Source organism: Triturus cristatus, chromosome 1_1, assembly GCF_964204655.1.
Source record: "Triturus cristatus chromosome 1_1, aTriCri1.1, whole genome shotgun sequence".
In the NCBI taxonomy this organism is placed as follows: domain Eukaryota; kingdom Metazoa; phylum Chordata; class Amphibia; order Caudata; family Salamandridae; genus Triturus; species Triturus cristatus.
Genome location: NC_140579.1, coordinates 300,978,776 through 301,050,864, shown reverse-complemented (window position 1 = coordinate 301,050,864; position 72,089 = coordinate 300,978,776). Strand labels below are relative to the sequence as shown.

At 45.3% G+C, this 72,089-nt stretch overlaps 1 long non-coding RNA gene across 2 annotated transcripts; it reads left to right on the top strand.

Moving 5' to 3' along the window:
* Window positions 1–18,208: 18,208 nt before the first annotated feature.
* On the top strand, window positions 18,209–58,587 carry LOC146870155 (uncharacterized). Of its 2 annotated transcripts, XR_014959077.1 has the most exons (4): window positions 18,209–18,272; window positions 18,363–18,552; window positions 58,313–58,378; window positions 58,557–58,587. It is a non-coding gene; the product is annotated as an uncharacterized LOC146870155 (long non-coding RNA). The 2 variants fall into 2 exon arrangements; XR_014959083.1 differs by lacking the exons at window positions 58,313–58,378; window positions 58,557–58,587 and adding an exon at window positions 22,671–22,720.
* The last annotated feature ends 13,502 nt before the right edge of the window (window positions 58,588–72,089 follow it).

The following is a 72,089-nucleotide window of genomic DNA, read 5'->3' as shown; positions in this document are numbered from 1 at the left end:
TCGGGGGTACCTTATTTTTCAGGAACACAATAACTTGGTCATATTTCTTCATCACCTCTGGATCTGGTGCTCCTGTTTTCGGATCTCTTGGATACTCCTTAGCAGGCCAATCTACAACTATTTTACACTCTGCCCACAAGTCTGCCGGAACAATTATATCAAACAGACTATTCAGGTCAATCCACAGCACTTTTGACAATTTCACAAACCTGTCTACCTGCCTATACCACTCGACGGGCTTTTCTCTCAGTCGAGGGAAATCATTCGTAAATGACAAAATATGCTGTCTAGTCCATGGGACATGTGCATATCCTCCTCCAGGAATCTCTCCCATAGGATAAGCATCCACTGTTTTCTCTTTTTCTCTCATAAGAAAAGCTGAGTAAGTTCTGTCCACTGAATCTTCCCTTTTCTTGTACCATCTATCCTTCCATTTTTCCACATCACCCCATTTTCGCAATAATGCAATCATTTCCTTAATCTGTCCTGTTCTACCAGCACCATTTAGATTCTCAATATCCTTATCCGTGAAATCCATCCTGTAAGACTTCTGCAAAGCTTTCACCTTATCCATATCAACTCCCTGTTCACTCGCTATTGCTCTTAACCTGTCATGTGTGCTCTTAGCCCTCCAGGTGATACTCTTGCACATAAATAACAACTCTCCATCATGATGGTTTTTCAGTATATCTGTAGGAATTGTTCCTGCAATAAGCTCCTCCAATTCCATGCGCAACCTTGCTACATCAATTGCCTGTGAATCTTTATCCTTTCTTTGAAGAACTTTCAACCAATCATTCAAATCCTCAGCTGTTATTTCTGTAGACTTTTTCACTGCACCCACTTGTTCTGCCATCCTCTGTGGTTCCAAAATCGTTCCTCCTAAACAACCAGCATTCAATCCTGAATTAGGCTGTACATCTGATCCTCCACTACGTGTCATGTCTCAGTTGTCTCAAATTATTTTCTCCTGTCCTCATTCTTGATTCCTCCAAAGTGCAAGAACCAACCAAACCATTTCCAACATAGGGAACTGTCAAACCATTCTCTCCCATTCTTTGTTTATCAAAAATAGGCACAACCGGACCTATGGTTACAGGCACTGTAACAGCTTCTAGATTTTTCGTCAGCTCTCTAATCTTCTCAGTCAGCTCAGATGTCGTTCTGGCCAATTCTCTTGTTTTCTCGTCACTGACTCGATTCACCAGAGGCATTGTAGTGCTTTTAAGTTGCAGACACTATGAGTGAGTCCGCAGGTGGAGTTTCTCTCAACAAAAACGCAACCAAAACTGCAGGACTTTTCTTTTTTCCTGACATCTCTCCATAGGTTTGATGGTATGCAGAGAAAGGAAAGTGTGCAACATGGCTCTAGTAAACCTGGAACCAAGCCTACTATGGCTGTAGCTTTGTGGTTTTGGAACTAAGGCTTAAAAAATGATTGATGTTTTGTAAATAGATGTTAGATGCTGATGCCTAAATATATTGTGTTGTTTTGCAACTCACTGGGTGAACTCGTGGAAGGAGAAATTATCCACAGGTAAAACCTATGTGATCTGGCAGACAGCGCATTCAAAGCCAATTTGAAGGAGGTATCTTTTCAAGCAGGAGTACAGGACCTAGATCTCCGTGACCTTTAAGATGCGCTTTTCCTAGAGTGAAGAGAATGGTGATGCTTCTGGTTCTTTTTACTCACCGGTACAATTTCCCACATATCACTACAATAATGTGTATTTTTTCTCTCAGGTGTTGACAATGCTCTGCCTCAGGAATGCGTGGGAGCCGTTCAGTAGAGGTTTGAGGCTCAGGTGAAAACAAGACAATTAGGATCCACCTATAAGATCTGATCTTCTTGACAGAGGTTAGCATGATTGTACCTCCAGGACTTTTTTTCTTCACAGCAAAGGCATTTGTCGAAGAGGGCAGGCAAAGTGGTGCAAAACAAAGTGGGGAGGAGAAGCAACTCAATAAAACAAAACTGAAAAACAGGCAGTTCAGACAAAAGTAAAATAAAGGTGGACAATGAGAAACGTCGAACAAAGCAAAATGTACCTAAATTAGGCAGCAGTGTCTCACTGACCCTGCACTGCGTAACTGGAAAGCTGGCAGTCTCTAGAATTCCTTAAAGTGCAGCTAGTGTTGGAACAGTGTGTCCCTGTTCTGTAAGACCCTACGTTCTCCTATTAATTTGGAGCTGTAAATCCGGTCTAGAACAATAGTGTTTTCATCTCAATTTTGTGGAATTTAATTTGCATAACAGAATTTGCTATTTAAAAGCAAAAGTAAATGTATAGGTTTTTTTTTTAAGAGTGTTACGGGAGAGACTTACACCTGCCCAGATATATTCTACTGTTCATGGCTATCAGAGACAATCCCGCGATAGAGAACAGATGGTTTGCTGCATCAAATCCAAACCATTTAAAATCTTAAATTCTCTCCTAGGAGGCAGCATGTCTCCCGTTTATCTGCATATATATACTGGCTTTCTGATAATTCATCCGTTTTAATTAAAATCTGTATGTTGCAGGGTTGTATTTTAACAACACGGATAACAACATGAATCACATTCAGGTAAAAGCAGTCATGATCTTTTACATAAATATGAGCTTTCCAAACCGAGCCTCTGCAAACATTCCTCAAGCATCTCTCCTTATTATCAATTCAAAAGTCATTACTTACAGCATCATAGTCTGTAGATATATAACAATGCTTTAAAAGGTATGCTACCAATTTTCTTTTCAAACTTTGCTATCTCTGTGAAAAGTATGAGCGGACGTTTATTTATGAGTTCCTACAATGCAGCCGATATCTCAAGGTAATACTTTTATTTTAGACCAATACATTTAGACACTGTGAGGGTTCAACTGTTCCCAATTGTTGCACTAGTGGCAAAGTGCACCACCCCTAGCGCGTACAAAACTAACTTTCTCTTAAGTGACCTACATTACAATCTAAAGTCTCCATTTTACTCAATGAAATTCCACATGAAGGCCCATTATTTGCTTAGTCTGCCCTAAGATTGGTTTCCAAAATATTTAGACCCAATTACAGGACCACGAGATAAGGAATAAATGCCTTTTGTGTAATTTCCCAAGCTTCACTTGGTGGCGAGTAGAAAGAAACACACACTTCATAGTCTCTTTATGCAATGTGAAAACTAAGGTTTTAGAATTGCAGCTGAAATGTCTTAAGTAGATCAAGTTCCCATGAAGTCACATAACTGAACTTTTCATTAGTGGAACATGTCTCGAAAGCTCTACATAGGAAAGGCATCTGAAATATTGATTGCATGTGGGTACTTTTCCAGTGATGCAACTGATGATCGCTAAACTTCTCCCCTTCTCACACTTCAAACTGTATCTCATATGATTAGGTTCTCCTTTGGAAAAGAAACTGTAGGCTTGCCACCCTAATTTTTTCCGCATTTCTCGTAACATTTTCCACTCAAGGCTAATATCTAGGCTGTCTGTAAAAAGGTTAAGAGGAGAAGTAAAGGATGTGATTTCTATTTGCGCAATGCTAGGTTCCGCACAGTGAAGACCTGTTTTAACGAGTTTACATTTTTTGAACACTCAGTTTTTTTATCTCTCCTATTAGTTAGTCTTACTCACTGTAAGATCTTGCTAAAATAGACTTGAGTGATAAGCACCAGTATATACCTTTTAAATGAAAGTCGGCTGAAGTGAGGCTTGTATATTGGACTCCGAGCAGGTTACATACGAGCACATGTGTACTGAGAAAGCAAGAGGGCAGAGCGTGTGGGACTAATATTTAACTCAGCCCGGTATCTGTACAAAGTAAGCCTGATGGAGATGGGGCATTTAATAAATTGTGCAAGACTTGTAAATTTGAAGCATTGTCTGTGTTGGTGACATCACTGGTTGGGGATTTATTAGCCCAGGTGGCCAATCATACGAATTGAGTTACATGTGGGCAGCACTTACCTTTCAACTCTCTTTAGTAGACTTCAAAGTCATTTGTCTCATTTATTCCATTGTATTGGTAATTTATCCCTCAAAGATGAAGGGTGGATCTCGGAGGTCGCCCTAAGGATATCTATATATAATTAATTAATCGGGATGGGGGGGATGGTGACTAATTGGCACTTTTGGACTGCGTTTATTTTTATTGTGCACCCAAAAACAACTAATGACCAATGCAATCATCTCTTATTATGAGTCATGCATTTAGCAGCCAACAGACTGTTTCTTTGTAGTTGTTTTGTCTATTTTGTTTCACTTTGTTTGTTCACCACTAAGATGCACTGCGTCGTCACACTTTACCTTTGGAGAGCCTTTCATATTTCCCTATCCTTTAACTACTGATATATAAAGTGAATTGATAAAGTTAAGTGCCACTGATCATTTGCTGGACTTAGCGGTTTACAGCAATAATTACAGTAAACAGATTATAGAGTGGATTACCCAACTTTACTAAGTATGTGTTTTAGATCCTTTAAAAAGTCTGTTATCACCGTGGTTCTAATACTGATCGTTATACCCAGAGTGTAAGGAACACAGTGTTGCCCCATTGTTGCTGATTAGTATTATATGAATTTGAATCAGCATTCAAAATAAATATCCTCATTTCTTTTTGACTATAGTGAGTCTGCAGTGCTTTACTATAGTCACACTGTAGGTGAACGCTGCGACAAAATACCAACTTTACACTGGCTCAACCTAGACAGAAGCTTAACATCTCTTTCTATAGGTAGAGAAAGGTTCTGAGTTTAAATAAAATATTCATTATTTGCACAGCTTCATGTACTTAGAGTGTTAGAATATTTTCCCAAGTGATCCCCCAAATAAATTTAGGTTTTGAAATATCATGCTGGGCCAAGTAAACGACTCTCCTGGCCACCAGGAGGATGGAACAAGGTTTTGACCCGCACAATAGCCCCATTTGGAGGGGATTAAACCTTCTTCTGGGAGAGGAAGAGGGTGGGAAACCCCACACTTACAGACAAACCTGGGCATGCCCTTTCCCAGAGAAACAAAAACGGAGGCAGTTATACCTCAGGCCCCACTCACAAGAGTTGCTCTCCTTTGAAGATTTGGAGAGAAGGAATCATTATGCTATGTCTGGGGCAGAGGAGCTAAAAGCTCCGGAGGGATGTATGACATTACAACGAGTGTCATTACAACGCTATGCCATTACAACGCAAGTCTTTACATCGACTTGCACTAGATGGCGTGCTAACATTAGAAAAGTGTAATTTACTATTCCAACTCCAGTCCACGTAACAGTAGGGAAGGTGTTGGGATAGTGAACTACACTATTTGTAATGTTAGCACGCCATCTAGCGCAAGTCGATGTAAAGACTTGCGTTGTAATGGCATTGCGTTGTAACATCGCATGCGTTGTAACGCATGCGATGTAAAAGCTGCGCGTGGTAAAAACCGCGTTGTAATGGCTGTTCCCCGTTCCGGAGAGCTGAGGAGCTGTATCTAAACAAAATGTGAATCTGCTATCTTGAAAAATACCATCATGCATTGCAGGGGATCAATACCCCCTGTCTTACCTGAATGTCCCGATTACTTATGCACTAGCAGCTTCAACTTCATTGGCAAACAGAAACCTAGATGAATTTCTTCAAAGGGAGGCTCCGTGTTTCCGTCCTATACCATTTATTAATTGCTTCGTCTCAACTCCCTTCTAATTGTAATGCAAGATGAGAAGCCAAGAACCCAAAACATAGCATTTGACATTTTGAATTAATTGCGTTTATATTTTCACAGTTACAAAAAACACCTTTTCTATTCTCAAACTTTTTAGACAAATTGATTTTTATATTTTTTTCTTATATGAATAACATTACAGATTTTAGGATATGTATCTGGTGAGCTCTGGCAACATATAGGAATCGTAGAACACAATCTGTATTGAAGCTTGTTATCCTCACCAAAGAGGAACCTAGAGACCAAATCCTGAAAAACTCCTCCATATAGCACATAGGTTATGCCTGTAAAGTATTCTGAGATATTCAAGGTACTGAGGCCAAATATATAGGTTTATAGTGATGTACAATATATAGCACAGTAGACTAGGGTGCACTATAGAGCTAGAACTCTGCAGAACAAGTCAAACATCATTTGTCCAAGGCTCATGAAGGTTCTTCAGCCCAAGATACATCTCTAAAGCTATTTATACTTACACATTAAGGATAATGGGGTAACCCAGTAACCCTCAGAACCTGGGTATGATTGCAAAACAAAAAATGGTTCTGTCGGGAATCATGACACCTGAGTTTCTCTTGTACTTAATACATTCTGCAAATGTTTACATTGGTCATTAAATGAGAGTAAAACACACGAACAACACATCATCAATATTACTCAATAAGAGGAGAAGTACATAAAGTAACCTATATTACATATATTTACACAATAAGACTATGTACAAAAGTCCAAAAGATAAATACATAGACAACAGCAGGGTATAAAATTTCCTTATTAAAGTTGTGGTTTTGCAAGGAAAAATTGAACTTAGAACGTCGACGTTTCGACCCTATGGTGTAGTGCAGATTCGTATGCATCTATTGCGGGTCTTCATCAGGACAGAAAAGCATCAGACAGCCTGTGAATTAAAGACATGTATCAGAATGATGTGTGTGTTAGTGAACTCCAAATGTGGAGCAAGGTGGCTAGCGATTGCTCACCTGGTAACAAGGAAGTGCAATCATATTTCACTTATGGAGGTTCCATCCATTTACTCAGAAGAACGTTTTGTTCTGTAAAGAGAGGTGAGGCGTGGGTCAGGTCTATGTTATTTAGTACACACGCTGGCTAAAAAAAGGGGGGAAGACGGGGGGGGGAAACATTAAATGTTCCTGTATAGATACCTATTACAATTGTTTATTCTTTATGTATCATATCGGTTGCTTGAAGGATGGCCCCGCCGTAGCGATTGCCCAGAACCGAAAAGACAAGAGGGGAGGGGCATAGGTGAGCCCCTTCCTGTTGCACATATGGTATAACTAATATGACCCTCAATGGTTTGATTATGATCGTGCAATATCGTTAAATAGTTTAATAAACTAACTTGTTGGGAGTGACGCTGCGGGGTGGAGAAACGAATTGGGAACTGTGTTTACTGTGGCCTGATTTTAGTTGTTGACCCACATTGTTTTTAAAAACTTATTGCTGCTGACTGCACTTTGCACTTTACTTTTGTAAATTGCATTTTTTCGCACACTCGAGCCTACCGTAACCAGCGCTTTTACTGGAGGGTAGCGTTCCTGTCTTCCTGTGCCGGCGCCTACTTAAGCGTCACCCTGAAGCGACCGCGCTCTAACTAACTTGTTGGGAGTGACGCTGCGGGGGTGGAGAAACGAATTGGGAACTGTGTTTACTGTGGCCTGATTTTAGTTGTTGACCCACATTGTTTTTAAAAACTTATTGCTGCTGACTGCACTTTGCACTTTACTTTTGTAAATTGCATTTTTTCGCACACTCGAGCCTACCGTAACCAGCGCTTTTACTGGAGGGTAGCGTTCCTGTCTTCCTGTGCCGGCGCCTACTTAAGCGTCACCCTGAAGCAACCGCGCAGCGGACGCGCGCAGCGGGCGCGCCGACGGCGCGCCGAAGGCGCGCCAAAGGCAAGCCCGTCTGCGCCCGTCCGCGACCTGAAGCGGCCCAGGGCCTGTACCCCTGGTCATTCCATCTAAGACCGGTGTGGGATGATAGCTTATACAAGGCAGGCGTTAATACATCTGCGCAAGGTACTGCCATCGGAATGCGCTCATACGCTGCACATGGAGCAATGGCCTCTGAAGTGTGATGGGTGCGGCTATACTATGCGCAAAGATCAAGAGATGAGTAAGGAAGGTAATGAGCTTTCTTCCTTTCTACTGAACTGTCGATCATTGAAACGTCATAGTTTGAACATATATGACTTGCTTATAGATGACAACCCTGACTTGGTCTTCCTGACAGAAACTTGGTTGGATGAGCACTCCCTCCCTGATATTATTGAGGCCCTTCCCGCCGGCTATAATATTCTCCAAATCAATAGAGGGAGTCAGAAGGGGGGGGGGATAGGTATTGTACACAAAATTGAGCTTGCATGTACTCTCGAACCGACTGTCATTAATAACTGTGAAGCTGGGCTATTTTCCATCTCGATTGGCCCTAACTGCACCATTAAGGGCTACCTTATCTATCGCCCACCTGGTGTGGCGACCGCGTTCATTGAGAGCCTCCTTGAGGCTCTAACGCAATCGGCATTACGACATAATAAATTCATGATTGTAGGAGACCTAAATATACATCTGGATGATGTCAATTGCAGAGAGGCTGTATCCCTGATTAAATCATTGAGAGCTCTTATGTTTGTGTTGGCCGATAACAGTGCCACCCACCAAGCAGGGCATTTGTTGGACCCAATCTTTGTAAATTGGGAAGATATAAGCGTATCTACCCCGATTAAGATCCTGTGGTCAGATCATTATTTGATCCCTTTCAAACTTAGACGACCGACCAGCAGAGGGTCTTTACAGAAACCCCTGGCTATTAGGCGCAGAGACTGGAGGAAATTTAGTCACGATGTATTCAGTCAAGCCCTAGGACAGGAATCTCCTAAGCTCAGCAACAACCTGATTGAGGCGTGCAGGATGTATGATGAATGGGTTGAGAGTGCATTGAATAAAGTTGCCCCCTGGACTCAGAAAGCCATGGCTCGGAGCACGAAATCCGCTCCGTGGTTTACTGCTGAGCTGAGAGCCGCCAAAACCAAATGTAAGACTCTTGAGCGTAGATGGAGAGTGGATTACGCCCCTTCACGACGTGAAGTCTACAAGAGTGAATTAAAGTCTTATCATAGACAGATTAAGGAATCCAAAAGAGACTACTACAATAAGAGGATTGACTGCTCAGTGAACACCTCTAAAGAGCTTTTTATGATCTTGAAGGAACTCTCCGCCCCGCTAGCAAGTTCTGGGGAAGTCCCCCCCTCGACAGAGTCATGCAACGAGATTGCAGACTTCTTTATAGGGAAGGTAGAAAAGATCTATGACTCTTTTCAGACTATTACAGAACCTACATATTCGCCTAACTCTAATCGCGAAAAACAGGTTATGAACAAACTTGGGAAGTTGGTGGTCCCCCAAACAGAGGAGCTAATTAAAATCCTATCGGACATCCACTCTGGCTCTCCCTTAGATGCGGTTCCAGCGAGGATTCTTCGAAGTCATCTTCCCCAGGTAGCGGAACACATAGGTAACTTGGCCTCTCTTTCCTTTCAAGAATGTCTAGTTCCGGACGACTGGAAATTGGCCCAAGTTGTCCCGATAAAAAAGAAAGCCCATATTAGCATATCACAACTAGACAATCTGAGACCTATCTCGCTCCTCCCCTATTGTGCGAAGGTAGTTGAGAAATTGGTTAACCGACAGCTGGTGAGCTTTGTGGAGGAAAAAAAGCTCCTCCACTCGTCTCAGTCGGGATTTAGAGCCAAACATTCGACGGAGACCGCTCTCCTTCTTTCTACGGAACTGTTGCGGTGTCAGGCGGATGAGGGTCACACGGCCGCACTGGTCCTATTGGACCTAAGTGCGGCGTTTGACACCGTATCACACTCCGTATTATTGGACCGTCTGAGTGAGAAGGGCATAACCGGGCCTGCCCATGAGTGGTTGGTGTCCTTTCTTAATAACAGGAGATTTCAAGTGCATTGTCCACCATGCAAATCCAGTATAAGATGTCTTAGACAAGGGGTTCCACAAGGCTCGATTTTGAGCCCCACGTTATTCAACCTGTACATGGAACCCCTTGCCATACTGGTGGAGTCATATGGTGTTGCCATAGTCTCTTACGCAGACGATACACAACTGGTGATCAACTTGTCTCGTGATCCAGTTGTGGAAGCTGAGAAATTCTCGGCCTGCCTGGTGGCTCTTGATGGGTGGATGAAGCAGAATTATCTCCGCCTCAATGGTAATAAGACAGAAGTTCTTATTGTTGGCCCCTGTCCTTCCATCTGGACATCTGCCTGGTGGCCCATAGAACTGGGCTCTGTCCCTGTCCCGGTAGACACAGTCAAAAACCTCGGCGTACTCCTCGATTCTAATCTAGCCTACACTAATCATGTGGGTAATGTTGCTGGTAAATGCTATGGCATTTTGAAGGTCCTGAGGAAGGTCCTGGACCTACTGCCGCCTAGCACCAGAAAAACAATGGTACATGCCTTGGTTACCTCCCATTTAGACTATGGGAATTCCCTCCTATGCGGACTCAGTAAAAAAGGTCTAATGCAGTTGCAACGCGTCCAAAATGCAGCTGCTAGGCTCGTCCTGAACCTCCCCAGGAGGGCCTCTGGGAAAAATGCTTTGCGTTCCCTGCATTGGCTCCCAATAATGGAACGAATCACATTCAAAACGATGTGCATTACCCATCGCATTGCTCATTTAAAAGCACCTTCTTATCTCCAGAAATTGCTTCCTGTTTATCGACCCTCTCGCCCTCTTAGATCGATGGGCAACATGTTATTAGTAGTTCCTCGGATTCACAGAGCAAGGATGAGAGGACGGTCCTTCAGACACCTTGCCAGCAAAGGCTGGAATGACCTTCCCATCGAATTGAGGATGGAACCGTCCGAAATTAGGTTTAGACAAGGGTTGAAAACCCATCTTTTCCCCAAGACATAATTCAGTATAGTTTCTCCTGCCCAAGTACTCCACCACCGTAAGCGATGCTCGTGTGATGTTAGTGGGATTGTCAGCGCGGGGACGCACTGTTCCTTGTGCAACCATGCGCTTACTAAATGACCTTAAAAAATAATAATAATAAAATATGAATGGGGCGACTTCGGTTGTGCAGTGTATCATATAATAAGACACGGAAGGACCGGTATTGTGTTGTGGAGTCGGAGTTGCGTTTGCATATACCCTGATGCCTGGTTAGTACTTGTTAGAGTCCTTATTAAATACGAGGCACAAAGGTCCTCGTAGCCACCGATGGGTTGAAAACGCGTTAAAAGGAAGGCATGCCAAGTGCGCTTCATAATATGTGAGGCCCTAGGGTCCCAAAGGTCTTAGCGCGTTACTCAAAAAGGCTTGGTGGGTACAGAAGCGGTTGTGTGGTTTAAGAGAAATGCTCCGTTGTGATATGTATCTGAGGCCGGAGGATCATAGCGATCGGTTTGTTCGCCAAGTGAAAGTTAAAAAGGAAAAGCGTATTTAAAAAAGCATTCCCGATGGTGAGGGTCGAATGCGATCGTGCATTTTAAAACTACGCGAGTGATTTGATTAGAAGGAGCTTGGATCACAGTCTTGCTTACTTGCGAGAGCAGCGAGAGACGTTCTCGTCCGTCTGGCGCTTGTAAAGAACGACAGCGAGTGCTCTCACGTAGTCAGTATTTAACCTATGGCAGCCTCCGCAGTACTGGTTGCTAAGCGCCTAGTATCAATGTAAAACATGGTGAGGACTTCAAGAAGCGGATTCAGTAAAGCTAGTGTGCAGCTTTTACTAATACTTCTCTGGTCCCGAAGGAACAATATGTGCAATGAAGCAAGTTAAATGTCTGTACTAAAAGCGAAAAAACAAATTATTGTTTGTCTTCATTTTACATTGGTGAAAGCTTTTGGACATTGAGTATATGTGAGGCGATCTTAAATTAAATTTCAAATAGAAAAAAATTAATTGAATTAAACAATCCATTATACATAACGGTATTCGAGTATCCCTGAACACTCGCAATACATAATCTTGTATTAGTCAATGTGTCAAGCATTTCTTGTGGCGGATTCTTATATACAATGGAATAAATTAAATATCTTGACAAGTCAGCAGAAAACAAATTGTGGTTTGAAAAACCAATCTCTTCATTTAACATCAATTACTTTTTAAAGAAGCCACATTTTCAATGCATTAAGTATATATAAAAGCATATCTAATCAGATTTTACAGTTTACTTGTATGTATGTTTCTTCATGTCCATTGAGGCCATGATTGACAGCCTCAAGGATGTGTATCCAGCGACACTCTTTGTAGTTGAGGGAGGTGGCGATGTCGCCCCCCCTCCCTTGTAGGGTAACTTTTTCTAGCACCCACCATTCCAAATGTTCATGTGTATGTCGTATGTTGGTGTAATGATCTACCAAAGGTGCCCCATGTGTCCTACATCTTAATCTACTGAGGTGTTGTAAGATCCTATTTTTTATTTTCTGTGTGGTCTGCCGAACGTAAATCATGTTCTAAAAGGAAACAATGGCTCCTGCGGGATAATAACCAACTATATTATATACAGAGCACAATGGCAATATATAGGGTTTAAAGCGGAGTCAGAAAGAAAAATTCGCTATACACATCGGAAGGTAGGTACACAATGATATTCTTTGTATTTATAATGAGCAACATATAAACAGTATCTTAATACACATTCAAGTCAGAATAAGGATTTTAACAAACAGTCTTAAAAGGTGTCCCAGTGAGAAAAGTGATTGAACGTAAACTAAAAAGTGACACAAGGTGCAACATAAGTGAAAGGTTTCAATTATTCAAGATAGAGGCGATCATGAGGAATAACACAATCCAGTTCTTAACACTTATTCATTGTAAGTGTTAGATAATGATTCGTCTTTATTTATTGTCGACGGTGTTTCGACCCTATTTAGGATAGAGGGTCTCGTCAGGACCTTATAATATTGGGACACCTAAAAACAGAAACATAATAATAATACCATCAGTGTGGAGTCCTATTTAGAGAAGAGGATAGCCAAAGGCTGCTATTATGCATGTATACCTGAACGGTGGTAATGCAGCCTGATATGTGAAGGTAGTGACACCGTGTTAGAAGTGAAAGAAAATAACTCACAGGGTACCCAGCCGGGTGCTGTGAATAAAAAATTCGAATATGATTAATAAATAGAGCAGGCTTTGAGCGCCAAAGCACAAGGGTGCTGTTTGTACAAGTGGTAGTCACTTACCCCTTGTGAGGGTAGAGTCAGGCAGTGCAACGGCAGAATTGCTGTGGGTCGTTGTAGTACGCTTGCGTCGTGTTGAATGGTCATTAAGCGTATAATAACGCTATAGGTGCGGGGGGGCTGAAGGATTGTGAGAAGTAACAATCCAGCGGGCCTTGTGCTGGCTCTCACTGTACTCGAGGAACTCGATATACTGCAACATAATTTAAGAAAAGCCTGATATAAAAGGTGTCTTATGTGCCTCTAACAAGCGGTATACAGGGTTAGAGAGAGTCTTACCTATCTCAAAGCCGTTGTCAAGAATTCCTGTCATGCGAGGGGAGGAAAACGGTAACCAGCGAAAACGGACTACATCTCCCAGGATGCTTAGCGGTTGAGAGGTTATGTAAACAGGAGAGCTGTCACATAACTCAAGGAAAACACGCCCTTATGTAAACAGGAGAGCTGTTACATAACTCAAGGAAAACACGCCCTTATGTAAACAGGAGAGCTGTTACATAACTCAAGGAAAACACGCCCTTATGTAAACAGGAGAGCTGTTACATAACTCAAGGAAAACACGCCCTATAAAGGGAGGAACCGGGAGGTACAACGCTGTCGGATATTGTGTTTACACCGACGTACCTGCTTAGTGAAGAGCAGTGTTCCAGAGTGGTGCTCCAGTAAGGCAAGAACGGAGGTAGGTCGAGTCGTTACTCCCTGGGCCGTGTCTTGCCCCATCGTCACCTGTGAAGGACCCGGAAGCTCTACCGGATAACCATTGAGCTTCGCTTTTTGACTCGGCTGAGTCAAAGCGCAGTGGCGCTTTTGCTGGTTGGAGTCGTAACTCCCAGCCCGACCGGAGATACAGGGACTGCCAGCTGTAACGCACACCAGGAGGTGTTTGCCGCGTTACAGACTCGGAAGTCCACAGGATCGATCGAGCGGCTGCTCTCGGTTCAGTCTTCTTTGCTTGTGATTGGGGTATCGGTGACGCATCACCAGGAGGTGACTCCGCGTCCCGGTGCAGTCTGAGGAAGAGGTTGAGCGGCTGCTCCCTTCAGGTAGAGACCCCGGCTGGGTGTTTCCCTGACTCCTCGATTCTCCCCAACACTCTTCGTGCCCCTCACAGCCTACCGATTGGCATTGTCGGCCATTTCATTTCTGCCCTCTGTTGGCATACGCCGGGATCGGCGTATATGCAGAGGACGGTTAGGACCATCCGTGCTGTGGGCTGGTAACGTACTTAGCCTGGAGGATTCCAGTGACTCTAACCTTTGTTTATTCCTTGTATTATTTTTGCCTTCATTAAAATAACTAAACCTTCACAAGTGGTTGCGTTCTCATTATCGTGTCTGTTAAACGATCCTGAGACGTTCAGGGCGTTACAAAATATCCGACCTTAATAACACTAACTGTCTCCCGGTCGATAACAGACATGGCAACACTTGATGATGTGCTGGCTGCTTTAGCGACCGTGCAAATTGAATTGGCTGCCTCCAGGCAAGAAACAGCCGATGTAAAAGCCAGACTGGATGCTATCCAATTGGACCCGCTCACGCCCAGCACCTCCCTCACGAACCAGACCCCTGCGGTAGTAGTGGAAATGCCGGTAGCCGTCCCCTTGGCAACACCAGAGAGGTACAGTGGGGATCCTAACACAGTGCAGGTATTCCTCACACAAGTGGCGCTACATTTATCGTGCAAACCAAGGGCGTTCCCCACGAGTCAGGCTCGTGTGGCTTTCCTTATATCCTATTTGGCTGGAAACGCGGCACAATGGGCCGTACCTCTGGTGAGCAGGGACGACCCCATCTTATGTGATTGGGGTGCTTTTCGCGAGGAATTCCTGAAGGTCTTCGACAGAAGGGCTGACTCGTACACGGCGGACCGTGAAATGCTTGAGTTGAGACAGGGATCCAACGACCTGGTGCAGTATCTCAACGCGTTCCGAAGGCTGGTTGCGGAAACCAAGTGGCCTGTTGCTAAACAGACGGCGCTCTTCCATCACGGGCTGTGCGATGAGCTCAAGGACGCCGTGGCTCATATTGACCCACAACCCAAGACATGTGAGGGCCTTATCAACCTGGTATTACGGCTGGAACATAGGCTAAGTGAAAGAAAGGGGGATCATGGGAGAAAGGAAAGGCTATGGCCCGGAGGAGCAGTCATGGGAACCGGCTGAAGGGGTTCATGCTCCGCGCTTGGTCTCCTTGTTCCATCGGCGTTTTCCTGCCAGCGCTGGACCCGTGGGGAGCCGCTGAGAGGGAGGATGTACTGTCAAGAATTCCTGTCATGCAAGGGGAGGAAAACGGTAACCAGCGAAAACGGACTACATCTCCCAGGATGCTTAGCGGTTGAGAGGTTATGTAAACAGGAGAGCTGTTACATAACTCAAGGAAAACACGCCCTTATGTAAACAGGAGAGCTGTTACATAACTCAAGGAAAACACGCCCTTATGTAAACAGGAGAGCTGTTACATAACTCAAGGAAAACACGCCCTTATGTAAACAGGAGAGCTGTTACATAACTCAAGGAAAACACGCCCTTATGTAAACAGGAGAGCTGTTACATAACTCAAGGAAAACACGCCCTATAAAGGGAGGAACCGGGAGGTACAACGTTGTCGGATATTGTGTTTACACCGACGTACCTGCTTAGTGAAGAGCAGTGTTCCGGAGTGGTGCTCCAGTAAGGCAAGAACGGAGGTAGGTCGAGTCGTTACTCCCTGGGCCGTGTCTTGCCCCATCGTCACCTGTGAAGGACCCGGAAGCTCTACCGGATAACCATTGAGCTTCGCTTTTTGACTCGGCTGAGTCAAAGCGCAGTGGCGCTTTTGCTGGTTGGAGTCGTAACTCCCAGCCCGACCAGAGATACAGGGACTGCCAGCTGTAACGCACACCAGGAGGTGTTTGCCGCGTTACAGACTCGGAAGTCCACAGGATCGATCGAGCGGCTGCTCTCGGTTCAGTCTTCTTTGCTTGTGATTGGGGTATCGGTGACGCATCACCAGGAGGTGACTCCGCGTCCCGGTGCAGTCTGAGGAAGAGGTTGAGCGGCTGCTCCCTTCAGGTAGAGACCCCGGCTGGGTGTTTCCCTGACTCCTCGATTCTCCCCAACACTCTTCGTGCCCCTCACAGCCTACCGATTGGCATTGTCGGCCATTTCATTTCTGCCCTCTGTTGGCATACGCCGGGATCGGCGTATATGCAGAGGACGGTTAGGACCATCCGTGCTGTGGGCTGGTAACGTACTTAGCCTGGAGGATTCCAGTGACTCTAACCTTTGTTTATTCCTTGTATTATTTTTGCTTTCATTAAAATAACTAAACCTTCACAAGTGGTTGCGTTCTCATTATCGTGTCTGTTAAACGATCCTGAGACGTTCAGGGCGTTACAGCCGTTACGGTATTAGAATATCCCGCATTTCGCTGCAACAGAGGAACGTCTATCACTCCTAGTGGTACAATCGCAGTGATGGGCTGAATGGACTCAGTATTTAAAGGTGATTTGTCAAGGGATAGCGAATCAGAAAGCCGCGTTTACAGAGCACAAGGCAAGGGTCTGCGTTTTGTCGCTAGGCAACCTGTCACGTACAGGTTGAACACGGGCGAACAAAAAATGGCATAGTTGTCAATAAAGTTACATTCAGCCTTAGAACCCGTTATGTAGGTGTTTGTTTAAGTATATTCGGTAAAGCATTATTATTGTTTTGTGTAAAACAGAAAGAAAAGAATAAAACAGAAAAATTTAACTATACTGCGAATGGACGTAGATTCCAGTGATGTATAATTTCTATTATAAAAAAGTCATACTGTGTTAAAAACAGAGCAGTGTATCACATTAACATTCAAATAAATTCGAAATTTCGTCTGAAACACAAATCATTCGATCAAAATCCTGACTGATAACAACATATTCGGTCCACAGCTGGTCAATACATTTCTTAACAATTACATATCGATGTAAATTCGACACATATATCGCATGTCTACAAATGGAGATATTTCAATTGCTTATCAGACAGGAAAAACAATTTTTGAGAAATTCATAATATCAAATAGCATGTGAATACATATGTCAGATCTTCAATCTAGACAGACAGTTAGACAACACATTGTAATCAAGCATTACATCTCAGCGAACTTCAGGAAATACATTGCATTGGTATTACAAATATCCTGAGAAGACGATTTCGAAAAAATAGATTTTTTCTCCTTCTTTATAATGCAGTATGCATAAAAAATAAGGATGAGACATAATGGTTAACCAGTAGATGCAAAACAATATATTAATAAAACTACCTAGTCTAACAACGTTTGTGCGCATTTTACCAATATATCAGAAACCTCATCCATGTAAGGGTGGTAACAAAACCACGCCATTCCTCAGCTGAATTCAACCCTTGTGTAATCGAATTAGTCGTTGCAGTATCTAGAATGCCGTTGGATCGAACGCACTGGTAGTTTTATTAATATATTGTTTTGCATCTATTGGTTAACCATTATGTCCCATCCTTATTTTTTATGCATACTGCATTTTAAAGAAGGAGAAAAAATGAATTTTTTCGAAATCGCCTTCTCAGGATATTTGTAATACCAATGCAATGTATTTCCTGAAGTTCGTTGAGATGTAATGCTTGATTACAATGTGTTGTCTAACTGTCTGTCTAGATTGAAGATCTGACATATGTATTCACATACTATTTGATATTATGAATTTCTCAAAAATTGTTTTTCCTGTCTGATAATCAATTGAAATATCTCCATTTGTAGAGCAGCGATATATGTGTCGAATTTACATCGGTATGTAATTATTAAGAAATATATTGACCACCTGTGGACTGAATATGTTGTTTCGGTCAGGATTTTGATCGAATGATTTGTGTTTCAGAGAAAATTTCGAATTTATTTGAATGTTAATGTGATACACTGCTCTGTTTTTAACACAGTATGACTTTTTTTATAATAGAAAGGATACATCACTGGAATCTACGTCCATTCGCAGTATAGTTAAATTTTTCTGTTTTATTCTTTTCTTTCTTTTTTGCACAAAACAATAATAATGCTTTACCGAATATGCTTACACAAACACCTACATAACGGGTTCTAAGGCTCAATGTGACTTTATTGACAACTCTGCCATTTTTTGTTCGCCTGTATTCAACCTGTACTTGACAGGTTGCCTAGCGACACAACGCAGACCCTTGCCTTGTGCTCCGTAAACGCGGCTTTCTGATTCGCTATCCCTTGACAAATCACCTTTAAATACTGAGTCCATTCCGCCAATCACTGTGATTGTACCACACGGAGTGATAGACGTTCCTCTGTTGCAGCGAAATGCGGGATTTTCAGATACCGTAACGGCTTTGAGATAGGTAAGACTAACTCTCTCTAACCCTGTATACCGCTTGTTAGAGGCACATAAGACACCTTTTATATCAGGCTTTTCTTAAATTATGTTGCAGTAAATCGAATTCCTCGAGTACAGTGAGAGCCAGCACAAGGCCCGCTGGATTGTTACTGCTCAAAATCCTTCAGCCCCCCCGCACCAATAGCGTTATTATACGCTTAGTGACCATTCAACACGACGCAAGCGTACTACAACGACCCATAGCGATTCTGCCGTTGCACTGCCTGACTCTACCCTCACAAGCGGTAAGTGACTACCACTTGTACAAACAGCACCCTCGTGCTTGGGTGCTCAAACCTGCTCTATTTATTAATCATATTCGAATTTTTTATTCACAGCACCCGGCTGGGTACCCTGTGAGTTATTTTCTTTCACTTCTAACACGGTGTCACTACCTTCACAAATCAGGCAGCATTACCACCGTTCAGGTATACATGCATAATAGCAGCCTTTGGCTATCCTCTTCTCTAAATAGGACTCCACACTGATGGTATTATTATTATTTTTCTGTTTTTAGGTGTCCCAATATTATAAGGTCCTGATGAGATCCTCTATCCTAAATAGGGTCGAAACGCCGCTGACAATAAATAAAGGCGAATCATTATCTAACACTTATGATGAATAAGTGTTAAGAACTGGATTGTGTTATTCCTCATGATCGCCTCTATATTGAATAATTGAAACCTTTCACTTGCGTTGCACCTTATGTCACTTTTTAGTTTAGGTTCAATCACTTTTCTCACTGGGACACCTTTTAAGACTGTTTGTTAAAATCCTTATTCTGACTTGAATGTGTGTTAAGATACTGTTTTTATGTTGCTCATTATAAATATAAAGAATATCATTGTGTGCCAACTTTACGATGTGTATAGCTCATTTTTCTTTCTGACTCCGCTTTAAACCCTATATATTGCCATTGTGCTCTGTATATCATATAGTTGGTTATTTTCCCGCAGGAGCCATTGTTTCCTTTTAGAATTTAGTACCCAGGCTCCATGTGAGTAGGGTTCCCTTGTTCTTTGAACGTAAATCATGTGGCATGGGCATCTGATAGCATAAATTAAGTTGTGGCTATTACAATTTGTGAAGTGATCAAGGGCATATGTTTTTCCGCGATGTATGAATGATGCTTGCGCTATTGAGTATTGGCAAGCCTTACAGTGGCCACATTTATGGTGTCCTTTTACAGGTCCAGCTCCCATGGCAACTCCTCTGGACTGGTAAAAGAATTGGTTTTGGAAGGAGAATAAATCAGTTGTGATCAAAACTGCAGATAAATGAGGCACAGTGGTGGTCCAGAATACAGAAGACTACATCGAAGAAATGAATCGTCAACTTAACTGCGAAACCAGTTATACTTGCATTCAACGAGATCCTACCAATGAAATAGCGAAACTGATTAAAGATCTTACTACTCAGGGTCTCGGGGAGAGTTTTCTCTCAGAATCCGAATTTAAGTTCCTCAACAAAAGTAATCCAAGGACGCCTATGATCTACACAATCCCGAAAATACACAAAAATGTACAAAAACTGCCGGGCAGACCAATTGTCTCTGGATGTGGGTCTATATTAGAACCCCGGAATCAGTTCATTGACAGTTTCCTACAGCCATTTGTGTTGGACACCAGATCATTCCTCAGAGACACAATGCACACTATTCAATTGTTTGAAAATCAACCTTTTGACAAATCTACACAACTAATGGTTACACTGGACGTGCGCTCGCTATATACAAGCATACCACAAGCGGAAGCCATCCAAGTCATTAGTAGCATACTGGATACTCGACCGTCACCACAATGGATCCCGACCGAATTTCTGGTACAACTACTACAAATTGCGATGACCAAGAACTATTTTATCTTCCAAAACCAATTCTTTTACCAGTCCAGAGGAGTTGCCATGGGAGCTGGATTTGCGCCGAGCCTGGCAAATCTATATATGGATAACTTTGAAGACCAAAACATCTACTCTGAACAAAACCCTTACATCAATAACATCACAACATGGAAACGCTACATAGATGATATTTTGATGTTATGGACCGGTACAGAGGAGAATTTGGTGTCCTTCTTTACATGGTTAAATGCTCGCGCTCAGGACATTCAATTCACCATGTCTCGCAATAGTAGTTCTATTCCATTCTTAGACCTTACACTCGAAGTAGAAGAAGAAAGAATACTGATGAATCTTTACAAGAAACCAACAGACCGTAACACCCTCTTACAGTACAATTCCCATCACCCGAGGAACCTCCGGGACAATCTCACATATGGGCAGTTCTTAAGGCTACGTCGAAATTGTACTAGACAAAAAGACTACTTTAAAGAAACGGACATACTGATTATGAAACTGAGAGAAAGGGGCTACCCTAAAGGTTTACTCAACAGAGCCAGAAAAAGAGCCTGGTATAGACCAGGAGGTACCTTGTTGGAAGTACAACCAAGAGAAGAAGAAAAAATGGATAGACTGATATGTGTTACTACCTTCAACACTAGAAGCCATGAGATACAAAAGGTGATTAAAAAAATACTGGAACTTGGTAGGTTCTGAAATCTGCATGACGGAGGCACCGATGTTTTCTTTCAAACGCGACAAAAACATAAAAGATCATGTAGTATCTTCGTTCCTAGAACCTCCACCTACACCAGATATCAGAACACAACTCTGTCTGCCACCTGTAAAAGGACACCATAAATGTGGCCACTGTAAGGCTTGCCAATACTCAATAGAGCAAGCATCATTCATACATCGCGGGAAAACATATGCCCTTGATCACTTCACAAATTGTAATAGCCACAACGTAATTTATGCTATCAGATGCCCATGCCACATGATTTACGTTCGGAAGACCACACAGAAAATAAAAAATAGAACAACACCTCAGTAGATCAAGATGTAGGACACATGGGGCACCTTTGGTAGATCATTACACCAACATACGACATACACATGAACATTTGGAATGGTGGGTGCTAGAAAAAGTCACCCTACAAGGGAGGGGGGGGCGACAATGCCACCTCCCTTAACTACAAAGAGTGTCACTGGATACACATCCTGGAGGGCGTCAATCATGGCCTCAATGGTTATGAAGAAACATACATACAAATGAGTAAGCTGTAAAATCTGATTGGATATGCTCTTACATATACTTAATGCATTGAAAATGTGGCTTCTGTAAAAAGTCATTGATGTTAAATGAAGAGATTGGTTTTTCAAACCACAATTTGTTTTCTGCTGACTTGTCAAGATATTTAATTTATTCCATTGTATATAAGAATCCGCCACAAGAAATACTTGACACATTGACTAATACAAGATTGTGTATTACGAGTGTTCAGGGATACTCAAATACCGTTATGTATAATGGATTGTTTAATTCAATAAATTTTTTTCTATTTGAAATTTAATTTAAGATCGCCTCACATATACTCAATGTCCAAAAGCTTTCACCAATGTAAAATGAAGACAAACAATAATTTTTTTTTTTTTTTCGCTTTTAGACAGACATTTAACTTGCTTCATTGCACATATTGTTCCTTCGGGACCAGAGAAGTATCAGTAAAAGCCGCACACTAGCTTTACCGAATCCGCTCCTTGAAGTCCTCACCATGTTTTAACATTGATACTGGGTGCTTAGCAACCAGTACAGCGGAGGCTGCCATAGGTTAAATACTGAATACGTGAGAGCACTCGCTGTCATTCTTTACAAGCGCCAGACGGATGAGGACGTCTCTCGCTGCTCTCGCAAGTAAGCAAGACTGTGATCTATGCTCTTTCTAATTAAATCACTCGCGTAGTTTTAAAATGCACGATCGCATTCGACCCTCACCATCGGGAATGCTTTTTTAAACACGCTTTTCCTTTTTAACTTTCACTTGGCGAACAAACCGATCGCTATGATCCTCCGGCCTCAGATACATATCACAAGGAGCGTTTCTCTTAAACCACACGACCGCTTCTGTACCCACCAAGCCTTTTTGAGTAACGTGCTAAGACCGCTAAGACCTTTAGGACCCTAGGGCCTCGCATATTATGAAGCGCACTTAGCATGCCTTCCTTTTAACGCGTTTTCCACCCATCGGTGGCTACGAGGACCTTTGTGCCTCGTATTTAATAAGGACTCTAACAAGTACTAACCAGGCTGCAGGGAATATGCAAACGCAACTTCGACTCCACAACACAATACAGGTCCTTCCGTGTCTGATTATATGATACACTGCACAACCGAAGTCGCCCCATTAATATTTAACGATATTGCACGATCATAATCAAACCATTGAGGGTCATATTAGTTATACCATATGTACAACAAAGCAACAGGAAGGGGCTCACCTATGCCCCTCCCCTCTTGTTTTTTCAGTTCTGGGCGATCGCTATGGCGGGGCCTTCCTTCAAGCAACCGGTTTGATACATAAAGAATAAACAATTGTAATAGGTATGTATACAGGAACATTTAATGTTCCCCCCCAGCCCCCCCCCCCCCTTTTGTAGCCAGCGTGTGTGCTAAATAACATACCAGGTGAGCAATCGCTAGCTACCTTGCTCCACATTTGGAGTTCACTAGCACACACATCATTCTGATACATGTCTTTAATTCACAGGCTGTCTGATGCTTTTCTGTCCTGATGAAGACCCGCAATAGATGCATACGAATCTGCACTATACCATAGGGTCGAAACGTCGACGTTCTAAGTTCAATTTGTCCTTGCAAAACCACAACTTTAATAAGGAAATTTTATACCCTGCAGTGGTCTATGTATTTATCTTTTGGACTTTTGTACATAGTCTTGTGTAAATATATGTTACTTTATGCATAGCACCTTATCACCAAACACAATAAGTCACTAATTGTCTCACCGCACTTGTTTTTGTGGACAGCATTTGCTATTATAATTGGTTCAAATAATTTAAAGAGTAAAAAAAGAATTGCATTCACTGTACTTCTCCTCTTATTGAGTAATATTGATGATATGTTGTTCGTGTGTTTTACTCTCATTGAATGACCAATGTAAACATTTGCAGAATGTATTAAGTACAAGAGAAACTCAGGTTTCATGATTCCCGACAGAACCATTTTTTGTTTTGCATTTATACTTACACAGCATTTTACTATCGGACACAGTATAAATCTAGATCTCTACAGGACAAGTTACAGCTCGCCATCTGTACACGACTCAGAAAGACTACGATGCCAAAGATACAGGTATACAGCTATGAACAATGCAAAGTACTGCACACTTTTAACACACTATAGAGCTACAGCTCTGTACAAGTTACACCTCGTTATCCATTCAAGTTGCAGAAAAGTTATACTTGCTTAGGATGCAGGTATACAGAGCTGCTCAATACACAGCACTGTACCCTTGGTAAACACTATCAAAGCAGTGCACTGCGAGATAAGTTACAGCTCACGATCTGTCCAAAGCCTGGGAGGACTCTGGAGTCTACACTAAATCTAAGGCACTGTACATTTGGGTACACTAGAGAGGCAGGCATTTGTAGGACAATTTAAAGCTCACAATCTGTTGAAGACTCTGCTGCCCAGGATAGGTCTACGTGGTAAAAAACGTTTACCCCGCAACTTTTTCCCCGCTTGGAATCACAACGCGGTCGTTACAACGACCGCGTTGTGATTCCGCATACCATTGCTCCACAAGTCGGAAGAACGACTTACGAAGGGGGGGGGGGGGGTGTTGGATTTAAAATCCAACACCTTCCCTAGTGTCCGCACACACTGGAGTTGGAATAGTAAATTACACTATTCCAACATTCAGCGCCCCCCCCCTCCGCAAGTCGTTGTTCTGACTTGCGGAGTAATGGTATGCGGAATCACAACTTGGTCGTTGTAACGACCACGTTGTGATTCCAAGCGGGGAAAAAGACGGCGGAATAACGTCGTATATTCGGACTACGCCATTGTACACTCAGTACACATGAGAGCCAGAGGAACGCAGAACATGTTTCAGACTGCCATTTGTCCAAGGCTAGCGAATGCTCAACTGCAGAGGATACATCTATACAGCACTGTATATATACTCAGCACTGTACCCTAGTATACACAATAAACCTAGAACTCCCAGGGACACGTTACAGCTCACCATTTATTCCAAGGCTCGGGCAGGCTCTGCTGCCCATAATAAACCTGCAGTACTGTATATTGGCACAACACTGAAGCACTATATGAATATTATCAGTCCTTGTGGGTCAAAGCCTATCCGAAAATGGCTGCTTAAGCATGATACACACTGCAAGGTTCAGCGATCCGTTCTGCAAAGATCCTCAGAGGGAGTGATAATCCCTTTCAGGCTCCTGTTGTAGTTGCAGCGCACAGTGAACTGACACACTTTGAAGGTACATTTCCAGCTGCCTGCCTAAACTATTCTCTATCTGAATGGTGCCTGACCCCAAAATGGCGGTCTCGCGAAGACGAGGAAATACCGCCGCGAGATAAAGAGCTTCTGTTTGCAGGGGGATGAAAGAAGGGTCTTTATTCTCATTTGCATGCGCTGCTTCACTGAGTGAATTCCACATAAAAAGCACCTCTTGGAGGGTGCGACCTCTTCTCCCGGACAAACTCTCATGGAAGAATGCCTGACCCTAAGATGGCGGTTTCATGATGTCGAAGAAGGTTTTTCCACACCCGATCTCACCAAGAAATGCAGTACAGGTATCTGCGCAAGTGTTTAGTTGCAGCACCATGCCTATCTGTAGTATCAACATAGTATGCTCAATTCTCCTCTGCATTCTAGAAGTCTGACCCTAAGATGGCAGCTGAAATGATGGGCAGGCATTCCTACATCTAACCAGTTGCATAGGGGTGAACTCCTCATTGTTCGTGCCAACTGATATGGTCCCCCCACTCTACGACCATTTCAATGCTTCTGCTGTTATTTATCACTTAGGGGGCTGATGATGCTCCTCACAAGCCCCTCCCCTTAAATCGTGAAAGTGGTCTAATTGAGGAGCATCATAAGAAGATAGCGTAAATGCTAGCCAGTGTAATATATTAAGTCATGGCGACTGAATCTTAATCCAAAATTTAAAAGGGATTCCCAGTCCAAATAGTATTTTCGCTGCAAACACCCGCAAAGGAGTCGGCCATCTTAACGGCCCACAACAAAACGGCAATCTTCCTCAATTGGCTCCCACCTTCTATTAAACCGCCCCCCCCACCCAAAGGTAGAGTGCCATTCAGACCAAGGTCTTTCCACATCATGGCTGGTCCACACATGATACCTGAAGGAAACAGTGCATTCTCTATTCACTACCCCCCCAATCTATCGAAAAAGTGCCTCGAAGACATTCAAGCACAACCTTCTCAGAAAAAACCCTGAAGTCTTGTTTCTGGACCCTCTTTCAACACCAAGCAAGGCGCTATAATCAATAACCTCATATTCTTCACTAGAAAAATAGCCAAATGGCAGTCTGCCTTTGCTAAGCTACTATCCATCTGCATCCATAAAAATATTCCCTACGGAACCAGGATAACATCACGCGCACCAAACCTCAGAGCCACCCTAAACATAACCTCCTACAAAAATGGCACTATTCTTATTCAAGCAGCTAACAAGGACCTAGAACTATTCGACAAATACTTTCCCACCCTAAAAAAACCACACCATCTCCCCATCCAATGCACCACAGGATCTTCCCCCCACCCCCACCTCATCTCCTGCACAGCAGAGTCCCCCTCCCCTACCCAGATCCGACAAAAGAGGCCACAACAAATCACCTCCCTTAGATCTCTTATCACCCGCACCCCCAAATGGAATCATCATCAGAACCAACAATGCCCCTCCCGTTTTGTCCAATCTCCGCCCTTCCACATCTCCACACTCCGCCACCTCCCCTATCTCCACTTCCATCACTCTCCTCCACAACCCTCTACCGACCGCTGATGTAACCCACCACGACACGGCCATTATATCGAGTCTGATTAAAGCCCCCAGCCAGCACATATCCCTCTCATTATCCACCACCCCGCTCCCTTCCACACATTCCCACCACACTACCCACACAGACATTCAACCCCTCAGCAATACCACTCCCAGCCTTCCCTGTCCGCCAATCATGTATCCGCCTCCTTATCACACTTCTGAACAAGACCCTCTCATAACCCAGTCCTACCTAACATCCAGAAAACTTCAGAACGTTATATTAGATATCAAAAGCATCCTTCTTCTTGCTGAAAACTCTCTCTCCAAACTTACCCATCTTCAACACTCTCTTGCGCTAATCAACAATGTGATAAAAACGATCCCCTTGCCTCTGTCAAATCGACTCCTACGCACTCGCAAACTCCCGAACTATCTAACAGACATGGAAATCCACACCCTTTTACTACTGTATGAAAACCCAACGAGCCCCATCAGTCTTGAAGAAGATTCTTACTACCCAACGGATCAGGAAATCCAAACCCTCTTACTGTCTTACGAATGTCCCGCTCACCTCATCTCCACAGAAGAAGAATTCTCTATTCTCCCAGTCCCTATCAACCCAAACAGAACATCCCATCCAAAACTCAGAGGAATAAACCTGAACAACCTCCAATCCATAACCACCAACCATGAAATTCACGAGCCGTCCACAAAGAATTCCTCTAATCTGTTCTCCTGCCTTCTCCTAAACTGCCGTTCAGCCTCAAAACACGCCTCAGACATCGCCGACCTCACCCTGAACATGAAAACGGACATAATCATCCTCACGGAAACTTGGCTCAATGAAGCGTCCTCCCCATGCCTAGACCTTTTAGTCCCCCCTAACTACAACATTATTAGACTAGACAGACTTCTCAAAAAGGGCGGAGGACTAGCCTGCATTCATCGATCCAACATTACCATCTCGAAGTTTCACTCCGAACCCATGGACTCCTGTGAATACCTTGGGATCTCTGTAAAATCTTCAGATAACCACTCCAACAAGCTACATATCCTCTACCATCACCCAGGCAAGAACGCAGTATTTACAGACCAAATTAGGGAAATCATCACAACAAACTCTACCCCTCTCTCCAACGACATATTCCTAGGCGACTTCAATCTCCATTGGGAAAACCCCCTTGACAAACAGGTCCACGCCCTCAAAACCTTCCTAGCAGACCATTCCTTGATCCAAGCGATCTCAAAGCCCACTCATGCTAAAGGTGCTACTCTTGACAGGCTCATCTCTAAACAAAACACGATTGAATCTATCCAGATCACCCCTTGTGACTGGTCTGACCATCACATCATCACCTTCAGTATTTCCTCCACTACCAAGAAAACCTTCCCGCTACAAAACAAACTTAAACAATGGATAAGAAACACAAAAAACCTCGACTGGAACACCCTAGCCTCTCACTGTGAGAATGTTCTCATCCCCCCCAGCAACATGTCTAACGTCAGTGACCTCACCGACCACTACAACTCCACGATGACCAAGATCTTTGACCAAGCTGCCCCACCTAAGCTCAAACGAATTCCAGACAAAGAAAAAAACACTTGGTTTAACGAAACCCTAAATGAAGAAAGACGTAAACTTAGATCATCAGAACGGAAATGGCGACAGCATCCCTCCCCTCTCCATCTCAAACTACTTTGGCAAGCTAGAAACTCCGATAACAAAAGTATTCTTCAATCCAAAAAAGACTTCTTTAGATCAGAACTAGACAATGCCAAGAACAGACCAAAGAAACTTTTTGACATTCTAAAACAACAATCTAACTAATTGGCTAAATCCTCTCTCTTGACCACAAAATCACAGCTTAGCAGTGAAGAATTTTCCTCCTTTTTCACAGCAAAAACAAACTCCCTCCAACTTGAGCTTAACATGGCCGCAGCGAATGCAACCACCTCAAAGGTCTCTCAAACTGAAATCCCTGATCAACCCGAGTTACTTTTGCCAAAAAATAACTCTCACTGGTCCACTTTCAAACTTTACGATCCAAATGACATCACCAAAACATTAGCAACCACCAAACTCAACAACCATTTCAATGACCCAGTCCCCTCAAATTGCCTCCCCCACATCTACCAAGTCATCTCCCCTCTCTGGACCAAAATCATCAACGCCTCGCTAGCGCAAGGGCACATACCGGACTGCCTAAAAACAGGCCAGGTCACCCCTATACTAAAGAAACCGACTGCGAACTCCTCCAACCCCAACAATTTCCGACCCATAACTAACATTCCCATGCTAGCCAAGGTCCTGAAAAAATGTGTTCAACAACAACTGAACCAACACATCATGGACTTCAACCTTCTCAACACCCACCAATCGGGTTTCAGACCCGGCCATAGCACAGAAACAGCCATTCTACATATAGTGGACAACGCCCTCCTTGCTCTTGCCCGCAACAAAACATGTCTACTAGTCCTGCTTGACCTCTCCTCAGCCTTCGACACGGTCAATCACGAAAAAATTCTAAAAAGACTGGAAAATAGGATGGGTTTATCTGGCTCAGTCCTTCAATGGTTCAAATCCTTTCTGGAAAACAGAACACAATCTTTCATGGTGAACAAAAATCTTTCCCGCTCCTCACCAAACCCTCTGGGTGTACCACAAGGCTCTACCCTATCTCCCACCCTATTCAACCTATATGTCGAACCGCTAACCGAACTATTACAGCAGGCAAACATAGCCTACCACATGTACGCGGACGACACTCAACTTTACATCAAGATCTCCGCCATTGAAGACATAATATCGATGAACATGGCACTCAAAGACCGTCCACTGGCTAACAACCAACTTCCTCAAGCTAAACTCACGAAAAACTGAATTTCTTCTAATCTCCCCCCTAATAACTCCCAGGAGCCAAGGGAATATCCAAGATGATCACTGCACTTAACTGCACGCCAACTCTGGTGGACTCCACCAAATCGCTTGGAATTACTCTAGATAATAACCTTAACATGCAAACACACATCAACCTGTTAGCTAAAAACACACGCTTTCACCTCAGCTATCTCAGGAAAATGAAACCTTTCATCAATAACCAGGACCTCAAAACTGGAGTTCAATCCTTAGTCATCTCAAGACTGGAGTACGGATGCACCACCCTCGCGGGACTTCCCAAAATCTCAACCGCCCCATTAAAAGCCTGTCTCAACGCCGCAGCAAGACTCCTAACAGGATCCAGGAAATATGACCACATATCGCCACACCTGAAGGCGCTCGACTGGCTTCCTTTTGAAGCTCAAATCCACCTAAAAATGGCATGCATCACTCACAAAGCGCTTCACCACAATACTCCCCAGTACCTATCCCAAAAACTGACCTTATCTGGAGGAATCAGACATTCAAGGAGTGCTGATAATTTACTCCTGAAACCCTCACGCTTTAGAAAGAAAAAAACTTCTGACAGAGCATTCTCCGGAGCAGCACCAAGAATATGGAACTCGCTTCCTCCCTACATCAGAAAAATCTCCTCTACTCTTCTGTTAAAAAAAGAAGCAAAATCATTCCTTATGTGCAAATTCCTCCCGTAAACTATCACACGTACCATTCCAGATGTACACCCTAAACTTGCCCCTTCTATCCCTCGAAAGACACCTTCGCTGCTCTCGACCCGTTGCTTAGAAACACTTTCACGCCTGCGACCTTACGAACTTTGTAAATAAGTTGATCTTATGTATGCTATTCTTTTCTTGCAAATTGATTTATTTGTATTGTGCCCTCAGTGTAAAGCCCTCTGATACCCTTCCCTGGGTCTGGTCCGCGCTATAGAAAACTCTAAAAATAAATAAATAAATGCTACAATATCTGCAAATTCTGTGAGATAAATAGCGTACTAAAAGTGAGCAAAATGTTTCTCAACCCAAGAGCAGACATGAGCTGCAGTGTCCAATGAACTCAATCAACACAATATGCTGTCTCGAGCCAGAATCCAGAAAGGCTGAATTAGAAATTATCTAGACCAAGAAATAACCCCTCTTGGCTACTATTTTTTTTTTTTAATGAAAGGCCTCTTGCTATAAGTAATAGCAGAGTTACTGGTGGGCAGTGGAAAGGTTCCAGCCAGAGGAGATCAGAATGAAAGTTACCATGTAGAGATCCGCATGCCAAAGCATGGTCCACCTTAATATTGACTCAACAATGTCACAGGAAAATAATATAATTTCTAAAACATTGTGGTGTCCAGAACATCGTGAGACATAATACTGAAGGTTAGAATATCGGTTTTTAAACTTTGCTCGAGCGTCAGTTGTAGTTTTGGGCCAGTGACTCACGCTGGACCCATGCTATTGCCTGACGTGGAATATGACAATGTCAGTATTCCATGCGCAGGGTAGGGAGGTGAAGCTTCGATGGTTGGTCAGTTGCTGCCGACCAGGGAGAGATGGTCCGTTGAGTCCTGTTGGTGCTGCAGAATAAACCTATCTTGGCAGCATGGTTACCTGTTGGTGGTGCACGGCATCTCTTTTACAACATCAGTCTCTTACTTCTCTTCCGAGTTTTCATTTGCTAATTGACCTAGTCATGAATCATTGTTTCTCTTACTTTCCATCTTTGATTTTACAGGTTGTAAGTGGACCTTACTGGCTTTAACCCATACAGCTTTAGACAGACAGGGGCCTGCTATGATTTTTAGTTCAACATGCTAGATTGCAGTTCGCTATTGAGGAATTGCAGAAACCATTAATTGTCATGTTCCGGGTTAAAATTATCAGAGTTAAAGATGGAGTAAAAAAAACATGCAATTGGTATTATAAAAGGAACTTGTAAGCTATGCCTAAGTAGGCAGAACAAGTTCAGTGAAAGGCCTGATGTAAACACTAGGACTTTCAATTTCAGCAAAAAAATACAACCATTCTTGGTCAGAAAATAATTTTCTGATATTGGTAGGGTGAGGTCTATCTGCCTAGAAACTGAAACCTGTGAAGATGTTTTTTATTCATTTTCGACCCACGGCTCCCTTGATCCATTGGCCATTGCCCGTTGCTCCACACGGTTACTTTTTTTGAAGGGTGGGGTGGATGTAAGCCCAGCCTCGGGGGTACTTGCATTTTTCTCTCTGAAAATAATTGGGATGAAGCTGATGAAGGTATTAAAATCATATATGCATGGTGTTTCGTATTACTAAGGCGGCGCCTCGAATAAAATATTCCTGGTTACACTTCTTAGCCCATGCATTTTTTAGAGTACCCTCTCAAACTTGTTTATCCCACTTACAGTGCTAGATAGCACCCCTATGCATGTAGGCTCCATTGCTAAAGTGTTAGTGCGCTTGAGAGTATTTGCAAACACCTGTCTCATACAAAAAGAACAATTGATGGTCAGAATGCAGAACAATGTCATACATTCACCCCAGTACAGAGATCTGGGCCTAAATCCATCTTTTTGCTCACCATGCCATTCCAGTTTGGACCCAACCATATGCAAATCAGTCTTGACCCTGCGCCCAATGGGAACAGTCCAGCCCGAACTGCCAGGCCAGGTCCTTCCTGGACTGTAAACAAGCATCCTAGGACTGCTTTCGGGCTTTCAGCCCTCATCAGCCAGGATAGCTTGACTCCAGTGGCATGGAGAGCAGCACTCTGTCCATCTCCTTGTGTTTGCTTTATTCGCCCTAAGTTGGCAGGGTATGCCCAGACGTCGGTCCCTTGCTCACTTTGACACTGGATTCAAGCTAGCCTGGCTAATGAACGGTTTTACCCAGAAACCGGTCCCAGGATGCTTGTTTCCGATTCAGGGAACACCTGGCTTGGCAGTTTGGGCTGGACTGTTCCTATGAGGCACAGGGTCAAGACTGATTTGCATATAGCAGGGTCTGAACTGAGATGGCGAAGTGAGCTAAAGAATGATGATGGATTCAACCCATATCTGAAAAGTTTCAGCCCTCCGTCCATCATCTCCTTGTGTTTGCTTTGTTAACACACTTGTCTCAGCAGATTTTTTTAACACATACAGCTTTATTTTTGCTGTCTCTTCCCTAAAATTGCCTACAAATCAATGCAAGTAAAATAAATTCTTCTGATTTTTTTTTTTTTAAACGTGTCATTTTCCGGCTTTTAAATGTTGACATTATGTCGTATATGGTGTTTGTTAGATCTGGGGGTCTCTAGTTGGCAGGGTAGGTACCACTGTCCAAGTAGGGACCCTTGCTTCTAGTCAGGGAAAGGGGGATACATTGTTAAGATAACCCCTGCTCACCCTCTAGGTAGCTTGGCCTGAGCAGTCTAGCCTATCAAAGGCAATGTGTAAAGTATTTGTACCAACACTCACAGTAACACAGGGAAAACACCACAGATTTACTCCACACCAGTTTTAGAAAAATAAGGTATCTTTACTAAAAACTTCACAAGACCAAATACTACAGAAAAACCAACATACAATTAAAAAGATTACTTTAAAGATAGTTCAAGAGTTTGCAGAAAGTACTCCAGGATGTAAAAGTCAGTGTCCTGCACAATGCGACTCTCAATGCACAAAATGCGACACTCTCGTGCCCAACAGTACCTGTAGTTGCGATAAGGTTCCCAAAAGCTATAACAAGGAAGATGGCAAAGGCGATGCGATACTCCTGAGATCTTGGGGAGGCTTTGCAGCAGCCCTGCTTCACGCAGCAGAGGTGGATGCGCCGGCTCTGATCTGTAGGGGGAGGATGCGATGACTTTGGCGTTGCGTAGGTTTCTTAGGGGGAAGCTTACGCACAGGTACGATGCGACGATCTTCGATGCTGACTTCTGGCGCCGCAACCCTCGATGCGTCACGGGACGGGACTCTGCGTCGACATACGCAGCGACTGGATACTTTCACGCACCGGCAGTGGTGCGGCCCGCAAACTGGTTCTGCGACGACCCTCGCAGCGTCGGGAATCTTCACGCACCGGGACGATGCTCGACGCACTCGGCGATGCGGGGACTCCGGGTGCTGCGATGACGCGCGGTGAAATTCTCCTCGCACTCTCGTTCTTGCGACACACAATCGGATGATGCGTTGGGTACCAGTTATTATTTTTCACGCTTCTGCTTCCCAGCTCCCAAACACAGCAAAACGACCTCCTGAGGCCCCAAGACTGGGCAAGCACTCCAAGGCAGGTCAGAACTCCTTCAGCAGAGTTCCAGGGGAGCTGGTGGTGAAGTCCTTTTGTTCCTGGGACTTCTGAACAGGGAGCCAGCTCTTCTCAGGCCCTTGGAGATCAGAATCAAAAGAAGGGGACACAGCAAAAGTCCTTCCCCTCTCCTTGGCAGCAAAGCAAAACAGCAAGCAGGCAGTCTTCTCCTCTTCAGTTCTTTTCAGCTTTCTCCTTGGCAGAGGTTTCTTCTGAGTTCCAAAGAGATCTAAAGTTTTGGTGTCTGGGGTCCTCTTCTTATACCCCTCCAAGTCTTTGTCTCTCTTTGTTTCAGTGGGGGGATTCCCCTGCTTAAACCGGTTCCTGGGTGTGCTCTGCCCTGGAGCACCTGGTTCCTTTCAGAGTGAGGGGCAGGGTCATTAGACGCTCAGCAGGAGGTGGAGCCTTCTTTGTGCCAGCAGAGGCAGAGTCCTCAGCCTGGCCTGCAAGGGGTGGAGCCAGCATTGTGCTGGCAGAGGCAGCCCTATTCAAACCCAGGGGCTACTCCTCCCACCCATCTAAAGCAGATCTCCGTATTCACCCTGCTGCTGACTCATCCAGGCTCCTGGAGCCACCTAGCCCATCACATGACACCAGTCAGCCAACCAGCACACAGGCACACAGGAAGGTTAAACAGGAGAATAGCTATTTTTTTAAAAAGTGCTATTCTCACACAGTGAATTTAAAAACCATCCTGCTAAAAAGATGTATGATTAAATTCTGAACACAAAGATACCAAACTTGGATTTTCTATCTGGCCCTTATGGGAAGGTAGGCATGTAACAGCCTCCCCCATTCTATCCTATGGGCAAGATAGCCTCTCAGCAGTGAAAAACGAAATTGGCTGTAATTCACTACCAGGGCATGTTACACACCTCAGTACATGCCCTACCTTTCAGATACACTGCACCCAGCCCAGGGGGGTACCTAGGGCCACCATAGGGATGCCTGACATGTACAGAAAGGGAAGGAGAAGGCCTGGTCAGTGGTTGCACTGGTCAGGTCGACATGGCAGTCCTGGACTGCACATCGGCACTGCAAGCAGGCCTAAGACATCATTTTAGCGCTACTCCTGTGGGTAGCACAATCAGTGCTGCAGCCCACCAGTAGCATTTGAATCACCAGCCCTGGCACACCCAGTGCACTTTATTAGGGGCTAAAAGGTGAAACAAATATGCCAATCATGGATAACCAATCAATATAACAATTTACCAAGGGAGCACTTGCACCTTGACACTGGTCAGCAGTGGCAAAGTGCCCAAAGCATCTAAACCAGCAAAAACGAAATCCAGCATAGCGTCAAAAAAATACAGGAGGTAGAGGCAAAATGTCTGGGGTAACCATGCCAAAGATGTCAGGTCTAACAAGTGTCCCCTCCAGCTGAAAGTGGGGAGAACTACCCACCCTCTTGGGAGTTCTCATCGCTAAGGCGAAAAAACCTGGACAGACCCTCAGCGTTGGCGTGTTCTGTACTGGGGCGGTGTTCCACCGTAAAGTCCATCCCCTGTAGGGAAATGGACCACCTCAACAGCTTAGGATTCTCACCCCTCATCTGCATCATCCATCTAAGGGGCCTGTGGTCCGTCTGAACCCGGAAGTGAGTCCCAAACAAGTAGGGTCTCAGCTTCTTCAGCGCCCAGACCACAGCAAAAGCTTCCCTTTCAATCACACTCCACCGCTGTTCCCTGGGAAGTAGCCTCCTACTAATGAAAGCTACAGGTTGGTCCAAGTCCTCATCATTTAGTTGTGAGAGCACCGCTCCCACTCCATGCTCAGAAGCGTCTGTCTGCACTATGAATTCCTTGGAGAAGTCATGCGCCTTGAGTACATGTGCTGTACACATGGCCTCCTTCAGGGCATCAAAAGCTTCTTGGCAGGCACTGGTCCAAATCACTCTCTTCGGTAACTTCTTGGAAGTTAGTTCTGTCAAGGGAGCAACAATGGTGCCATACCCCTAGACAAAACGGCGATAGTACCCAGTGAGTCCTAAGAAGGCTCTCACCGCTGTCTGGGTCTTGGGGGGTTCCCAAGCCCGGATGGTATCTATCTTGGCTTGTAGGGGCGCCACCTGGCCGCTTCCTACCTGGTGTCCCAAATACACCACCGAACCCTGCCCTATCTGGCACTTACTGGCCTTGATAGTGAGGCCTGCACTTTGCAGAGCCTTCAACACTGCGCAGAGGTGTTGCAAGTGTTCTTCCCAAGTGGAGCTGAACATAGCAATGTCGTCCAGAAATGCTGCGCTGAATTGCTCCAGCCCGGACAATACCTGGTTGACCAGTCTCTGGAATGTGGCAGGGGCGTTCTTCAACCCAAAGGGCATGACACGGAACTGGAAGTGCCCCTCTGGCGTTGAAAACGCAGACCTCTCCTTGGCCCCTTCAGTTAAGGCAATCTGCCAGTACCCAGAAGTTAAATCAAACGTACTGAGGTAGTTGGCAGCTCTCACGAGCTCATCAGCTCTGGGGATGGGGTGTGCGTCAGTCTTCGTGACCGCATTGAGCCCACAGTAGTCCACACAAAACCTAAGTTCTGGAGTGGCACCTGGCGCAGCAGCTTTCGGTACAAGTACCACTGGGCTAGCCCATGGGCTGCTGGAGGGCTCAATCACACCTAGTTCCAACGTCTTAGAAACCTCCTTCTTGATGCTGGCCCTGACCTTGTCAGCCTCCCGGTAAAACTTTTGTTTCACAGGCATGCTGTCTCCCGTGTCCACATCATGGACACACCAGTTGGTGATGCCGGGGGTCAGGGAGAACAGAGATGCAAACTGACCCAACACATGGCGACAGTCCCTCTGCTGTTCTGGGGTCAGGGTGGGCGAGAGGACCACTCCATCCACTGACCCATCTTGCTCCTTAGCTTCCAGGAGGTCAGGAAGAGGATCGCTATCCTCCTCCATCCCTGCATCTGTAGCAAGTAGCATTGTTATTTCAGACCTCTCAAAATGGGGTTTGAGGCGGTTCACATGTAGGACCCTCATGGGGTTCCTGGGAGACCGCAAGTTGACCAGGTAGGTCACTTCACTCTTGCGCTCCACCACCTCATATCGCCCAGTCCACTTGTCTTGGAGCGCGCAAGGCTCCACTGGCGCCATCACCCACACCATCTGCCCAGGTTGAAATTCCACCACAGTGGTATGCTGGTCATACCACCTCTTCATCTCATCCTGGCTGGCTTCCAGGTTCGCCTGAGCGAGGGCCCGGAAGTGCTGCGTCTGGTTGCGGATGGCCAGCACATAGCTGAATACATCCTGGGGGGTTTTCCCAGGGGATTTCTCCCAACCCTCCTTCACCAGACTGAGAGGTCCTCTAACAGGGTGCCCGTACAAAAGCTCAAAGGGACTGAACCCTAGAGACTTCTGTGGTACCTCCCTGTAGGCAAATAATAGACATGGCAAAAAGACGTCCCACTTCCGTCTCATGGGCTCTGTCAGCCCCATGATCATGCCTTTCAGGGTCCGGTTGAACCTTTCAACCAACCCATTTTCTTGAGGGTGGTAAGGAGTGGTGAACTTATAAGTTACCCCACACTCCTCCCACAGAGACTTCATATACCTGGAGATTAAGTTGGTACCCCGGTCAGATACCACCTCTCTGGGGAAACCCACATGGGAAAAGATCCCCATCAACGCACGGCCCACCACCGGGGGCTGTGGTTGTCCTGAGAGGGATAGCCTCCGGGTACCGGGTGGCATGATCCACCAGGACCAGAATGAACCTGTTGCCTAAGGCTGTCCTGGGGTCCAGTGGCCCCACAATATCTATCCCCACCCGCTCGAAAGGGGTGCTCACTACCGGAAAAGGCTGGAGAGGGCCTTTGCATTTTCCTCCAGCCTTGCCACTTGCCTGGCAAGTCTGGCATGATTTACAAAAGGAAGCAACGTCCGTCTGCATCCCGGGCCAGTAAAAGTGGGTGGCAAGCCTTTGTCGGGTCTTGTCCTGCCCGAGATGTCCTGCAAGAGGCACGTCGTGAGCCAGACCCAGTAGGAAGTCTCTGAACCCTGCGGGAACCACCAGGGTACATGATCCACTGGGCTCAGCAAACCTAGGCTCACTGTACAACAAGTCTTTCTCCCAGTAGAGAAAGAAGTTCTTCGGATCAGCACCTGCTGCCTGGTCTGCAGCCTGGTGCCGCAGACCTTCAAGAGTAGGGCATGCCTTCTGCGCTCGGCAGAACTCCTCTCTGGAGGGACCACCCTCTTGCTGCCAATGGGTCAGCTCAGGTATGTCTCCCAGCTCAGCTACCTGTTCCCCTGTAGGCTCCAGGGCATCCCCCGCAGGGTCTGCTCCTTCCTGGACCGTGGGAACAGCGGGGGTGGACACACCACGCCCATTGCCCTTCCTCTTTCTGGCAGGGACCTGGGCCACTGTTTCAGGCTCCAGGTCTGCTTCACAACCCTGTCTGGTGCCATGGACCGGGTGGTCACACAGACCCACTCAGGCAAACCCAACATCTCCAAATGAGCCTGGCGTTCCACCTCCTTCCATGGGGAACTCTCCAGGTCATTACCTAGCAGTCTACTGGCATGGATGGACTCACAACAACTCTGAGAGGACCTGAGACCCCCTCCCCCCCCCCACTCAAAGGGAACATGTGCTACCTTGCAAAGGCGCACAGAGTTGTCAGCTGACACTACAGGGTGAAGTACATCGGGAATGATCAGCTCCTCAGGGACCCACTGACGCCTGACCGTGGTCACACTGGCTCCAGTGTCCCTGAGAGCCTCCACCCTCTTCCCATTGATAGTCACCCACTGCCTGTACTTCTTAGCGTTATCAGGGACAGGGGTTTCCTGGACCATCTCTGTGTCTCCTAAAGAGACAAGGGACATAACTGCTAATCCCTCCAAATCACTAGAAATTAAATCCCCACCAAAAGCTACACTAGCTATACCCGGTGTTGGAGCACCAGAGGGTGCCTGGGATTTCTTGGGACACACAGGAGATTTGTGACCCAATTCCTGACAGTGATAACACTTAATGGGACCCTTGTTATCCGACCTGCCCTTAGGGGGCCAGGTTGGTTTGGGTTTTGACTTGGGGGGGCTGGGACTGGTTACCCTGGGAACTGTTTTGGGGCCCTTGTGAGAACTCCTATTGGTTACCCTTGCCCCCCCCACTCTTCTGCTGGGGACCCTGCCCACATTTGGCTATGGTACCCACAATTCCTCTGTGGACCCTGGTACTGGTCCAGCGGTCCGCCTCCTTAGCAAGCTCAATGGGGTCCGTCAGCTTGCTGTCTAAAAGATGCAGGCGCAGCTCTGGAACAGATAGACTACTCAAGTGCTCCCAACTAATTAAATGTAACAACCCCTTATAATCAGTTACCTTGCTGTAATGATAAGAAAATGCAAACATTACGAAAAATTCCAAGTCAATAAGGCAATGTTATCATACAATGAAAGGTAAAGTGACTAAACTTTGTGGGATTTATAGCAGAGCCTATTGCTTAGGTGAGGCAACTTGCCAGTGAACTCGTTCAGATAGGTGGCAGAGGTATGACTGACTGATTTGACATTTTATAAAATGTGTCATCAGCCATGCGGTGCCCTAGCACTTATCTGAAAGGGTGGTTCTTGATAACTGACAAAGGCTGTAAGGATGGCTGATGTGGCTGTACCCCTTCTCTCAGTTGGTTCTCTGAAGATTGTCTGAAGCGTCCACAGGCTTAGTCGGTCAAACTGGCAGGCAGCATATGCACAGGGTTTCAAGAGCTTGTATAGGGTTTGCAGTTGTTTAAGCTGGGAAAGGATTGCATATTTGAAATATCGTACACTGTTTTAGCTGGTCCTGGAGGGTACTTTCTAATTGTTCTACTGCATGAAGATTTCTCCTGTGTTAAAATTGCTGCTTGGAGGTGTTTGGGCAGTATTAGGAGAAGGTACATTTCTGGGAGATCTTTAGGACGAGTTCAAACATTTTTGGTTCAGTTTGGCACAGATTCTAGTAGATCTCAACCGAATTTGATGTAGGTGCAAAGGTCATCCACAGCTGGATAGGTGATAGGATGTTAGGACTGGTGTGATTTTCTTGTTGGTGTCAGGCACCCACTTGCTAGACCATTAAACTACCAACTGGTACTTGCAGATTCCTTTAATGCGGGCTCCCAATAGCAGGACGAAGGGTACTGCAGAAAAACAAGGACTTCAATTGTCCTGGAAATTAAGTCAGACGATCCCCTTCTCTTGCATTAGTGCTAGGACTTCGTGTAGGGACAAAGGCAAAACGTGATGACAAGTCTTTTACATGTCTTTAGAGGAACAGAAAGCTTCTTATAGAAGGCTTGTACAAAATTGGGTGGCTCCACCAAAGCAACATTTATAATAAAGCTAGGATCCTTTTCAAAGTACTATTAAGTGTATCTCTACCTATCTCTAAGGTGACCCACATCTTTGCTTACTGTAAAGTGATGTAATAAAAGGTCTTTAAGATGTTGGACTAGAGAAATCTCACAAGCCACTTTCTCCTATTCCCAAGTATATAGGTCTCTCTTGATGAGCAAAAGCTTTGTTTCCCCGCCATGTTCATGACTCTAACATATCAAAAAGGCATCCCAACTTCAAATGTCACATTTCTTTACTGTTGGAAAACGAGGCATTAGTGGTGAGGCCTGCACAAGTAATGGGTCTACATTTGCCCTTCACTGGGAACCAAACACCCCATTGAGGCGCTTGACTCTCAGATGGTAGCGTTGCAGAGCAGTCCAAGGTCTACTCAAGGGAGGTGATGTGGGCTAGTAATCGCTAATGACAGATACACAGAAATAACACTCAATCAATGATTGTCCAGTCTGTGCTTTTCTTTATAAAAAGGAAAAGTACATTTATTACAAATAAACTACTCCATTCAACGCAACAATTAAAAAATATACATAAGCTGATGGAAATGCTTCTTGATGACATTGCGAAAACATTCTCCCCACTCCCCCAGGGGTGGTATAGTACCACTACTCCCATGTATAAACATTATTTTGCCCCCAAATGCCATGGGTTGGCCATAACGTGAAGTGAGGGCACTTACCACTGTCACAAAAGCAAGTGGCTGCAGACCACATTATTTTAACAAGCATTTCATAATGAGGACACCTGCCATAGTGACATATAATCACCGAAAAGGGTACAAAGTTCCTCGTGTACAGGAGGGAAGAGATAAGGAAGGCGGTGGAAGTTGGGACTCAACCAACCGCTGGTTACCAAGAGGTAACCAAGGGAAGACCAGGGAAATTCCCTTGGTGGAACTAGAGCTCTCACACACCCAGCAAGCTAGGTGTCATGCTTCATCATATGAGCAATGCCCCTCGTCAAGTCGGCGCTGCAATCCTTGACAGGCTCCCGAAACCGGGGCTCTTTATCGGGGATCTTTTGTTCCTGCCGGTAGGTGTATGGGGGTGAGGGGCCTAGTGTAAGTAGAAGTAGCAGGGAGTGAAGTAAAAAGGGTCAGTTAGTCCTAATTAATGCTTTATTCAGAAGGTAAACTACCCTATTAAAATGGTGTAGAGTGGCTAGGTACTAGAAGTAAAGTGTCTAGACGTGTAGCTCTACTCTAGGAGATCAACATGTTTCATGCCGTGTATGTCTGGAGGATCTGGGCAATTCATCAGGATCAAAAAGCACTGTCTACATTACGTGGTGAGGTGAAATCTACATACCACGTCCTTAGGTCTGTGACCTGTTGAAATAAGGCAAAATAATAAAGAATATAAACAATATAAAAACAATCTCTTCATACTGTACATAATGTGTAAAACAATGGTGTAGTAAAAATCACCGTGCTTGTAGTAGTTCAAAACGAATTAATTATAGTGGGGTACCTCAGAGGGCCGTGTGAAAGTGGAGGGAGGGGATTAGGTGGTGAGGGAGAGGATTATATTTAAAAACGCTAGTTAGCTGGTAATAATCTATGGAGAACACAAGGACAGACTCACCTAGTAAGGTTACTAGAATTGCTAGCAACGGTGCTGGCGGCTATTAAAAGGACACCGATTGGGACCTGTAAAACATGGAGAGATTGCAGAAATACAATGAATTAAATTGGTTTTAGGTCACGCTAACTGATAGAATGTAGAAGTAAGCGTATCATCAGAATACTGGGAAGAAGGTCCAGCCATCGCAAAACATAGCCCAGTCTAACATGAGAGCATACCGGCTCCGGAGCCCAGGCAAGAGGTGTCTGCCAAGGCACGCGGTAGCCGATATGATCAGTCAGGGGGAGAAATGCATGGCAGGCATCAATCGCCAGCAGACAGGTGCTGCTTAACGGGCTGAGACCAGTCAGTGAATCGTGTACTCACCAGCGTGAATTCACGCTATGTCGGGAGACCTACCCAAACCGCCAGGAACCAGGGTGGTGAGCAGTGGAGGCCGGCGTGGCAAGATACTCTCTGTGTGAGAGTACGTGTAACGGAACACCGTGACGTCTATGGTTGCTAGGTAATGTCACGTGGTGTGTCATTACGTGACGTGTGACGTCTCAAGTTGCTAGACAACGAAAAGAAACAGATGCGTAGGTGTTGCTACGAGACTGTGTTGGAAGGGAATATTCATTGGGTACGTCGAGTCAGTCGCGAGTAGCGTATAGTGACGCTATGACGTCTGATGTTAAGACACAAGATCTATCGTATCATTGAGGCGTCTGAGTCTGGATGCAGTATGAAGGTATTGATCATTATTAATATAGTGTCGATCTCGGATTAACATGAGTAATAAAACCACATGGTGGCGTAACCTGCTCGCCATCTCGGTGCGATGGGAGAGGTTATGTAGGGGTGTGTGGTATCACTATCTCAGTTCATGTCACGTGATACATAAAGGTTGGAACAGTTATATGGATACAAATTAAAGGTATTACTCACTTATACTACAATAGTGATCACAAAGTGACAAGAAAAATAAAAATAAAGCCACATGTGTAGCGGAATGGGCGGGTAATCCTCTTCAAGAATATAAAAAAACAGAATCTAGCACTGGTGTATGGGTGCTGGTGTATGTCAAAAGTCTCGCTACAGTAATGTTCTCTGAAGCAACCACTCAAGCACCGCTAGGACCAGTCTACAGAACGAGTAACCAGGAAGGGTTCAGGAGTACAAATGTCATTATCCAGGGGGGGTCATACTCCAGATCCAAGTTAAGGTAGGGTACTCCATGGGATGTCATCATTGAGACCTTTAGTGTGGCATGATAGTCTATGTACCCATCTCTGTTCAAGCCTGAATAGAGAAGATTTGGAAATCTGAACATGGGCTTCTAATATGACCCAATGTAGTAAATCAGGGGAGTGTTGAGCCTCCATGAAATGTCTGTATAGTCTAGTAGTGGTGCGTTGGCACCGTATGTTGCTCCTGTGTTCAATTATGCGGATTTTAACTGGACGCATGGTCATGCCTATGTATTGTAAATCACATGGGCAGGTGATCAAGTAGATACACTGTTTGGTGTTGCAGTTTGTATGTATCTGGATATTCCATTTAGAATTGGAACGCAACGTGACTTCCTTAGTAGCTGTGGTGAATTTACAGACAGTACACATGCCGCAGGGGAAATGTCCTTTGACAGGTGGTAAACCCCAGAGAGTAGTTTGTGATGGGTTAACATGTTTTTTAGGTCTGGTGTGAATCAGAATATCTCTCAGGTTACAGGTTCTTGTGTAAGCAAACCTAGGTCTTGGTATCTGTAGGTCGCCTGTATTGAGAATACCCCAGTATTTTAGAATGATCACTACTCCCATGTATAAACATTATTTTGCCCCCAAATGCCATGGGTTGGCCATAACGTGAAGTGAGGGCCCTTACCACTGTCACAAAAGCAAGTGGGTGGCTGCAGACCACATTATTTCAACAAGCATTTCATAATGAGGACACCTGCCATAGTGACATATAAGCCTGACCGAGAGCACCTAAAACTGACAATCAAGTTTACAAGCTTAAATCACAGTAGCTACAGTCTGGTTGTTCAACTGATGCAGTAGCAAGAATAAATGTTTAAGCATTGCAGAGAGTTAGGAATACCTATTCTAACTACTAGCATTATTAACGCAAGTCGATAACAGCTCCTAAAAGCATCACATTTGTAATTACATGGCTATGCAATTATAACCTGGCACCCTGACAAGGATGCTAGCAACATATTTCCAATATCACATTTCTGCAATTACACCCTTACACCCCAAGCGGATGTCTCTAATACGAAAACCCATATTGATCCTCTCACTGCTGAGTGTAGCCCTAATCTGTAACTGTTCAAAAGTTCCAGCATTAGAAATGCTTGTAACCGTTCCAAAACCCTTGAGGGATAATTGTCTCAGCCTCACCAGAGACTTGGGCTGGGAACTTACCAACTCTTTTAGGGGGTGCATGTGCTGCTCCTGCAGCTTACCCCACAGAAGTGCTTTAATGTGGCAGTGATCCCCTCCTCCGGGGGTCACCACATGCCAGAAAACAAGCTGTTTCCTACCAAGCATGGGCCTGGCCCTGCAGGGTATAATGGGATGCTCTCCTAGGCGTGTGCATATCGTAGTAGTGGCTGCCCCGTGGAGAGCTGCTCCGGATCCCCCTGCAGGTCAGCGCCCTCTTGCCACACATTTACTTTTCCACGGGGTGCCTGGTCCCACCGCGTGCCTTTCTTGCATTGGCGAGCAACTTTTGGAGCCCACCACCGGCCCCTCTCACCGGCTCCCCGCATAGCCAGCACCCTCACGTGCTGCCGCGGGATCCGGCCTTTATTCTGGTATGCCCGCTCCTGCGGGCAGATGCAGGTGCTGCGGCCAGCCTGGCGGTGACGCAGGGAGGTGCGAACGCACTCCTCCCTCCTCTCTCCGTCCACTGCGGCACAAGAATGGAGTCTTGCGCCTCTGTTCAGCTTTATGGGGAGCACAACGGCGCTCCCAGACTTCCTCTTCGATAGGGTGCAAGGATTGGATCCTGGGCCCCTAAGGCAACTTCACGGGGAGCGCAACAGCGCTCCCTTCCTTCATCTTAATTGAGGCCCAGGGATGAAATCCTGGGCCCCTGAGGCACCTTCAAGGGGGGGGGGGGAAGGGCGCAACGGCGCTGCCTGCCTTTATTTTCGTCGGGCCCAGGGATGGGATCCTGGGCCCCTGAGGTGCCTTCGCCGGGGAAGGGGGTGCAACGGTGCTCCCCGACTTCACTTCTGGGGGGCCCAGGGATGGGATCCTGGGTACCTCACCAGTTTCGCGGGATGTGCGACGGTGCTCCCCGACTCCCACCATTTCTCTGGGCCACTTCATAGGGAGCGCGAGGACGCTCCCTGGCTTTGTCTTCCTCTGGGGACAGCCCCCGGGACCTGACCCACCCCAAGGGCACAAGGGAAACTGGCTGTGGAGCCCCACACACTTTGTCGTCAGTCCAGCAGAGGTCAAAGGATCACCTACCTTCTGGGGGGCATATCTAGGCCCCCACTGGACCGATTTCGACAATCTTGGCCTCTTTTCGCTCCTGATGGTCACTAGGAGCAGTCTCCTTCTACCTCCTGGCCTCCCAGAGGATCTACTCAGCAGGGTTCACTGGCTTCCTGCACCAGCCTTTCATCTGGTTTCCTCTTCTGGGCTTCTTTCTTTGCGCAGAGACTTCCCTCACTGGTCCTGGACTCCCTTAGTCCAGAGTCCTGGGGACAGTCAGGGGGTTCCTCCTTCCCATTGCCATTGGTGCCAAACTTCAGCATCAGTCTTCCTCAGCAAGAGCACATCCCTGAGAGAGCTCCTCTTCCTGCGCAAAACATTTTAAGGAGGGGCGGAGGGTGCTGGCAGGAATGAACCTCTGCCCTATCCTGCAGTGCCACATCACCTCTCTGCCCCTGATCCATCCTTCCAGCACTGGCCTCTGGGATACTTCAAGATGGCATTGTCCAGGGGTCCCATGCCACATGGTCTCTGAAAAGCTCACTTCTCCCCACTTGCTGACATCACGGCTGGGGCCTGGGGCAGGCCTGGTGCCTGGCACCGAATGACAGCTGCTGACTGATATCCTGCAGCTCCACCCCATCTCTCCCTTCTGGAGAGAAGAACTCCACCCTGGGGAATGCTTGCAGTGAAGGGCTAGGCCTCTGATGCTACTGCTTGGGGAGGAAGGTAATTAATCCAGGCTGGCAGGGTCACACATGCCTAGGGTCTGGTTCTGAGCTCAGACAGAGGAATATGACATTTCTGGATGATCCATAAGCAGTACAGATATGCCTTTGGACATAGCAGAATGGTTCTTTTCACACAAATTAAGGTGTATTTTCGTGCAGGTCTGGAGTTTGTAGGCCCACAGGAACTGAAACTACCCAGTGTGGTCTCCTTTTCCATAGGAGTATAATGTCCTGCACAATATAAGGCCTATTCCATGTCACCACCCAACTCTACATAACCTCTTCTACACCATTCAATATGTACCCAGCTCCTGGGCCGCGCATGGCCGGAATCTCTCCCGCACAGCCCTACACGGGTGCACACACATGTGCACGTGTCCATATGTAACTTGCCTGGTGCCCCTTACCCTGGTTGCATCGGAGCAGCCTTATCTCACAAGGAGGACACCGGGGGGGGAAACACATGCAGTCCATTTTACCATGAGTTTACCATGGGTGAATACCAGCTTATGAGGGTCTCCCACAGTAAAAGATCAAAAATTAAATGATCAAAAAGCGAAAAATCCAGGAGCGTTTGATGGTCAGAACCACCTTCCCACATCTACCAAGTCCAGCCAGGTGGTTAGACACTGGGCTTGCCTTCCTGGCCTTAATCACACACCTCTGACGAGAGAGGCCATTATAAGCAGGAAAACAGTGGCTTCACCAAAGAAGGCCATCTCACTGTAGGGACTGGAATTTCGGGCAGGCTGGGCCAGTGTGGGTCTGGCATATGGGTAGTATGTGTTGGTCCCATGGGCCGGGACTGGACCAAAAAACAAAATATCCCACGCACTTGGCTCCTTCAAGCTGGACAATCTGGCAGTGCTAGACTGCCCAAAATCCTAGTCCACTATTGTCTGCATACACTAACTAGATTTCACTCCAGACACAGGCTTGGCATTTTGTGGCTCAAGTCCTTAAATGGATCAGGGAACATAACCTGTAAGCCAATTGAGAAAATTTAAACCCAACTCTACATTTTGGGGTTTAATACCAACATCTATAGTCTTCCAAAAATGAAATATCTAACTGCTACCTCTCAAATGTTACAAATTTACAGTATCTGTCACAAGAGACTTGAGAATGAGACATATGGGCATCCTAGCCTTGTATTTGGCATAAACAATCTGCGGTTAAATTTAAAGCTAAATGAGACGCCATTGGGAAAAAAAACATTAGCAAAGCAACTAGGCCTTGCCTTTGGAATTTATTGGCCTTTCCCATGATTTTCAGCAGTGCTGTACAGCATCCCTGAAGCAGAACCCAAACAAAAACAAGCACTGGCACAGCGAATAGGTCTTGCCTGTGCGAGATCTGTTGGCTTTGTCAATGATTTTTTAGACATGTTGTACCCGTGGTAAGTAAAGGTTTTTAAACTTTCATCTGTTAACAATACTGAAAAAGTGATTACAAATGAGGAATGTATATTTTTCCAGTGCACCTTCAGTGTCCACTCAGCTCCTATAAAGATTTTAATTTCTCTTACTGAAACTCTGCGTTATGTATTTTATTCTCACTCTAAACACATGCAATCAGCAAAATAAAGAAGTCAACAGCGGGGCATTAAACATGTTCTCCCAAAGCGCTTGTCTCTTGTAGGCCTTTGGAGTTTGAAGAGGAACTAGGATATGTACTGTTGCATTTTACATGTCCTGGTAGTGAAATACTGCTAATTTAGTTTTTCACTATGGCAAGGCCTATCTTTCTCTAAGGTTAGCATTGGAGCTGCCTTGTAACATCTTACAAGTGTACCTTTCAATTGGGAGCAAATGGAAAATTGGAGTTTGGTGTCTCTGGACTCACAAGTGAAAAATACATCTTTTAGTAAAAGCGGTCTTTAAATTGCAGGTCTGAAAATGCCACTTATAGAAAGTGGGCATTGTCTTACTTTAACCAGTCTATGCCTCTGCCTGTCTCTGAATACATTTCTGGGTCAGGATGACAGTTGGGCTGTTTGTGCATTCACTCTTGACCGTCACACAAAGGGAGCTGAGTTGTGCCCTGCATATCCTGATGGCCCATCACCAGGCTGATGGGTTTTCCAGAACTAGAGTGGTGGGAGGAGTTGACACTGACACCTGAATAGGGCTGTGCCTGTCCTCACACAAAGAAGGCTCCACCCCCTGTAGTGTGTCTAGAGCCAGGGCAAGGAACTACAAAGATTTTCCTTTGAAGTGTGCCTACTTCAAAGGCTGAAATGGGTAGAAGTACTGAACCTTTGACACATATACTCTATACACTTCTGGGTCTGCAGACCTCTGGGTGAACATAAAAGGTAAGAGAGACGATCTGTCACTCCCAAAACAATGTACGCAGGGAACTGGAGCAACTGAATCAGATATATTCTTGTTCTTTATTTTAGATGCTTGCCAAGGGACTTATGCAGGCATGCAGGCTAATCAGTAGGGGATGTAAAACAAACAGTTTAGCTAAGAAGCCCGCAGAAGCACTGTCCAGTGGAATGTAAAATACTGGCTCAGAGAACAACCGATGTGCAGAGGTTCAAGGAGGAGAGCATTTGCTAACATGGAAACTGGAAAGTGGTCTACACAGGACACTTTTATTAAATCATTTACCTTTAGGAGTGCTAAAAAGGTGGAATGTAAAAACCGAGAATGAAACAGTCCTAAACAGCACTCACCCTAAAACTTTTAATGGCAGATATTGACCAGTAAGCCCATGAGATAAAGGCAGATAAGAAGAAAAAAGTCCAGGAAGAAGAAATGAGTTACTTACCTGTAACTGCAGTTATCTAGTATTGGTATCTTTCATAGATTCACATGCTTCAATCATTCCCTGTCGTCGAGATGGGAGTCCCCGGTACATTTATAAGGGTAATGTCACATTAGACATAGAAGGTAATAGGCCTAAGGCCTTATATTTAGTAACATATCTGGGTCCTTAGTTAAAAAAGGACAAAATTGAAGAGAACAACCAATCAGCTGACACCACCCTCTAGAACCTTCCTGGAAGGAGCACCAGTCCCTCAGATTTTCACGAGCACCGTGCGTAACCAGAGGTACAACTGAGAGTATTAAATGAGTCCTTCCAAGTGAGGCGGGCAGGTCGCATGTGAATCTATGAAAGATATCAATACTGGATGACTGCAGTTACAGGCAAGTAACTCATTTCTTATCCAGTATTAGGGTATCTTTCATAGATTCACATGCTTCAATCAGAATAAAAAGCAGTAATGAGCACTTTTCGTCATATACATAAGCCGTACATATACAAATAGTAAACAAGTATTTCTTGAGAATGTAATATAAAATCATGCATACAGATAATTGAATTATGCATATAAATATGAAATAGCAAATGCATAGTTTCCAATGTTGGCATAACTAATAGAAGAGAACAGAGAAATGTGCATTAGAAAGGTTGGTGGGATGGAGGGAAGGCTCACCTTTATTGAAATAGATGTCTGAGCACCGCCTTTCCCACCGCAGCATCCTTCATCAATTCGGAATTCAAGCAGTAATGTTTAGTGAATGTATGCAGCGTTCTCCAGGTTGCTGCTCAACAAATGTCTGAGAGGGGTATGCCAGCAAACAATGCAATCGATGTAGATATTGCCCTAGTGGAATAGGCACAAATTATTGATTGGTGACAGAAGAGAATAGCACTAGAGATCCATCTAGATATGATCTGGTTTGTTAAGGGAAAACCTTTTCTGGGTAAGCTGTAAGCTACAAAAAGTTGATTAGACTTGCGGAAGGAATTTGTTCTGTCTAGATCAAATTTAAGGCAGCGCTTTAGGTCCTAAGAATGCAAGGCTTGTTCAGCTTCCATTTGTGGATTTGGAAAGAAAGATTTTAAGACAACTGGCTCATTAAGATGAAAGTCCGATGGGACTTTAGGTATAAATTTCGGGTTGGTACGAATGATCACTCTATCGTTCTTAAATTGAACAAATGGTTCTTGTATTGTGAAAGCTTCAAGTTCACTAACTCTTCTTGCAGACGCAAGAGCTAGAAGAAGAGCAGTTTTCCAAGAAAGGAATTATAAGTCCGCTCTATGTATTGGCTCAAATGGGTGCTTCATAAATTGAGCAACTACCATGTTGAGTTGCCACGTTTGAGGTGGAGATTTTACAGGAGGCAAAGTTCTGAATACACCTTTAAGAAACTGTTTTATCAGTCTGTTTGACCACAAGGAAGAACCTTTGGAAGATCTTCAAAAATGGGAGATTGCAGCCAAGTGAACTTTGATCGAAGTAGGAGCCAGACCTGAATTCGCTAGATGGAGGAGATGTGGCAACTCTTCCTCCAGAGATGATTTGAGGGGATGCAGTTTAGCAGACCCACACCAGACGCAGAATCTTTTCCATTTTAAAGAAGAAGTTCTGTTGGTACTGTCCGCTTTAGCACAAGACAAAATCTCCCTGCACTCTTGAGGAATGTTCAGGTCTCGGAATTCCTGAGTCAAGCAGGTCTATCGTTGGTTCGCCCCACTGAGTGTCAGGTCTGTCAGGTTGTCAGTAGCACACATACATCAAGCATGGCACTAACCTCGCTTCATGGCTCCAGCAGAGACGATGGTAGCTGATTAGTACCCCAATTCCCCTGTACATAACCCCCAGCAGAGGACAGAAAACACCCTACTGTGTGAGGTCGTGTTTGGGGGAAAAAAGGGATGGGGATAACATAAAGAAATGGCTGCCAGCAGTAGAGTTTCCTCAGGACGCGTCTGGAGGGAGCATTAGCGCCTAGTGGTCGAACCCTGCAGAACCGAGAGAGAGAGAGAGAGAGCAATTGTAAGGGTATCCCCCTACCACATAGAGGAATATGCACTCAATCCCACTACTACCCACCAATAAAGCTGCAGCAAAACCAAGGCATCGTAAGTCTCAATACGCAAGGTAAGTTTTGTCACAAAAGGCTCAATTACAATAACTCTTGTAGCAATGGCCAGACTATCACAATGTTTGTGTGACAAAAGGAGGGACCTTTCGCCTATTCTTCGTTCTGCCAATCAAATGAGAAGAGAATATCCCGTATACCGAAAGACACTGTTCGTTAGGTTCACAAAATAACAAACAAAAAGAAGGTCAATGGCATTCAACCCCACGGGTTTGTTTACAATGTTGTACTCTCAGAGGTTCGCCTTAAATGTTTGCCCTCACTCTGGCGCTATTGACTTTGGCAGTATCCGTAAAGTAATTCAGGGCACTCGTACTTCAAAATAACCACAAGGGTCGTGGTACTTCGGTAACGCTCACCAGCGTTATCAGTCTGGAAATGCTGTTGTTCTAGGCGGGATGTACGTGTAGCGGAAAAAGGCACCTCTGTGCATTTCTGTCGCTACGCGAGTTTCTTTTGGTAAAAATAGGAAAGAGAAAAAAGGAGGGTAACACACGGGTTGCTCCCGTGTTACCTGGACCGCTGCGGCTCGGCTCTCCGTGCACCTCTGGAGACTTCGTAGCGTTGCGGGTTCAGCGCTGGAACGGGACTCGGCCCGACTCGGCACGGAATGCGGAAATGCTTCTCGCTGGTATCCGGCAGGGAGCACCATCCGCCATGAAGATCCTCTCACGTTTCGTGTTGTCAAGCACCTTTCGCCTCCGGGGGAAGTGCTTATAAACTGCGCGCCAAGTGTTGCGCCCCATGGCCTGCTGGGAAGTGTAGTTCTTGGCGCATTTTTCGGGGTAGAGCTTGAATATGTGCCTGGGGATAATGCGGCGATGGGCTTGTTGTGGCCTTTTCCAATGGGTGATCGCTACAGTACCCCTTCTCAAGGACCGACGACTCGGCAGTTGGCCAGGTTTGCCAGGACATACCACATGGAAGTGGTTTACCAACTCCGGGCAATTCAGGTTTGCTTCAGGTTCCCATGTCCGATCCTCCACCCCAAACCCTTTCCAGTCCACTAAGTATTGAACTTGTCCGCGTACTAATCGGGAGTCCAGGATCTCTTGTACCTCATACTCTTCTTGCCAGTCAATGTCTAGGGGTAGCGGTTTTTCTGCCAGTCTCATACCGCTCGGGCAAGGTTGGAGTAGAGACACATGGAAGACTTGGTGAATCTTCCAGGAGGGAGGCAATGATAATCGCATGGCTCCTGGGTTGATGACTTCCTCAATGCTATAGGGACCGATATATCTAGGTTTCAGCCTATTTATACCCCTTAAATGTAGGTGTTTTTGTAGAAAGCCAAACCTTGTCCCCCTCTTGGTATTCGGGTTCCTTTGTTCTCTTTTTATCTGCATGGGTTTTTTGGGCAGACTGGGCAGTTGCTAGATTCTGTTTGGCCTCTATCAATACAGCTAGAAGGTGTGCATGGTGTTCATGTATGCTGGGCACTGGGGATGTGGCTGGCCATTCAAACGGGAGCATGTTAGGGTGATGGCCATAAACACAATAAAAAGGAGAACGGCCTAACGTGGAATGTGTGGCATTATTATAGGCGAATTCCGCCATCCATAACAATGTGGGCCAGTGGAATATGTTTTGCAGGGTAAAACAACGAAGGTACTGTTCCAGGGTTTGATTCAGGCGTTCAGTTTTTCCATCAGTTTGGGGGTGGTAGCTAGAAGAGAGTCTTGCTTCAATGTCTAATGTCTTGCAGAGGGCCTTCCAGAAGCGAGAAGTGAACTGTGTTCCCCTATCGGTGATAAGAACGTTAGGGAGCCCGTGGGCTCGAATCACATGCTGAAGGAAAACCAAGGCGAGTTCTGAAGATGTGGGTAATCTCCCTAGTGAGATGAAATGACCCATTTTTGTTAGATGGTCAACCAGTACTAGTATTACTGTCTTTCCTTCGCAGGGGGGCATCTCCACTATGAAGTCCATGGAGACGGTGTGCCACGGATGTGGGGGAGTGGGTAAGGTTCGGAGTAGACCTGTTGGTTTAGTATGCGTGGCTCTTCCCTGGACGCATACCGTACAGTTCTTGATACAGTCCTGTACGTCGTTTCGTAGCCTTGGCCACCAGAAGGAGCGTTCTACACAGGCGATAGTCTTGTAATTTCCTAGATGTCCTCCTAGTACTGAATCATGAGCCCATTGTAATACTTGTTGTTGCTGGGTCTTGTGAGGGATATACAAGGCATGGTAGTGATAGGCTAAATCCTCCACCTCAGAGCAATGTTCAGGTTCTTCATTAATCCAGGCGAGGACGTCTATGTTCGCTAAGGACACTTTCACGTCTTCTAGGAAATCCTGGGAGGCGAGAAGAGCTATGGTTTGTCGGGGAGGTTCGGCCTCGGTGAGTATAAACGGTGGGGGCCTCAGTGTGTGAGGAGCTGTGTCTTCCGATTCGCCCATACAGGAAAGGGCAACCGCTTTCCCATTTTGCGGGCCTGGTCGGTATTTTATCACAAAATCGTAGTCCGCAAAGAACAAAGTCCACCGTAACTGACGGGGTGTCAGAGCTTTTGCGGTTTTCAAAACAGGTTTCTATGGTCTGTGTAAATTTCCACCGTGTGCAGTGCTCCCAATAGATAGTGCCGCCATACCTCACAGACTCTTTTAATGGCTAGCAGCTCTTTGTCAGAGATGGTATAATTGACCTCGCTAGGACAGAGTTTCTTGGAATAAAACACTACAGGGTGTAACTGCCCGTTTTCTGGGTGACGTTGGGATAACACTCCTCCCAAGGCATGTTGTGACGCGTCCGTTTCAAGAATAAAAGGAAGTCGTGGATCTGGATGGCGCAAGATAGGGGCATGCGTGAACTTGTCCTTCAACACCTGAAAGGATTGAGGTGCCTCATTTCCCCAAATGAAAGGAGTGTTTTTTCGAAGTAAACTGGAGATGGGGTGTATCACCTTCGAGAAATCCTTTATGAAACGCCGGTAAAAATGAGCAAATCCGAGGAAGCTCTGCACTGATTTTACATTCTGAGGTATTTGCCACTGGGTGATCGCCTCCACTTTGCTTGAATCCATGCGGAATCCCTGGGCGTTAATGACATAGCCTAGAAACGCCACCTCCTGTACATGGAAAAGGCATTTTTCGAGTTTTGCGTATAACGAATGCTGTTGTAGCCGCTCCAAGACCGCTTTTACATGAGCTACGTGTTCCTGGAGGGTAGAAGAATAAATTAAAATGTCATTGATGTAGGCCACACAAAAGATGTCCAAACAGCCTCGCAATACCTCGTCCATAAAAAATTGAAAGGCTGCAGGGGTGTTGCAGAGCCCAAAAGGCATTACCCGATACTCAAAAAGACCAAACTTGGTTCTGAATGCAGTTTTCCATTTGTCGCCTTTTTGGACCCTCACGAGGTAATAGCCTCCCCTGACGTCAAGCTTTGTGTAATATCGTGCTCCCTTTAATTGGTCCAAAAGCACCGGTATTAACGGCTGAGGATAGCGGTTCTTTATGGTTACCCGATTAAGCGCACGATAGTCAATACATGTCCTCAATTCTTCGCAATCCTTCTTCGGTATAAAAAAAAGAGAGGATGCGGGGGAAGAGGAATGTCTAATGAATCCAGAGGCCAGATTGTCTTCGAGGTATGTCTTTAGATATCGTGTTTCTTGTTCCGTCAAGGCGTACACTCGGCTGCATGGTATAAGCGCTCCAGGCATTAACTCAATACGACAATCGTATCTTCGATGGGGAGGCAACCGAGTTGCTTGTTGTTTGTCGAATAGGGCTTGGTAGTCGTAGTAGGTGTCAGGCAGTACGGTAGAGCAGCAGTATCTTTCGGGAGTGCAAGCAGTTGCTAGGTATGTTGCTGGTGAGTTCTCGTGGTCTTTGCAATTGATGTCTTCCTGTTTGCAATGTTCCTGGCAGTAGATAGACGTCAGGATGACTGTACGCGCGGCCCAACTGACCACAGGGTCATGTAATGTCAACCACGGCATTCCCAGGATTAGTCCGAATTGTGGGGCATCGATAAAATCAAATCGAATGTACTTGTGATGGTCAGGACCTACAGCCATTCGCAGGGATAGCGTTTGGTACTTTACAGGACCTGACGAAAGGGCGGTCCCGTCTACCGCCTTTACGAGCTCAGGGACTTCTTTCTTTTCACAGGGGATTCCTAGCTTGAAGGCGTACTCCTGGTCGATATAATTCCCCGTTGCTCCCGAGTCCAGTAGGGCGTCCACCTCTAGTACGTCCCGCGAAGTTATCCACAAAGACACCCCTACATTTAAATGAGCAACGGCAGGTTGTTGTGTGTTAGCCAGCACAGAGGAGATTTTGAGGCGAGGAGCGCCCGAATCAGAGACCTCATCCAGATTCGGGCATTTTAGTTTTCCGCCGGGTTGTCCCGTTGCAGGGTTGCTTGTACCCTAGAACCAGAGGTTCTGCTGTCTACTGTCGTTCGGGCGCGGCACTCTCTCTAAGGAAGTGGCCTCCTTTTCCGCAGTACAGACATAGTTTCATTCTCCTGCGTTTGTCCCTCTCTTCAGAGGTCAGAGGGCCTCTGATGCCCCCACTTGCATCGGTTCCGGTCCCTCTATGGTCTTGGGATGTTCTTCTATGGCATGTTTTGGTCGGGTATAGGGGAACCGATTTTCACTCCTACTCTTATCCCCTTTGCGTTCTAAGAGGCGATGGTCCAATTGGACTGTTAGGTCTATTAATTCTTCACAAGTTTGCGGCAGTTGCACGACCTGGGCTAAGACATCTTTGAGTTCCCCTCTCAGCCCTTGATAAAACAGGGTGATTCTTTTCTCCGGGGGCCATTCTGTTTCCACCACCAATCGATTGAACGCCGTAATGTAGGACAACAAATCCTGGGATCCTTGACGCAAGGTGAGGAGTTCTCGGTCCAAGGTCAGCATGTGTGATTTTCTATCAAACAACTTCTTCATGGCTAAGCAAAAGTCCTGGAAGTGATGTAGGACTGGATCATTTCTTTCCATCAGAGGAATGGTCCAGCTGGCGGCGTTCCCACCCATATAGGACATCATAAAGGCCGTCTTTGATGCTTCCCTCTGAAATACGGCGGGTTTGCAAAGGAAATGGAGTCTGCATTGATTTAGAAAAGTTTCGAACTTTTTCGGGTCTCCATAAAACCGTTCAGGAGGGGCTAAGGGAATGCTAGTGTTTTGTAAGACGTGAACGGTGGGAACTGTATCTGAGGAAGTGGGAGGATAAGGGGTTGCCGTGAAAAACCCATCTCCTAAACTACCTGTACTCGGGGGATGTATAGCTGACACTGGAGGAGGTAGGGTAGCTGGGCTAATGTAAGAACCCTCCCCGTAACTCTTGCGGGAAAGGCCTGCGACTTCCCTACGTAACGTACTCACCTCTTTTTGTAGGTTCTGATTTTCAAAACGAGGGGTCTGAACCTCCTGCTGAAGAGCAGTCAAGCTCTCCAATAGAGAGGTCAGCACCACGTTAGTATCCATCGTCTGGGCTAGACGTATTTGTGGGCTTGACAAGCTGTCAGTTCTGTCAGGTTGTCAGTAGCACACATACATCAAGCATGCCACTAACCTCGCTTCATGGCTCCAGCAGAGACGATGGTAGCTGATTAGTACCCCAATTCTCCTGTACATAACCCCCAGCAGAGGACAGAAAACACCCTACTGCGTGAGGTCGTGTTTGGGGGAAAAAGGGATGGGGATAACATAAAGAAACGGCTGTCAGCAGTAGAGTTTCCTCAGGTCGCGTCTGGAGGGAGCATTAGCGCCTAGTGGACGAACCCTGCAGAACAGAGAGAGAGAGCAATTGTAAGGGTATCCCCCTACCACATAGAGGAATATGCACTCAATCCCACTACTACCCACCAATAAAGCTGCAGCAAAACCAAGGCATCGTAAGTCTCAATACGCAAGGTAAGGTTTGTCACAAAAGGCTCAATTACAGTAACTCTTGTAGCAATGGCCAGACCATCACAATGTTTGTGTGACAAAAGGAGGGACCTTTCGCCTCTTCTTCGTTCTGCCAATCAAATGAGAAGAGAATATCCCGTATACCAACAGTATCTGTTAGACACAGAAAGACACTGTTCGTTAGGTTCACAAAATAACAAACAAAAAGAAGGTCAATGGCATTCAACCCCACGGGTTTGTTTACAATGTTGTACTGATGAATGAATGAAAGTGAAAACAGAAGGTATGCAGTTCCTAACGTAAATGCAAAGTGTGACAGGATAACAAGAGGGTAACACGGTGGTGACCGGGAACTGTGGTGAAAAGCAGGAGGACAAGTTACTCCTTATTTGGAAAATGAAGACCCTCACACACCCAACAAGCGGGTGTCTTGCTTCATCACCGGGTCTTTGCTCCTTATCGGGCCGGCGGGTGCAATGCCCGATCAGGCACCTAATAGGGCCTTCCTAGCGGAGATCTTTTTATTCCAACGCCGGTGAGTGATGTGTGTGTGGGGTGGGAAAACCAATATTAAGACATAGGTGAGTGTAGGTGCAAATGAGGTTGAAGTGAAACGATTAAAACAGGGGTAGGTGATCCACTAAATAATTTCTCACTACACTGAGAGAAGATTCTGTTGAGAGTATGTTGGCTCAACTCCCATGTCGAGAAAGCTGTAGGACTGATTTCTCTGGGTTTAGTGTGAGACACAATTCGCTGAAAAGCCATAAACAGGCTTTGAAAGACTTCTTTGCGGCGTTGAAAGAAGGAGCTTTGATGAGCTAGTCATCGTGATACGGGAAAACCTGGTGATGATGTTGTCTGAGATATGCAGCTACTGGAGCTAGGTACTTTTGTAAAAATGCGCGGGCCGACTTGAGCCCGAAAGGTAAAACTTAGAATTGATAACGCCTGCCGGCTACAGCGAACTTAACCCCTTCGATGCTCATGACGGAGCGGTTCCGTCATGAGCATCGGTTGGGCTGTGCTTATGATGGAACTGCTCCGTCATGAGCACAGCCCCTGGGGGAAGCGCTGGCGCTCCCCCCCCCCTGGGGCATCGATCGTGCCCCCACAGAGGGGAATGGCAGTGGAAGAGTTTCCGCTGCCACCCCGAGCCCCCCCACGCTTCCCCATGACATCAGCGCGCACAGCGCACGCCGACGTCATCAGGAAGCGCTGGGACGCCTGGAAGCCATTTGCTTCCAGGCGTCCAGGCAAGGAGCAGGTGAGTTTTGTGCTCCGGTGGGGCCGCGGGGGGGGATTTTCTAAGTGTTGAGGCATCGGGGGAGAGGAAAGAGTATTTCCTCTCCCCTAATGTCTCAATACAGGGCATTCCTGCAGCACGATCGCGCACAGCGTCGCGATCGTGCTGCAGGAATGCCACCACTAGGCACCAGAGATGCTTTATTGTAGTAAAGGAAGCGACCCCTTGGGCAAGGGTCGCTTCCTGGGGCCCCATTATGTATGAAAGACTTTTCTGCCCCCTCTGGGGGCAGATCGGTTTAATTATTTTGCCGTTTCCGCTCCCAGGGGGGGCAGAAAAGCCCACTAGACACCAGGGATCTGTTTGTTATTGTAGGAAGCGACCCCTTGGGCAAGGGTCGCTTCCTGGGCCACCAAATGTTTTTGAAGACTTTTCTGCCCCCTCTGGGGGCAGATCGGTTTCATTGTTTTGCCGTTTCCGCTCTCAGGGGGAGGCAGAAAAGCCCACTAGACACCTGGGCCCCCAAATGTTTTTGAAGACTTTTCTGCCCTGGGGGCAGATCGGTCTTTTGTGTAGCCGTTTCTGGTCCCAGGGGGGCAGAAAAGCCCACTAGACACCAGGGAATTAGTTTAAATAAAAATAGAAGTGACCCCTCGCTTCCAGGGTGCAATTTTTATAATATGTATTTGGCCCACCCGCCCCGGGACAGAGTAGCCTTTTTTTTCCTGCTGTTTTCTGCCCCACCTGGCACACAACCCGATTGACCATTTGGGTAGTGACATAGTATGTTATAATGTTTATTGTTATATTTTTTGTGAATTGCAATTGTAATGTTTTTTTTAAAAACTTTTTTGTTCTAGGTGATGGCTTTTGCTCTTTTCAGTTTGCCGTTTTGTTACTGGTGGTTCTGCTGTTTGTGTAGTTTGGTAAGAGACTTTTTTTTGTACAATGTAAATGTGTTTGATTTCTCTGCATGAAATTTTTTTGCAAATGGTGTAATAATAGCAGTATGTTTGGTTTTTGAGTGTCAAAAACTTTTTGCATTGGTGCTCGATGTGTATTTTGTTGTCTTGTGAGTAATTTGTTTTTTTTTCTTCTTTCTAGTTGGATATCGTTGGTTTTTGCTGTGTCACTGCAGAGTTGGTTTCTGGTGAGTGCAGCTGTCTCTTGTAATTGAATTGTATAGTTTTTGAGTACATTGATCTTTGTTATAAAGGTACACATTTCTTTACTTACTTGGTTTGCACATTGTTGGTTGTTGTTGACTTGTTTGTGCAGTCTTCTATCTTAGTAAGTATAATGGCTAGCCGCAGGATTACTGCTCAGCAGGTTGTTGGTTTGCTGTTTGAGTCTTCCTCTGACCATGGTTCAGAGACTGACTCTGCATCTGAGGGAGAGGAGGCAGGGGACGATTCTGGCAGTGAGTTGTCTCTCCGTATGGAGTCATCGGATTATGAAGATACTCTTAGTGCGGATGAAGTGCCTGTGTAAGAGGAGGAGACTGATGTGCCGATAGTGCGGCAAGAGGCATCTGGGCTGCAGCCTGGGGCTGCAAGGCTTCCCGTTGGTGTAGTGCGGCAAGAGGCATCTGGGCTGCAGGTTGGGGCTGCAAGGCTTCCCTTTGAAAGTGATGACCTCTGGGTTGCCCCTGGCATGGTGCAGCCGGCATTGCCAGAGTTTACTGGTGTTCCAGGGTCTAGAGTGAATACTGGAAACTTTTTGCCGGTAAATTTTTTTCAGTTGTTTATGGACGATGTGTTTTTGGCAGAGATTGTTGAGCAGACTAATTTGTATGCCGAACAGTTTTTGAGGGACAACAGTGCCAGTCTTAAGCGACACTCTAGAGCTACCCGGTGGACTCCCACAAATGTTGAAGAGATGAAGAAGTTCTTGGGTTTAACTTTTTTGATGGGCTTGCTAAGGAAGCCATCAATGTCTTCATATTGGTCTAGCAGTCCCTTGATGGCAACGTCTATTTTTCCGGCAGTCATGAGTCGTGACAGGTACTTGCTTCTGCTTCGGATAATGCATTTTGTTGATAATAGTTTTGCGTTGCCACGAGATCACCCTGAGTGTGACCGTCTTTTTAAGATTAGGCCTGTCCTTGATCACTTTGTTGATCGATTTTCTGAGATTTATGCCCCTGGGAAAAAAATTGCAGTGGATGAGTCTTTGGTGTTGGTCCAGGGCCGCTTGGTTTTTAGGCAATACATTCCTAGTAAGAGGGCACGCTATGGAATAAAGCTGTATATGCTGTGTGACAGTAGGACTGGATATGTCTCTAATTTGAGGGTGTACACCGGTAAGGAATCCAGGATTAACCTCCCTGGTTGTCTGTCCACTTTTGGAGTGACTGAGAAAATTGTTTGGGAACTTGGTAGAGGATTTTTTAACAAAGGCCACCATTTATATGTAGATAACTTCTACACTGGTGTGCGGTTGTTCAGGGAATTGGCCAAAGTGGACACTGTTGCTTGTGGCACAATCCGCTCTAACCGTAAAGGTTTCCCGAAAGAACTTGTTTGTCAAAAGCTTGTGCGGGGACAGTGCAGTGCGTTGCGTTGCCAGGAGCTTCTTACTGTGAAGTTTTCAGACAGGAGAGATGTCTACATGCTGACTACCATCCATGATGAAAGCACTGCACCTGTGACTGTTTGGGGTCAGGTCGCTGAAGCGCGCAAACCTGTGTGCATTTTAGACTATAATAGGCACATGGGTGGTGTTGACAGAGTAGATCAGAGGTTGGAACCTTACACTGCTCTTCGTAAGGCTTACATTTGGTACAAGAAGTTGGCTAAAAATCTTTTCCACTTGGCAATGTTTAATGCTTTTGTTGTGTTCCAGGATTCTTGCCCTGAGTCAAAGATGACTTTTGCTAAGTTTCAGGAGTCTGGAATAGGCAGCCTTGTTGTAGTGGAACAGGCAAGTGTTCCTAGAGTTGGAGTGGTGGAGGATGTTGCTAGATTGAAAGATCGCCACTTTCCAGATCACATTCCTCCCACACCCTCAAAAGATTTTCCCAGTAGGAGATGTAGAGTCTGTTGGCGAAGAGGTACGCGGAAGGAGAGTCGTATGTACTGCCCCGACTGTCCTCAACCTGCACTGTGTGTCCCTGCTTGTTTTAGAGCGTACCACACACGAAATAATTTTTGGGAGCATTCATGAGTGGTAAAGTGAACTGCCTGGTCTGTATTCTTTGGATAATTTGATTCTGTGTCAAGGTTGGTGTTAGTGCAATGTATTTAGTTGCTGATTTTGTGTTTGAAGATTTGTATCTATTTGCGATTTGTTTGTGTTTTTATTTTTTTCTAAAAAAATCCTAAATGTGATGGCGGTGTGTGTAGGCTGGCGCTTGGCTGTTGGTGTGTGTGGACTGGCACTTGGTTGGTGGTGTGCGTGGAATGGTGCTTGGCTGGCAGTGTGCGTGGACTGGCGGTGTGCGTGGACTGGTGCGTGGCTGGTGGTGTGCGTGGACTGGAGCTTGGCTGGCGGTGTGCGTGGAATGGTGCTTGGCTGGCGGTGTGCGTGGACTGGTACTTGACTGGCGGTGTGCGTGGACTGGTGGTGTGTGCGGACTGGTGCTTGGCTGGTGGTGTCCGTGGACTGGAGCTTGGCTGGCAGTGTGCGTGGATTGGCGATTGGCTGCTGGTGTGCCTGGACTGGCGATTGGCTGGCGGTGTGCCTGGACTGGCGCTTGGCTAGCGGTGTGCGTGGACTGGCGCTCGGCTGGCTGTGTGTGAGTAGTGACTTTCTGCTGGTCACTACACACACTGCTAGCTGAGTGCCACTCCACACAATCCATCAGCCTGTGTAGTTGCTGTGTCTGGATTGTGGGCGTGTGAAAGTGATGGGCCCTTGAATGGCGCTGTATGCTGGTGTGAGTTTTGTTATGTGATGGGCCCGCGGCTGGCGGTGTGAATGGTTTTGTATGTCTCACACGTATGAAAGGTGTATGAATGGCCTGTAAAGAGGTTGGTGCCTTGTCGTGGCTTTACAGCTCACGAGCTGTGAGTCAATGGTTCAGTTTCTCGCCCTTTCAATTACTACCAGTGCATTTCATTTTTGTGAAATCACTTGCTAATACAATTGTATCTACTGAACCATCACTCACCCTCGTGCCAAATCAAACCAGTATGTATGTGTGTGTGCTTGCAGATAAGATGGCTGTGCAGTAAAATTTGTCTTTCTGAAGCAGGGTGTACCTTGTCCCTTTTTGTGAATTTTGTAATGTGTTGCTTTTGTGCCTGGTGTTGCGAATGGTCTTGTTTGTATCACGTATGAAAGGTGTGTGAATGGCCTGTAAAGTGGTTGGTGCCTTGACGTGGCTTTACAGCTCACGAGCTGCGAGTCATTGGTTTGGTTTTTTGTGAATTTAATTATTGACAGTGCATTTCATTTTTGTGAAATCTCTTGTTAATAAAATTTAATACACTGAACCATGACTCGCCCTCGTGCCAAATCCAACCAGTATGTATGTGTGTGTGTTTGAGGAATAGATGGTTGTGCAGGAACCTTTGTCTTTAGTTTCTCTGCCAAGGTACACTTTCCATGTACGAATAACCCACCAACTGTAGATATTGTCGAAAACCCATGGGAGTTCATGGTGATGTCTCTCTTGTGAATTCAAAAAGTTTTTTTATCCCCAATGTCCTGCAAACCTCTTTGCAATATTATTCCAAAATTCTCACGCTGTAGGAACAATAGTTAATCTGGTTTTGCAAGGGGGTCACTTTGGTTTTTGACCCGGTGCTCAGCGGCCATCTAGGGAAACCTACCAAACCCACACATTTCTGAAAACTAGACACCCGGCGGCTTCCAGGGAGGTATGGCTTTCGTGGATCCCCCAACGTTTCCTTACCCAGAATCCCATGCAAACCTCCATTTTAGCTGAAAAAATCACTTTTTTCACACATTTTGGGGTGGGAAAGTTGTGGCATCACCGGGCTCACACAAATTTACCACCACCCAGCGTTCCCCCAGGTCTCCCGGTAAAAATGGTGCCTCACTTGTGTGGGAGGCCCAAGTACCTGCGGCAGGCAAGGGCCCAAAACGTAGTGAGGCGACATCAAAATGGCCTATCGCAAAACCCCCTGGTTTTGCAAGGGGGGTCACTTGGGTTTTTGGCCCGGTGCTCGGCGGCCATCTAGGGAAACCTACCAAACCCATGCATTTCTGAAAACTAGACACCCGGCAGCTTCCAGGGAGGTATGGCTTGCGTGGATCCCCCAACGTTTCCTTACCCAGAATCCCCTGCAAACCTCAATTTTAGCTGAAAAAAATCACTTTTTTCACACATTTTGGGGTGGGAAAGTTGTGGCATCACCGGGCTCACACAAATTTACCACCACCCAGCGTTCCCCCAGTAAAAATGGTGCCTCACTTGTGTGGAAGGCCCAAGTACCCGCGGCAGGCAAGTGCCCAAAACGTAGTGAGGCGAAATCCACATTGCCTATGTTTGGGCCCTTGTGGGGCTGAAATGGTGATTACAGCCCCACAAACCCTTTTTTGATATCATTTGCAGAGAAAAACCCAGACGCTTTCATTTGCAGCCACTTTTCCCCATTTTTCACAAAAAAAACAAAATGTTGCTGTATTTTGACTAATTTCTGGGAACCCTCTAGGAGAATCCACAAACCCTGGGTACCTTTAGAATCCCCATGATGTTGGAAGAAAAGGACGCAAATTTGGCGTGGATACCTACTGTGGTCAAAAAGTTACAGGGGCCTAAGCGCGCACTACCCCAAATAGCCCAAAAAAGGCTTAGCACAGGAGGGGAAAAGGCCTAGCAGCGAAGGGGTTAAAGCAATTCTGTGCTAATTGTGAATAGGGATATGGAAATAGGCGTCTTGGAGGTCCAAGGATACCACGTAGTCATTTCCATTGAGAAGCTGAAAGACTTCCTGAATGGTGACCATGCGGAATGACTTTTTCTTGAGGAATTTGTTTAGATTTCGCAAATCTAAAATTGGCCTCGATTTGTTTTTCTTCTTGTGCACTAAAATGAAACGGGACTAGAAGCCTTTTCCCCTTTGATGAAAGGGAACACGCTCTATTGCTCCTTTTTGGATCATCAATGTTCTTTACAACTGTAACTGGCGCAAATGCTGGTGAGCCAGAAGTTGAGGAGGTGTTGATGGAGGCGGCTGTATAAATTCTAGGGAATGGCCGAATTATACAAGTTGTAAAACCAAGTGATCCATTGTAATTTGCTTCCAGTTTTGGAGATAACGGGATATTTTGCCTCCTACTTTGGGGGGAGGTGAAGAAATTGCAACCGGCAGAAGTGAGAGGTCATTAACGTCTTGCAGAATTCTTTTGTCATTCAGCCTTCCCTCGAAAGGAAAATTTATTGTAGGCAGTAGCAGGCTGTTGTCTCTAAGCGAACTGAGTCCTGTATTGCTGGCTAGAGCAAGTATAGGAAGGATACCTATACTGCTGGTAACCTCCCCTGTAGGACGACTGGCTTTTACCCCGTACACCACAAAAAGGTGTTCTTTTGTACTGGAGGGTGCCCAAAGCTTTGGCTGTATCAGTGTCTTTTTTGATTCCCTGAAGGGCTTAGTCGATATGCTTACGAAATAGTTCTTGTCCATCGTAAGGCATATCTGGAATCTTGGTCTGGACCTCAGGCCTGAATGTTGTAGCCTTTAGCCATCGTTGGTGCCTTAGGACCACAGCCCCAGCTAGCTGCTGGAAACCAGTGGAAGCGATGTCCATTGCGAAGTCAATTTCTGAAGCAAAGCTTTCGCCCTCTAGTAAAACTTTCCTTGCCTCCTCCTTGATGTCTTGTGGGGGATCGTTGCGGTAAGGAACAATGTCTGACCACATTTGTCTGTTGTAGAGTCCCAGTAGCGCTAAGGAATTGGATGCTCTGATTGTCAACGCTGACATAGGGGAAAAACGTTTGCCGATGTTTTCTAGCCTCCTTATCTGGGGGACTGCATATCCCATGATCCTTCCCGACTCTGGTCAAGCACGTGCAGTGATGACGCGCATTCCCAGAAGCTTCGTATTCAGGGCAGTTGCACTAGTTCGTTGCTTCGTATTCTGGTGAAAGCAGACGCTGGAGTGTGGTATCTCGAGGAGAAATCTCTGTTTGAGTTCGAACACTACGAGGGCGGTAAGGGTGACGCTGTCACCATTCTTGAGCATGTAATACCTTTTGCAAGTTACAAGCAAGTCCAGAGTTCTATGTGTGTATTATGAAACATACACCCAGGTGGGGGTGCCCAAAGTGCCTTACAACTATCCTCCAAAGATTATAATGTGTAATTACAACTGTTCTGAAAACTATTAGGTATCTGGTTACGTGACTTTACTTGGAAATACCAGTTGGAATATTGTGCTGTGAGTAAAAAGCCAGGATCATGATAGGCATGCGCTGTTAATGCCAATAACGGTGTATTAATTTAGTGGCTTAATCATCTCCGTCAAAGCTTTATGTGGTTCTTTGCTTCTCCTCCTAGCAGGGGATAGTCAAGTACTCAAAACCCCCTGTGACGCAAGTTCCTTTAACATTGTGGTGGGTAATGAGTGTGCACGTGTGTGTGTGTGTGTGTGTGTGTGTGGTTCTTACTCAGGGTGCTTTTCCCTACTGATTGAATGGTGTTCCTTTTTACATTTAGAGAGACTTCATCTGATAGGGTATTTCCAACAAGAATGTTCGCAAGATTTTGAGTTCTTTTTCTTTACAGGTAGGTATAGCATTTAGTATATTGGTGTTTATCAAAGTCATATGATATTTGAGTTCGAACTGTCCTCTAATTGTGGTTTTTGTGTTGTAGGTCTCCCTCCCCACTGTTCCCATCCTTTCCTCCCCTCGCTTAATCATTCCAATCCTCTGCGCTATTATAGCATCAGAGAGTGGGGCGACTGAGAAGTGGACCCATTTCAGCAACATGCCGATCCTGGGAGTTTGGAATAAAACATTGACACTCCTATTTACTTCTCTGTGTGGTTTCCATGTCCATTTCAAACGTGGGGCAAGAGTGCAACATTGTTATGTGTATTGGTAAAGTACACTATCCTCTGCAAGGGTATCCTGGGGCTGAGCAGATGTGTGTGCCTAGCCCAGCCTATGGTAGCTTAGTTAAATAAAAAGCCAGGTCTTCAGTTTCTTGCGAAATTCAAGGAGAGAGGGAAGGGCTCTCATGTGCAGTGGGAGACTGTGGCTCTCATGTGATGTGGGAGACTGTTTCGCGCATTAGGAGCATGTATGAGAGAACACCCATCCTCCTGATCTGGTCCTGTGTATGTGCGGGATGTGTGCTAGTAGGAGTCCTGCAGAGTAGAGGTGTCTGGGTAGTTGGTGGAAGTAGATGCCAAGGTTTTTGCAGGTGGGGCCTAACTCAAGTAGTGCCTTGAATGTGTGTGTGAGGAGTTTGAATTGAGCACCCTGGTGTATTGGGAGTCACTAGAGCTCCCTGAGGTGTGATGTGAGTTCTGCGAGGGAGGTTGAGTCTGGCTGCCGAGTTTTGGATGGTTTGTAGTCTTCTAGTGAGTTGCTTGGTTATTCCGCAGAGAGGGTGTTCCCATAGTCCAACTTGCTGGTGATGAGGGTGTGAGGGACAATTTTTCTAGTGTGGTTTGCGATCCATTTGAAGATCTTCTTCAGCACCTTCAGGGTGTGGAAGCAGGATGCAGTGACAGCGTCGACTTCTGTGGTCATGTCCTGTTTGCTGATGGTGCATGATGGGGTGTTGTTGACGAAGATCACAACTTCTGTCTTGCCAGTATTGAGCTTGAGACAGTTGGCTTTCATCCCATTAGCGACTTCGGTCATACAGGCAGGGAATTATTTTCTTGTGTTGTGGGTCTTGTTCAAGAGAGAGAGTATGAGTTGCAAGTCGTCAGAGTAGAAAAGGATTTTGATGTCATGTGCACGTATGACTCTGGCCAGAGGGATTATGTATGCATTGAAGTGGTTGAGGTTGAGCGATGATCCATGAGGCACTCCGCAAAATAGTTTGCAGGCTTCCGAGGAGTGGGGTACCAGGCTGACATCTTGTGTTCTATCCACTGAAAAGGAGCAGATCTAGCGCAGAACAGATCCCTTGGATGTTAATCTTGTGCAGGCTCCTTGTGTGTTCCTGGAGTGAAACCGTGGCAAATGTTGTGGAGAATGAGGGATGTCGTGTCTTCTTTGTCAAGGATCATGCAGATAGTGCCTGTGGTGGAATGAGTGCTATTTCTGTACAGTAACTGGGCCTGAATCCAGACTGTGTGGCATTGAGGAGCTGGTGGTTGGTGAGGCGTCGGTCGAATTGTTTCTCTAAGACCTATGTCAGGTATGGAAAGATGGGTATAGGTATGTTGTCGGGAATGCATGACTGGGTCAGCAGACTTTTTTTTCTTTTTTTTTTTAAGGAGGGGCATGACGGTGAATGTTTCAGGGTTCCTGGAATGTGGCTGAGTCAATGGAGGAATTGAGGATGGGTGCTAGTGCTTCGCTGATTGGTAGGACTCCTTTGGTAAAGACATGGAGAAGGGTCCGGATGGTCTGTATACGAGGGTTCTTCCCAGGGAGAAGATGGCTGTAATGTGCATCTTGAACATGAGGTGTTCCATGTAGGTTGTGGGGGTGTCTGTGTAGGTGGAGAAGCTGCTGATATCTTTGAATCGACTCCACCTCTGGGCTTGTGCTGACCATCTTGCCTGGCAATCTTGCAGGCAGCGGGGATGGCTGTAGCAATGTCCGGTGCAGAGTTTAGCCATGTTTTCGTGAGGAAGAGCAGGCCAGGAGCAAGGTTGTGCAGTAGGTCCCATATCTCTGTGGTGTGTTTGGTGACTGAGTGGGTGATGAGGAGCATGCATGAGAGTGTGGAGTGTTGTGTGGGTGGTGTGTGGTCTGTGCTGGTGTGAGAAGATGACTGATTTGTGCGAGTGTGAGCAAAGTGGTTGCAAGGTGCTGTTGATGCAGGAGTGGTGGGTGTAGGGTGTGGGAGAGTGCATGATACACATGTGATTGCTCCTTCTGTGTTTTGTGTTGCGGTGTGGCAGAAGTGCAGCAGCTAGGGTTGAGAGCACAGAGGAGTGTAGCAGGGTAGTGGTGGGTATGCAAAGGACCTGGGGTCCTGCAGCTGGGCACAGTCTGAACCCAGTGCCCACACGTAATGTGTTGTAGGTCTCCCTCCCCACTGTTCCCATCCTTTCCTCCCCTCGCTTAATCATTCCAATCCTCTGCGCTATTATAGCAACATGCCCATCCTGGGAGTTTGGAATAAAACATTGACACTCCTATTTACTTCTCTGTGTGGTTTCCATGTCCATTTCAAACGTGGGGCATGAGTGCAACATTGTTATGTGTATTGGTAAAGTACACTATCCTCTGCAAGGGTATCCTGGGGCTGAGCAGATGTGTGTGCCTAGCCCAGCCTATGGTAGCTTAGTTAAATAAAAAGCCAGGTCTTCAGTTTCTTGCGAAATTCAAGGAGAGAGGGAAGGGCTCTCATGTGCAGTGGGAGACTGTGGCTCTCATGTGCAGTGGGAGACTGTTTCGCGCATTAGGAGCATGTATGAGAGAACACCCATCCTCCTGATCTGGTCCTGTCGCGAAAAAGAAAATCGTGATATATTTTTCTTTTGCTGTATTTCAATGGTTCTTAGTACACCGGTTATTCTGGCTTTTTATTTGGCCAGCACCAAAAAAAGTAAGGAAATCATTTTCCAAAATGGAACAAAATGGGAACAGAGAAAATTCACTTCCTGCAACAGTAACAATGTAGTATACCTCATTTCCTGTCCATGCATGCTTGAATACATAGGCATGACGACCAGACCAGTAAAAGTCAGGATTGGCGAACATAAGAGCAATATAAAATGCAAGAGAGGAACAACGAAAATGTCATCACATTTTCTTGAATTTGGCCATAAACCAGAAGATATAACTTGGACTGTTATTGAACAGATATCAAATGAGAAATACCTGTTGGAAAAAGAGCAACGATGGGTGTTCCGCCTTAAAACTAATGTCAAAGGACTGAACGATGACATCCCCTGGGGCCAATTGTAAGAAGATCCTAATTACTAAATAACTCTATGTCAGTCTTTTTCTCCAGTCCAGCCATAATAATTTGTTTTACATGAACATTATGATTTAAGAAATGACCTCGAGAATGCCACTTCTATGTAATTACCTTGCGTAACTATGAATACTAATGAAAAAATTTAAATCTCTCATCCTTGCACACCGATCGACTCCCCATTTCAAGAGACAACAATACCACCCGGTTTCTTTTTGAAAACGAACTATTGAAAGATTTATAGTCATTTTTAAAGAAAACTGCCCTCAGCAATTTCGCCACCTGTTCATTAAATAACATTCTCGTATGATATTATAACAATCATGTGAATATTCACTATGGTAAAACCGGCTTTTGAATCTGGCACGAGTGACAGAGACTTAACAGGAAGTGAGTATATATTCAGACAACAAACATTCCAAAACGGGTGGCCATTTTGAAAGCGGGTCGCGCACTAGCTTATTCTTCCGTTTCACGCGCCGCTTCCGGGAATAGCTTGGGTTCAAATACACCTCAGTACTAAGAAGGCGCTGAACGGAGCAGCACGGTAGAAAGCTGAGGTGAGGAGAGATTCTCCAAAATGTAAGTACGACTAGCCTAAGTCTTTAAAGAAGGCAATGCTGAATTAACTCCCTCTCACGCTCAGGCGAAAGTAACAACTACCTCATTTTGTCGGCAATCACTCTTCTAAACACAGTTTACCTTATCTACAGTGCTTGGTAGAAGTTCCCCCCTTTCTCCGATGCCAGCTCATGAGATCGGATAATCATCCCCAATGAAGTATGTATATATTTTTGTTATGTAAAACAGGCTATGACGAGTTTATGAAATACAGCATGGATGACATCATGTATTTAGTTGCGAGCTCGCATAAGCTAATAGTTTGCAAAGTAACTTCTTTTTACTGGAACAGAGTCAGATGGCTATCCTTATAACGAGGTTTTTTTAATGAAAGTGGGTGTATGATTGTGTGTGTGTGTTATCTTCTGAGAATGAAAGAACGAGTATATTCTGCAAATTGGTCTCTGATAATCTGTTGGTGGAATAATACCCAGCATTTATCCACAGAAAAATATATCACGTTTCATGGCAAAGAAATTGGAATGAATGCAAATGTGTAAACACGTGTGCTGGCCAAATAAAAAGCCAGAATAACCGGTGTACTAAGGACCATTGAAATACAGCAAAAGAAAAATATATCACGATTTTCTTTTTCAGCTAGCAGAAAAATGCAGCAGAGTATGAAGATGTGTTTATATGAACAACTCAAGGGTTTTTTTTCATTCATTTTTTATATTTACAGATAACGAAGAAACGCTATTTCAATCAAGAAAGGTCATTGTACCTTTAAAAATTCCCCAATTTGGGAGGACTTAAAACTAATGAATAGGCATACAACCCTATCCATATTTTGAGTGTAGTAGGGACATATATATTTTTTGGTCCTGATGAGTAAAGCAGTGGGGCCTGCTTACGAAACATGTTGACCCAGTAGGGAGTATCTAATTGGCATACACCCCCTACGCAACCCCAATTTTTAACATTCTCAGCTAGGGAATTTAATAAAGTCTGTTTTTTCCACTAGCTAGAGGATTTTTAATTTTTTGTATATTTCACTCACTAACCCTATCTCACTCACCATCACTTTACACATAGTTTTCTTCCTTCACCTAACAACAGTGCTCCCATATATTTATTGGTCGAAGCACGCCCGAAGAGGGACGGGAAGACCCCCATGATGAAGCATGACACTATGGGAATTCATAGTGTGTGAGGGGTATTTTAAAAAAAACATCAAGTGTCTTTATCTGACATTACGTGTGGGCACTGCTTTATTTATTTATTCACTATTTAAAATAATAAAATACACAAAAAATATATTTTTATATCACATTGAGTAGAACCACCTTGTTTATTTGAAGTCTGACATAGGAGGAAGGTTCTACCAGAAATCCTCTTCACTCCCTCTCTTTGTTAAATTTGTGTATCACCCCTTCAACAGTGAAACATTTCGCAGTACAACTATATAACTACAGACATCTGTCCATGAAAGTCTGAAGTGCCAAGCTACAGGCAAAAGCTGCACAAGACAAAACCTCATACAAAAATAATGTTTTATTTCTCAACATAAGAATTGATACTTAAAAAAAAAAAAAAACACTAGATCTTGCCTAGAAAAGTGCCTGGGATTCCAATAACACATTTAACCACTGTTTCTCTAACGAGTCACGGCTAACAAGTATTGCAAGGGCTTCTGAATATTCTACATGCACTCTCAGATAATTAGCGGAAACATTTTCAACAATAAACAAACCAAGGAATTATCCAGGGCTCTCTTTGATGCTAGCCAAGACTACAGTGTTTTAAAGACAGTGCATCAAGAACAGAAGCTTAGTCATTTGCGTCGAGAAAGATACTCACTGCCTTACTGAATCATGCCTTTCATGATTCAACTATTTATAAGAAAGAAAAAAAACAACAACATAGTATTCTACTTTCTAACATCATTACAATTCATGGTACTGCATTACTACATATTATTACCAGAACAGTTACTTCATAGAACCCCCACTATTTCATAAGCGACTATTTGAGGTTCATCGGTTTGTTGCGAGTAGATTGTACTGCACATGCTGCTGTGATCAATTGTTATTTTAATTTGCTTTATTCTGCTCATTATTTGTGACAATTATAGTGTTTTACCGGGTTCAACATATCAAGCACACTGAAACCATCAATTTTCTTACCATCTCTGGAGGTACTCACAATAGTGTTTAGTTCAAAAAATGTCCAAGCCGACGTTGAGGTGCTAGAGGGTGAAGGATGAACTCAGCAGATAAAATTATCATTGCTGAAGAAATGTTTAGGTGGTGAAGAGTTAAAGCAAATTAAATTGATGCACGCCACGTTTAACATTGTTCATTTGAATGCCTCAGTGTATGTAGTTAAATTATTAGAAATTAAATGTGGTGGCAATTTAAATACAATAATGGTACACTTCAAGTTCTACTCATTGACGCAGAGAATCAGGGGAGAGCACTGAGGATTATGTTACTGTTCTCCGGACATCTAACTGCAAATTCCGAATAAGAAACCGTTATGATAATGTACTCTGAGGCCAAACACTCGTGAGTAGTAACAGTAAAAGGCCCAGGAGAGTGTGTGGGTTATGTCACATTTAACACTTTCTGATGCCACTGAGCTAGCCAAAAGCATTGACAATTCTGAGAAATCTGTTGAAGAGATTGGAGACTCCTGTAATTCTGGTATTATAACATGAAAGGCAGACATGACAGATACAGAAGGGTTTGGGAAACCAAGAAACGAGGTAGCAGTATTAAGCATTTTGGATGAGTGTGCAAGGAAGGAAGAATCGTTCAGTGTCCAGTGAAATTGATGAATAAGCTAATTTAGATCCAAATGTGTGCTGAGTATGGGAACACATATGAAATGCAAGGATCTACCACATTGTCTGATTTCGCTTGCTGGTACACAACTTGAAATGATGGTAGAATCAAAGCATGGTACACTATTCTTGGTCTGGATGTAGTTCAGAATTTATAGGAAATAAGGAAATTGCTACCCACGAATATAGGAGTAGGGGGGTCACACTGGG